The sequence below is a fragment of the Catharus ustulatus genome, chromosome 8, assembly GCF_009819885.2.
Source record: "Catharus ustulatus isolate bCatUst1 chromosome 8, bCatUst1.pri.v2, whole genome shotgun sequence".
Lineage (NCBI taxonomy): Eukaryota > Metazoa > Chordata > Aves > Passeriformes > Turdidae > Catharus > Catharus ustulatus.
In genome coordinates, this window is record NC_046228.1 from 9,237,800 (window position 1) to 9,309,372 (window position 71,573).

At 41.3% G+C, this 71,573-nt stretch overlaps 1 protein-coding gene across 2 annotated transcripts; it reads left to right on the forward strand.

The window, feature by feature from the left end:
* Positions 1–7,275: 7,275 nt before the first annotated feature.
* On the forward strand, positions 7,276–37,539 carry GPAM (glycerol-3-phosphate acyltransferase, mitochondrial). 2 transcript variants are annotated; one of them, XM_033066291.2, is made up of 21 exons: positions 7,276–7,443; positions 8,832–8,962; positions 10,880–11,002; positions 13,799–13,872; positions 16,718–16,831; positions 18,042–18,191; positions 18,891–18,987; positions 19,985–20,121; positions 21,176–21,275; positions 21,995–22,207; positions 22,576–22,689; positions 24,625–24,710; positions 25,678–25,793; positions 26,565–26,635; positions 27,733–27,997; positions 28,490–28,632; positions 30,996–31,073; positions 31,842–31,982; positions 32,711–32,900; positions 33,010–33,068; positions 34,250–37,539. In XM_033066291.2, the coding sequence occupies exons 2-21, from the start codon at positions 8,861–8,863 to the stop codon at positions 34,364–34,366; spliced, it is 2,490 nt and encodes an 829-aa protein (XP_032922182.1). In that variant the 5' UTR covers positions 7,276–7,443; positions 8,832–8,860; the 3' UTR covers positions 34,367–37,539. The 2 variants fall into 2 exon arrangements, with proteins under 2 accessions (XP_032922182.1, XP_032922183.1); XM_033066292.2 differs by having other exon boundaries at positions 31,845–31,982.
* The last annotated feature ends 34,034 nt before the right edge of the window (positions 37,540–71,573 follow it).

Sequence of the window (71,573 nt, forward strand, 5' to 3'; positions counted from 1 at the left end):
AAGCCAAAATCCCATAGAATCTTTGCTTCTACCTCAGGTTAAGCTGATGGCATTAAGTTGATGACAAAGGTGCCAATCACTTCTCTCCCTCAAAAGACCTGGCTCAAAACATACCTGTCCTACAGCCTGGGGTGCTTTGCTTCAGGAAATATCTAGTCTCTCTTTGTAGGTAAGGGTAAAATAAACAAGAATCCTCCAGAAACCACTCTTGCTTTATTCTTCCTGTGGAAATAATGAAAGGGGAAAGTGTATTAAGAATAAAGTAGGCACGTATGACCCTTCATTATCCTAAATCTGAAAGAGCTGTAGGGTGACTTAGCCCACAAGCAGCTTTATGCATCCAGCCTGTCATGCTGTGACCCATGTAATTTTCCTGAAGCAATGCCTGGTCATGTGTGAAATACCAAGTTAGTAATATGTTCTGTTGTTTTATAAAGGGGAAAGACAGGACCTGCAAAAACATCATCTTCTAGAAAGAGATTATACCCTTTTCAAGGCCTCTGCCACTTCAGGTGAATATCCTGCAATAACTAGGCAATTTAAGAGTTTAGGGTATACAAATAAAAAGATTTCTGTCCTCACAAAGTATTAGGTTATGCTTCAAACAGTGAAAAAAAAACCATTTGTAAGATATTATCATGATATGAGTTGAATATCTGTAATTTAGTAACTGAAAAAGTATGCTTTTGCTGGGTCAGTTGGTATCATTTTGGTCAAATGATCACCCACAGTTTTTGAAATCTAGCATTGCAATACAAGTTCAATGGTTGGCTGGATTTTAGGACTTCAGGACATTTTTCTGCAGTTCCCAGATACAAGAGACACATAAGTGGGAGTGAGAAAAATGCCTTTGTTTGGGAAACACACTGTGGGAAAATTGCTCAACATGATTTGAGTGTCAGAATTGGAATGTAACAACTGGTGTAGCCAGATTAGTGCAGAGAGAAGGCCAAAATCAAAAAACTGCTTTTTGCAGGGTTCTTATTAATTTTGTCATGCTGAGACAACATTTATAGTTTACTTTTTGTTGATTGTGTTCATAGATAAAATTTCAGTTTCATAAAATAAATTATATATATCTATGGTAAACTAAAGCCTGGAGATGTACAAAAAGGAAATATATCTAGACATCTATGGGGATTTTTAGTTCCTTTGTGCTTTTTGCAAAGCAAATCCATTCTGTTTGCTTGGATAAATTGGGGAGCAGGGAGTGTTGCCCTTTGGAGGTGTCTCTCTGCTCATCTATATAAGAGATAATCACATAAGGGAGTGGAAAATATTGGGAGTGTAAATCCTTCATTGGAATATATGGCAGACTGCATCAGGACCATTGCATCAGAGCAGAACTGATGCCCAAACACTTTCATAACTCTCCCAAGTTGTTTCAGAAGATGTCTCCAAAATTCTGTGAAAATTTCCCAACCATCAGGTCTTGTGTCTTTTATGTCAAAGGCATTAAGACTCTTCCAGTGTCCCACCCAGCAGTGCCTTGATTGTGATCCCAAATACCTGAAAATGAGAGGAGGGGTGGGATATAATGTGATTCAACACCTGGCTGGGTCACACAATCTGTTGCAAAGCCTCTTGTGCACTGTTGTTGAAAGAGCTGTCTGTGATCCCAACTTCCACCAACTACTTCACAAGATGTGACAAGTTCTTCTAAAGCCAGCAGCTGCACAATAGAGCAAACCTGAGCAGTGAAAAGTGCCTCCTTTTGAGATACTGATGAAACACCTAGAACCTTATAATATTTAGGGGTTTTGTTATTCTAGAACAATTCACAGTTCTGTGACTCAAAGATGAGTCACAGCAAATTTGGTAAGATCACTATTTTGTGATTTCTCTATGAGATGCCATCTTTTTCAAAATGGCCCATAATCCCCTTAGCTCTTAGATTTCTCTATTTTGTATTATATGCTTTGGTTTCTTTTTTGGAAGGGTAGAAAGCAATTCTGGATTCTTGGAGAGGGAACTAGATTAGAAGAAAGTCTTTGCTTTTTGCAGAGAGTTGACAACAAGTACAAGTTTATTTGGCTTGACCATAAAGTTAATAGTGAAACTGATATACCTGCAAATGCAGTGTATCCTTCAAACACCAGAGTCACCCACACATATCAATTTTTAATGATTTACAAATGGATAATAATTTGGAATATCCAACAATATTTAGGGCCTATATGCAGTAAATTAGTTGCTTCATCTGTTGTTTTTCACATAAAATCAGCTCTTGGAGAGAATTTCAACTTTGCAAATATCTTCAAGAAACAAAAGTGGAAAAGTGTAAGCACCCTGCTAACACATCCCCCTTGCTCACAGCAGGCAGGGGGAAGCCTGCATTGTTATAGCAGATAATTACTCAAGGCACGAGTATGGGAAAATCTTATTCCAAATTCTGCCATTCTGCATTGCTAAATTTAAAATGCTTGGCAAATCCCTTTGGATAGTTAGGGTTTTCTGATTTGTACGAAACACGAGTAAGCGTGTAATTTCTTGATAGAAAAATGGTGATAAGTTTGAAAGTGTAAAAGTTAGTTATACTAGTTTTAACCCAGTTAGTTATCCTGGATCTTTCTGTTATAACAAAAGCCTTTTTTGTACTAATGTGAGTAACAAGTTCAAGGGAAAAGCTAGGAGCAGCTTGGGCAAAAATGCCCTTATCTTTTCCAAATTACAGAAACATAATATATTAAATAGGACAGAGTCACTGTACTCTTAATGAATTTTTTATTTGTTCTCAAGATAAGGGGGATGAAATAGAAAAGAAAAAATCATCTGTCTTGAAAGGAGATATAAAGTATAACCAAACCATTTTTACATACAATCTTATCAGCTCATTTTGTGGCCACTTGCCACTCTTAGATACTCTTAATATATTGTATACCAAAGGCAATAGTGCTGACACTGCGTTCTGCCACTGCCAGACTGCATATTCATTATTGTTCATGGTCATGTGAGGTCAAGTTCGGTCACTTCAAACAAAGAACCTTTGTCTGGATCTTTACTCCCTCCTCACACAGTTTTTGGTTTCCTAACTTTTGTAATGCTCCCCAAGTTGAAAGTTTCTTTTTAAAGGGGATGCTGTGTACTCTTTTGTAAACATGTCTCCATTACTAAAAGTGACATCATGGGAATCGCTGAAATGAGCTCAGAGAACAGACCCAGGGCAGAGCCGGTGTAAAAAGAAGTCCCCTTGTCCCTGCTCCCTCCTCCTCTGCACAGAATTGTCCAGCAAACAGGTACTTTGTTGAACTCCACTGGAAGCTTCATGAGGAATTTAAACATAGGAAGGTCTAATCATTATTTTAGAAAAAAAGAGTCCTGCCAGCTCTTTCTCCTCTGCAGGCTGCTATGCACGAATGTGATCAGCAGCTTATTCACACAAAGCCAGGGCTCTGCTCATTTGCCATCATATGCAAATCACCTCCCCGGACTCATTGGCACGGCAAACACTTCGGTTTAAGGACTTTAAAAAGATGGATTGCAAAACTCAGGCATGCTCCCTCTCCTACTGAGATCAGTGGCAAGCCTCCCATTGGCTTCAATGGAAGCAGGACGGAATCTCCCTTTTCTGGAAGCAAAACCCAGCAGTATTGGGGCTTTTTGGAGCACATGCAGCTCTGAAAGTCTGTTCCTTCGGGGCATTCCAAAATTTTTCCCATTTGCTTGATTCCATGGCAACACAACATCACCATCAGGCTTTCAATACTGAAATGAGATTTTACTACTAAGCCTGAGGATTTATACAAGTGTAAAAAGATCTTGCTAAGCTGAAATTCCCGTTAGACTAATTCAGGGTCCTTTTCAAATGAGTAACAAAATTATCTCTGTATTTATTTTACAATAAGCCAAGAATTTTTTAAGGTTAGAGAAATGGGAAAGCTGCTCTACAATCATACAAGAAACATTCTTTCCTTATTACACAGGATCACTATGTGTAAGTAAAACATTGTATCTGTTTACTATCCTTTTCAAAACAGTCTAAAGAATAGCCTAAGCAGTTTTCTCATAAATTATACTAAAACCAGACTCTAGAGACTGCACAAAATTATGAAAAAGCCATTGAGGCTTTTCTTCTGATTTCTGTGTTATGTTACTTATATCACAGAAATAACTCTTTTGCAACCAGTGAAAATATACCAGTGTCAAAGTGTTCAATGAAAAGACATGCCAAAAGCTCCACGTTAGGTTTTAATTGTACTACAGTTCATCTTTTATAGAAGGAAGCAAAGCAGACAAGCTGGCTTTACACTCAGTGGCTGGGAGTTTGCTCTGAGTTACACCATAGCACACTGAAAACACTCCTTGATCTTCTGTTTTCATGAGTGGAAGGGGAAAAAATCAGTGTGATTCCACACCTAGAGAAGGTCAAGTTGTGTGTAAGCAGTATTGAGGGTCTTTTATAAAGTACCTACTAAGAAGTTCCCAGTGAAACAATTAAATTATTTGACATTTGTAAGGATTTTAATGGCCTTACGTTTCCTGCATTTTCTTAGACTCGATATATAAGCGTTCATTGCCATCCTGTTATATTCAGTTTGCATGTAATCCAGCTCTTGAATCATCTCCTCCACTGTGATTTCTAAGATGATTCAAGCTCTGATTCCCCTCATTGCACATAGACTCACACTGGAAGCAATGATCAGGCTGCAGAATTTTATTGGGACTTTGCTTCTGTGATCTGCTCCTTCTACAAAGACAGTTACAAAAAACCACAGGATTTCATTTTTCTGAGTGGAGTCCCGAGGTTCCCCTTTCAAGGCTTCCAACACCCCTGGGTCAAACAGCACACAACCCTGAGTGTGGGATTTGGCCCTGCTGCTGGTCACCAGATCAAAGACAGGCATTTCCTCCTCTGGCCTCCACTGAGGCAAAGAGATGTTCACTGAGCAAGCAAAGGGAGCACAGATGAGACAGCAGCACTGTGACTGTCAGTGACACACAGCCTCCTGCCTCTCCTGATTAGAGAAGTCCCTACAAATCTGCTCTTAGCTGCAGCAGAGCCAGCTGAAAGCAGAATCTGCCCCCTGTTTCCCAACTGACCTCCAAGACAAAGTTGATGTCAAGTCAAGAGCTTTGTTATAAAGCTGGACAGCTATGGGCTTGTATTTTAGAAGTGGCTAGAGATTCTGGGTATGTTCCTTTGCAAGACCAGAACTAGAAATTGGGTGTTTGGCACTATTTCACCGGCTCTCCTTCACCAGAACTGACAAATTTGAAATTCCTGGCCTAGATTATGAGAAAACTGGATGAAAACTTTAGTATGTGAATGTGCTCTAAGAAACACAATTACAGATTGTCCTTTCTTTATACAATAAGTGATGTTTTAGAAAACTATTTGATATAAATCAAATACTGGACTGCTTATTGCACAGAAATACAAACTTTATATGAGTTGTACATTTCACTAGCTCATATGATATTTTTAAATTTGAAAATTAGGTGTCTTTCATTCCAACATCCACATTGCAACAAAATATTTTTCCTTGCTAAAGGAAGAAAATTCAGACTCAGAATCCCTTCTAACCCACAAACTGCAGAATGCTCTTTGTAAACTATCAGCACTAATACTCCAGTGGTATTCCCTGGAGGCACTCAGCTGTGGGAACTAGGGCAGTTCCCCTATGCATGCAGCAGTTAGGTTTCTGTCTATCACATCTCACACATTTTCTTTTATGTGTAAAAGGCAATTGTAATTCTTACTTTATAATTCTCATTTATAATAATTTCAAAACAACATCTAGAAGGAAGACCTCAAGGGGAAAACTAACACCTCTGCTACTTAAATCTCAAAGCAGAGTATTTGCATTAGTATAAGCGGTATTTTCTATTTTGTCACTTCATTCCTGTATTGCACTGCTGTGATTTGGACATTCAAAGAAATGCAGGCATGAGTCTTCCTGCTGGGCTGTAACTCAAGCCACAGAGAAATTGTCTTTAAATAGCCCAAGAATGCTAAAGCCAAAAGCACTCTCGCCCTTGTTTGGTTACATGCAGCAATCTCAATCAACATTTACTTTTGCGCTCAGTAAAAGGCAAACTGGTACTGCTGCAAGGCCGGGCAGGCAGATCGATACCTGTCCCGAAATTTCCGCAATTATTCTCAGCGGCAACTCTGAGTCGCTGCAAACCCATTTTAACACCATTTCATATCACTTTTCCAGCGTTTCCCGTTGGGCAGCTCAGATTTGAGAGTTACGAGCCGTGAGTCGCTGCTCTGTCTGGGCTGGGGCGGGGATGAACCACGCGCCGGGCAGGGCTGGGCACAGGCCCGCGGCGGTGAGGGCTGTGAGGGCAGAGCTGGGCACGGCCCGCGATGGTGTGAGAGCTGTGAGGGCAGAGCTGGGCACGGGCTCGCGATGGTGTGAGAGCTGTGAGGGCAGAATTGGGCACGGGCCCCGCAGCGGTGTGAGCGCTGAGGGCAGAGCTGGCACTGGCCCGCGGCGGTGGGAGGGCTGAGGGCAGAGCTGGGCACGGCCCGCGATGGTGTGAGGGCAGAGCTGGGCACGGGCCCCGCGATGGTGTGAGGGCTGTGAGGGCAGAGCTGGGCACGGCCCGCGATGGTGTGAGGGCTGTGAGGGCAGAGCTGGGCACGGGCCCCGCGGCGGTGTGAGCGCTGAGGGCAGAGCTGGGCACGGGCCCCGCGGCGGTGTGAGCGCTGAGGGCAGAGCTGGGCACGGGCCCCGCGGCGGTGTGAGCGCTGAGGGCAGAGCTGGCACGGGCCCCGCGGCGGTGTGAGGGCTGAGGGCAGCGGCGGTGTGAGGGCCGCGCTGCGGGCTAGGCGCTCAGGAAGTCGCGTCAGGCACGGCGCCGCGGCGGGCCCGGCGGGCGGGCTGGGGCAGCAGCGGAGCCCGCGGTGAGTGCGGGCCGGGGCCCGGAGCGGAGCGGAACAGAGCGGGTTGGCGGCAGGCGGGGCGGAACAGAGCGGGTTGGCGGCAGGCGGGGCGGCGCGGGCGGTGCTGCCCCCGGCGGCGGGGCGGGCCAGCGCAGCGGCTGCCGCGTGGCGGGAGGGGCGGTGCGGCCGGGACAGCGCGGGGCAGCAGCGGCAGCGGTGCGGGGGACGCGGGTCGGCTGAGGGGCAGCGGGGACCGGGCGGCGGGCGCGGGGCCAGGTGGGCGAGAGGAGCCTCGGCCGCCCCCGCGGCGCTCCGGGGGCCGGTGCCTGCCCGCGGCGGCGCCCGCCCCTCGCGGCGGCCGGGGAGGCGCGGGGCGGCCCCTTGGCAGCGGCGGTGCCCGGGGCGCTGCGCACCCCCCACCGTGCTCAGCCGCGCGGTTTTATTTATAGCAGGTCTGGTGAGCGGCGGGGCTGGAGCCCGGAGCGCTGCCGAGGAGCCCCGGTGAGCCGTGTGAGCCCGGAGCGCTGCTGCAGCCCGCGGGGATGGCGGTGGCCGGCAGGTGAACAGCGCCAGCGCCGCAGCGGGAGATCGGGGGGCGGGTTGGCTCACAGGTAGGTATGCGGCTGCTGCTGCTCGAACGGGCTTTTAATTGCGTATTTTTTAAAGTTCATCTTTTGTCTGCACCGGTGCAGCCAAGGTCACCTTGAGCACGAGAGGGACGCATTTCGCTTCCAGCGTTTGAGGTGTCAAGGCATCTTTTTAAAATTTTTTTGTTTATTGGGAGGGTTAGATAGTAATTTGCCTGAGGACTAATTTAAATAAAAGGCGGATCGAATGTAAGAGCCAACAAAGATAAAGGGATGGCTTAGGTACTTAGGCTCTGCCAGGTTATGCATGGTCTGCATGGTTATACTGGCTCGGACTGCAGTTTGTAGTGGGAGCTCTCTGCGTGCAGGTATCACGGGATGACTTTGTGGCAACTTGGGGAAGGCACTAAGAAAGGCAAAAACGTTGGACTAAAGTTTTGGGTCTTGCTGTTGCAGATGTTAGCTTAGCGAGCTAGGTGGGAACAGTCTCATTCCTGATGACCCAAGCTGGGCCATGATAGAAGTTTCCTTACGGTGACACATGGAAGAGGAGGTATTGCCTCTTCAAAGTTTCACTTGGTGAAAATTCTGGGATTCCTATTTCGGTGGCTCTCAACAACAAAGCAGTTTAATTTGTAGTCTTTTGCAAATACACTGTACAACGCATTTAAGCATGTTCTCCCTTCCTTTTTTGCTTTGGCCGAGGGAGAATTATTTACTGTGTTCATTCTATGATTTACAAAACTTCCATTTCAAAGTAATAATTCAAGTTTAGATTTCTTTACTGCTCTTTAATCCCACAAGACTGAAGTTTCACTTGTCAGTACCGTGTTCACATTTAGAGGTTCGCTTTTTTTTTGCAGAGCACTTCTTCCCAAAGAATTCACAATCTGGTTTGACTACAGCTTGACCAGACACATAAAATATACTGTGAGATAGGATTAGGTGAGAACATTAATGACAGTTTTTGTAGGTCATAGGTGTCCTTGAGAAGCAAATAATGAAAGAGCAAGGTCACAGTGCAAGAGAATAGTAAACTTATGAGAGTGTCTGACATGCGTGTCCTATGGCTGCAGGGTTTAAACCATGCAGTAAAGAACAGTGGAAAATTACAAAAGCGCTGTAGTGACCTGTTCTGGGAAGAAGAGCAGGGAGAGAAAAGCATGCAGGAAGCTGTGTTTATGGAAGTCAAATGTGCTGGGGTTTTTAACATATTAAAATCATACTGATTTCTAGCTGCAAGGAAGCATCTTTGGAGCTGAATTTTTACTGAAGGGTGAGAAAATACCAGTTTGCTAATTTATTGCTAGATGCCCATCTCTGAAATTAGGTGTGTGTTTCTGTGCATGCATATAAATACATGAATATACAGATAAAAAGAATATATATGTGCACATGTTATTATTTTGCAGAGTGTGATCTTCAGTTCAGCTCCTGTGTCATGGATGAAACTGCTTTGTCCCTTGGAACAATAGATGTTTCCTATTTGTCCACCTCAGCAGACTGCAGCATCAGTAGATGTAAGCATTCCAGTGAAGAGTGGGTAAGTAAAAATTGGGAATGTTACTGGCTTTATATATCTTATTATTTCTTCAAGTTGAAGGTGGACTTCTTATTGTTATGAAGATAAGGAATATTGTCTCTCATGCATGATACAGTTTGCTTTTAATTTAATTTGATACATAAAGAGGAACCAACAGTTCAATTCTGTGCCAAAGAATAATGTTGCTAGAAAACAAAAATCCCCTCAAACTCTACTGATAGTCTTTCAGTCTTCTGGTGTGTTGTTGCTAATCATTTTACGTAGCAGTAAATGTACAGAATCCCATTCTGGAGTAGCCAAAGTCAGACAGAAAGTCAGATAGGAAGCTTGTTGCTCTTCTGGGTGATGTAGTTTATAGGTGGAAAGGAGCTCGGTGCTGAAGTTGCACAGTCATATAGGCGTTGAAGCTGGAGCTTTCCATGCAGTCCAGGAGGCAGAAAAAAATCGGTGGATATAAATAAGGAGCCTATTAAAAGTCTGTGTCCTCCATTGAGTGAGTCTTGGGATTTGAAGGGGACAAAGGAGGCAGTGAGCAGAGTGGTCTGGGTGGAGCCAAAAGAGCCACATGGGGACTGGGGTGATGGTAGCTTTAGCAGCATAGGTCAGGAGGAATTAAACATTGATCTGGAGAGGAGGAGTTTGAACTTGATACAGAAGAAGAATTGGAAACATGGTCAGAGTTGAGGGAAAGGGCAGATGTCTTGACAGCTGGGATTTCTATCTAGCTAGATCTAAGTTCCATGGAACAGCAAGCTCACAGATCAAGGGGTCTGTGAGAAAGTGGAATAAGAACAAGCAAGTCAGAAGAGATAGAAAGGAGGTTTTGTAAGAAAATGCTGGAGATGAATGTCAGGGGTTGGAGGCAAGCAGAAGGAAGATGGCATTGTTACAAAGTCGGTTTGTTTTGGAGTTAGCATTAGGTGATAGGGGATTATGACAGGCTTAGCATCTTGATACTTATTTCAGGTGGAAGAGTTAGCCTTGGAATATTTGCCAGTTCATGCTGCTTGCCAAATATGATACATGCACAATTTAGTTTTCAAGCATCTTCAGCATTGCTTTTGATTTTCTGGGAGTTTCTCACTGGGCTGAGTATGTAATAGTCTGTATTTGTGTCTTCCAGCTACTCTGCCACTTAAAAGTTCTATTTTAAACAACATTTTGGGTTTGGTTTGGTTTGTTTCTGTAACTTCTCTTTTAATACTGGAAGTAACTTTTGTCTCAATAAAATACGTGGTTTAAAAATGGCAACCCAGTTCTTATTCTCAGGCAAGCAGTAATTCAGTAGACTTTAATGGAAACAATCAAGGTCTTTGAAAATACACTTAACTACAATTTTTGCATTGTGTTCTAACATAGAGAATGAGTTCTGTGAATGCAGTTCCTCTGGATTTTTTTTGTTCTGTAATCTTCAGATAGACAGTGTAACTTTGGAGAAGGCACAGGGGTTCCTTTTTCATATCACTCTGCATGAAAATGCTGAAAGTGCCTACAGAGTCCATGGAGTTAATAATTTGGATACACTGAGTCTTCTTGCAGCTTTGCAGCGTGATATTTAGTTGACCCTTAAAATATATTGCTCATATTGCAAGCATCTTTACATTATTGAGAATGTAGTGTACTGTTAATTTCTTTCAGTTTTCTCAGCTGGCAGTTTCTTTGCTGTTTCTTAATTACAGTTATAATTCCTTTTAAAATTTTGTGTGTCAGCCATGCAGCAATGCATACATAAGTACAACACTGAGATTTTGCTTTTATTTTTTAAAATTTTAGAAAAGTGTTGGAAAAAAATTGTGCTTTATGTAATTGAGGGGTAATTTTTTGTGTGTGTCTGGCAACTCCTCTTCCTCAAAGCTTTCTCATACAGAGTAGAACACATATTTCTGCACATTTACACAGTGGTCTTTTGTTCTGCAGGGAGAGTGCAACTCTCGTCCCACTCTGTTCCGATCTGCCACTTTAAGATGGAAGGAGGCTCTGCTGAGCAGGAAAAGGCCGTTTGTGGGACGATGTTGCTATGTATGCACTCCCCAGAGCCGGGTAAGAAGATTACTGAATGGATTATGTTTGACAATAATGCATAGTTGCAGCATAGTGAAGTTGCAGTAGTTTCCTTGCTTTCAGAATTAAGGTCGCAATGTTTTTACTCCTTTAGGTGCTATAGTTCTTCACTGTTGTTTGTGCTTATGTTTAATTTGTCATGGAATTACACGATGGCACACACCTGTTTTGATACTTAGTCTTCCACCTCTCAGTGCAGACTTACTCCTTGCACAACTCTCCAGCTTCTCAGAATTATTACTAGGAGATGGGATAGCAAAATTTTCTTTTATGTTACATTAATGATGGGAATTTATAGCATATAAAAGTGTGAAGGTTTGCTTTTAGGACACTTGAATTCTCTATCCACAGAATAAATACAGTTTGGAAGCTAAGCTGCATGCTTCCTTTCCAACTTGCTCAGTCCTGTACTTGAGAGAACATGTTAATTTTCTGGCTGATTCCTTGCCTCTCTGCCCAGCCTGGAGACAAGGGCTGCCAGTTGTGGTGGTGGGGATGTTTGTCTGCTGGGAACAGAGTCAAGATGGTGGCTCTGGAGAGGTTGCGCAAGCTGATGTAAAATGTGAACTTTATTGACCAGCATTGGGCAGGCTTTCTGTAAGCTCAAGATGCAAAATACTGATAAATGGCACAGTACAGTTTGCAACCAGTTCTTCATGTAATTTGGCTATGTGTACACCCTGGGCTTTAGATTGCACTCAGTTACACCTCGTTGGCTGGGCTAGAGGGAAAATTTGCTTCTCTCTTTGACCAAAGAGAAGTTGTTATTTCATACTGTTCCTCTGCCAAAACAGAAAATTGCAGCAGTGACATACAAATGTGGTACAGAAATACAGATGTACTGTGAAGGCTCTGTATGATAGGGGCAGCAAGACAAGCAATTAGATAAACTGAGTCTACTTCAAACAGACAAGTCAAGTGTTTTGACTTACAAAAAGGTGTGTGTGAATCCTCAGCTTAGGGCTTTATACAATTAGTAATTAGCCTGCTAGTAATTAGGCTGTTACTCTCAAAATGGGAATTACACTTTAGAAATAAAAATCTTGGTCTGTATTTTGTCTGTTTAATAAGAGACTAATTAAGTATCCTGAGGTCCCACTTAGGTAAGGGGCATGACTTATTAAGCCCTTTGTTGACTTCTGTAAGGAAAAAAATACCATCCTTACACAGACAGTAACAAAGATAATCCTCTCATTAGATTCCAAATACTTTTTTTGGAGCTACCTTTTTCATTATTTTTCTTAGAGAAAAGGAATTAATGGGGGAAATTTCTTTAACTGTGCTGCCCAGACTAACAACTTGCCAATGCTGAGAGTGGGAAGTCTTGCTTCTCCCTCTCGTTTTCCTTCCTGCTCTTCTGAGGGCTGATCAATTTCACTAACCAAGCAGAAAACTACCTGCTTTATTCATTTAGTCTATCTTAGTTTTTTATCTTGTCTGCATGAAGTTGAGACATCAAAGGGTATGATGAATGCTAGAGATACTTTTAAGTTAAGAGGTGAGGTGTAGAGGTCAGCAGGAAAGGCCAGGATGTGGTGGTGGGAGCTGGACTTCTTTGTACCAGCAGAGAGATCCTGTATTGGCTCAGTTGGTCTCATGTTCTGTCTGGCACAGGATGGGGGTAGAGTTAAATAAGGAAAAGCTAAAGTGTGACAGTACCACTGGAGGATGAGTTTTGTAGTGAGGTTTAACCTGACACTTAAAACACTGGTATAGACTGGTATTCAGTGGTACTTGGCTGCTGATTGTTTGGGAGACCAAGAACAAGTAATTTTTCTTCTCTTTGCCAGAACATGCCATCAACTTATAAGATCCACAAAAATTCACCAGTATATAGTCAAAGAAATTAGCATAACATTGAAGTTTCCTCTTAAGACCTTAGAGCAACAATTGGTTGATTGTGCAGCACACAGTTGTGCTTTAACAGGAAGCAGAAGACTCTGCTCTCACTGTAGGACATAATTTCTACCTGATTTGCAAATAACATAGGACAGTCATATATGTTAATTTTGTGGTAAATGGTGTGTCCTAAACAAAATACAAACAAATGACTCCTACCTGACCCCCACTGCAGAATTGATGGTGAGGCTGTTCTGCCTCTTGGTCAAGGTGTTCACTTGGACTATGGAAGAGCAGAATTTAGGTCTTCCTGCTAAGGAATATTTGTTGTGGACATGCTTCTAAACTCATCCCAATTAATAGCTTGGCATGTGGAATCTGTAACAAGGCTCTACAAGGCTGGACCGAGGTTGTTGTTCAGGCAGAGCAGGAATGTGGAGATTTGCCACCTAACCATGGATGGATATCCTGACCCTTGGGCTGTTGTTGCATGATGCTTGATCTGCTGGCAAACTGGATGCTACAGACTGTGTCAAATACTGAGCATCAAATTAGTGGTTACACTAATGCCCAGTGTGGTTTAATAAAGTTCTGTCTCAAAGATGAGTTCTGTATTATATACAGACAAGTCCTGGTTTATATTGCATCAGGATCTGATGAAATGTTGTGGCTTGGAGAGTGTAACCAGTACAACCACATAGTAAAGCCTGGAGAATGCTTTGAAAGTACTGGACTTGGGAATAGTGATTTGAATTCCATTTTCACTTCAGAAGTTTGTGTACTGTATAGGCAGGCTCAACATTTCTCTGGTTTTGGCTTTGCTTGTAATACAAATGGAAAACATTGCATTGTCTTAAATGTTATGGTGAATGAAACAGACAAAGCTATTTTTATGTAATTTAGTCCATCAATCTTTTTTTTTCCTTGGTTTTATAGGATAACTTCTTCAATTCTAGTATTCCTTCTTTGGGTCTACGTAATGTCATATACATCAATGAAACACACACGAGGTAATGTAGCAAAGGTTTCTTTTGCTTTTAAAATTCAGCGTGCTCTGATTTTATGACAAAGCAATCTCTAGTATGGTCTGGATTGAACTGATAAATATTGTGGTCCTAAAATGCAGAAATTTGGTGCTGACTTCAGCTTGTTAAATCTGGCTCTGTGTGTATTTGGGATCTGGGTGAAGTCCTATGGGGTTATAGACAAGGAGTGTAGGGGTCAAACCTGTTGCACAAAAACCCCAGTGTTTTTTCCACCAAAAAAGCCCTTTCTCCTTTTTTTGCAAATGGCAGCATCTGTAGCATAGTATTGAGGGGACCAGATTTATTCCTTTATGCAGAATGACTTCAGGCTGCACTTTATTTTACTGAGCAGATCTGGCTCACAATTTAGGTGTTGACTATTACCCCTTATGGCAATTAAACCTGATTATGTCTTATGAATCTTTGCCTTAGTGGCAGAGTGCAGCTTCTGAAAAGTGCAGTAAATGAAAAAAATCTAAAATATGAAGATGTGTCTTTGTGCTATTGGAATCATATCTTGTGTTTTGGGATGAAGATACTGGAATAACACAAAAATAATCTGTTCTTTGGAAAGTTACTAAAGCTTGCTAAGTTTTTTTTACAGTGATCATTAGCATAAGCAGCTCCTGCAGTGTTTGTTGTAGAGTCAGAGCAAACAAAGAGAGGCCACCAGCCTGAAAGAAATGAGCCAAAGTGTCTGAGTGGAAGAAAGGCAGCATTGTGTGTGCTTGAGAGGGAGAAAGCTAATGTTAGAGGCTGTTCTTTATTAAATTTGAATTAATTACGGGTTTTTTAAGTGTTGAGCTTGTAGTTTGGAATAGAGAAAAATAACAGAAATACTGTTTAACTTCTTAAAATTAGTTTCAAAAGTCTAATGCTTGAATGATTTTGAATGGTCAAAGTTACTTGAATTGGAAATATAAGGAGAAAAAAATATGGGTTAATGAATTATTCTGAAATAAACACATCTGGCTCAGAATAGTGAGAAATACAATGTCATTTTAGTGTGAAAATGGACAATTTTAATGAAGTTCTGAGTTCTCATGGGCTGTGTACAGTCACAGTTTCCTGGCCTTAGAAGGCAAGAGGGGTTCTCTAACTGGCAGCATTGCTGTAGCTGTACTGACAGCCTTTATCTGAGGTACAACTGCCAGTTTTAAATGTCTCTTGACTGGTCCATTCTGTGTTGTTTTTGTCTTCTCTCATTGCTACATGATCAGAAAACAGATGTTTCCAATTAAATTACTTTATGTCTAAGCTGTAAAATGAGTGTTAGAAGCCTTCCTACCTTGACAGATCCCTGTGATAGCCGTGTGCTGTTCTGATACATTCATAGTTACCAAAAGATATTGCTGTCAGAAAGAAGCATGTCCTTATCTTTGCTTTGTAGAAAAATCAGTAAGGCTCTCAAACTCCAAAGAGAAGGGGGATAAAGGTAAAAAGCAATTAAAACAGAGTTACCTGTCTGCTTCTCTGACAGCACAAATAGCTGGTCTGAATATTTGTATAATTATTCCGTGACACTCTGTGCCCATGCCTCGTGCATGTGCACCCATCTTAATTACAGTGCACTCAAGGACTTTGGCCTTTTGCACTGTAAAAGTTCTGTCTCATCTTTCCTCACTGTTTTTAACACAGGTATAAATTTACTGAAATGTGGTGGGGAGGTTTAACTGCCAGGATCAGTAGCTCGGGTGATGACAACGGGTGAGATGTTGGCAGCATTCCAGCATGGAAACCACCATGAGCTTTGTCACCCCACATGTCAGTTTGGGACACTCACTGGAGCAGCAGCCAGGCATTGCACCAGCAGACCTCTGGACAGAGGTTTTGCATAGTACTTACTGCTCTGGGCTTTGGGAATTGCCAAAATTTAATTATTCATCTAGCTGTTAATTCTGCCCCATCACATCAGCTCTGCTGTTTGGGGGTCCCAGGTGTTTGGTTTGTAAGTGATGGCTTGTCCACTACTGGCCTGGGAAATGAGGGAGGTGAGGAGAGGAATAGTGCTGAATATCCACTGTGGGATTGGGTGTAAGCTATTTCTGTGTCACGTGCATTTTCTGTGATGTTTGCTATTCCAAATAGCACTTTCTCAGGTGATTTCTGCTTGTATGATTGAGAGAGTAGAGGACAGGGTTAATTTAAAAAGAAGAGACTGTCTCCGTAAGTTACCTTAAACACTTGAATTTGTAGTGAGATTTACTTTGTGGTCATACTCTTGCTAAAACTTTGCTAGGAGAAGGTATGGAGAAGACACAAAGAACTGGGTGTTTGAAAACACTAAAGAAAGAAAAGCTAACTAAGAAAGTGGGTTTAGTTTTGATGGCTAATGCAAACATATTTTCAAAAGTGTTTGTGAGAGTTTGCCTGCGCTTACGTGAGCAGCTTTCCCAAGAGGACTTTGTGTTCTTGAAGAAGTTGACAGACCTCTTAGCTGGACATTCACTTTCCTCAGTGCAAAGGGGCACCAAATTGGAAATCAACACTTCTGGCCTCTCTGAGCTGATTCCAGGGGATAGGCGAAATGTATATGCTGGTTTGTTCGCTACGTGCCTGGGATTCTGGGGGTGTTTTGAGACCAGTGTCACCCTGAACTGAAGGGATGCAGACCCCAGTTGGCTCAGGTGTTTTGTGCTGTGCATCAGTTTTTTCATCCATAACGTGAAGATATTGGCAATTTGCTAGAAGATGCAGAAGCTTTTAGGCAGCCATTTATAAAATTTTACTTACTTTTGCTTCTTAATTGTATTTTTAGTTGTTTTAATGCTATTTTTTTGGCAGCAAAATATTTTGAGGATCACGTTGAAATACCCTTGATATTTTGTAGGTACAGAGGGTGGCTTGCGAGGCGCTTTTGTTATGTCCTTTTTGTGCAAGAGAGGGATGTTCATAAGGGTATGTTTGCCAAGAATCTGACAGAAAATGTGCTGAATAGCAGCAGGTAAGATGACACAAAATTAACTGTTTTTTAAATTACTAGCACATTAAAAGATGCCTTAATTTAGAAACTGCAAGTTTGGAAAATCAGACTATTTAAAATACTAGAAGATGCAGTACCTTTAGCACAGCTTTTCAGGAATGTAGTTGCAATTTCTGTTGGAATAGTAAAAGAGGGGAGTTTAAGGATTACAAGTCTCTAAATAAATAGTGTGTAATAGGGGAACAGCAGACAGTACACAGAAAAATTAATTGTTGCATGAGAGCTCTTCAAACTTCTGTTCATCTAATTCATGTAAATCATTATTACTGAAGTCATGCTGCAGTCATCAGAAATTGTCAGTGTTTCAGAGATAATAGGAAAGCAGCATTTTGGAGTACCCCAAGTATACAGCTGGAGAGTGCAGCAAAAAATGGAAAAAGGCTGGGTACTCCATTCTACAACTTTAACTTTGTGCAACTTGTTTTCTGTTTCATATGCCTCATTTTAAATGGCATCTTGAGCCCCTGATCAGCTGTTCAGGTATCAGTTTTCCTTGGACACAAAGAAATTCAGCCTCATGCTTGCTCCTTGAGGCTACTTTTGTCAGAGGGCACACACTGCCTACATTAACATTCCTAATTCTCCTGAATTTTTAAAGCTCCCATCTGGAGATGATAGTGTTGCTTTTGAAAAGTAAAGCAGACTGTGTTGTGCTACAGTCATGGTTTTTTAAAGCCACTTACTGTCTCTTGGGTGTGTTTTAAAGAGGGAAAATAGCCCTTGTAAAATTTTGTTGGACTTGTAACAATAATCTAGAAGTTCAAAATAGCAACTGCATAAATCTGTCTAATGAGGCAAGTGAAATTGCTGTGGCAGGAAAAAGAAAACATTAACAAAAAAGAGATTGCATCCATTCCTCTGAATTGTTAAGTTTATTAAACATTTCAGAAAATTTACAGTCACTAAATATTAGTACCTGTGAACTGTGTACATAGTGTTTCATGTAGTCACCTTTGAGCCCATTCAATCATCACCTGCCTCTTAAATTAGAACTTATAAAACTGAGTTAAATTTAATGCATTCAGAGTGCACAATAGTTCAGTGTGGATACTTCTTATGTTTGCAATTTATTCCTGTAGTAATACATAGCTCATTGCAAGCTGTTGTTGTCTGTGTCTTGGACTCTTCTGTTGTGGGGCTGTCTCATAAACTTTATTTTTTTTAATGTTAGAGTCCAGAAGGCCATTGTAGATGAAGCTTCTGAACCAAGTACTCCAGGTAGTTTTGTTCAGACGGATCCTAAAGCTATCAACAAAGTGAAGAAAAAAGCTAGGAAAATTCTCCAGGAAATGGTAGCAAATGTGTCGCCTGCTTTAATCAGGTAAGAAAAATGTTTCATCAGTATTGTCAGCGAGTGGAAGGATGAACAAGCTCTTTATGCATAATACCAACAGAGCTTGTGACACATGATGCAGAAATAATAATTATTCTAAAGATACATTATTCGTTAAAATCCCCTTTTTAATGTTAGCTAATAAAATAGTAGTTAGTCTTCATTTTCAGATGCAGCAGAAATCCTCTGCCTTTCCAAGATTAAGATTAAATGCAAACTTTTCCTTTTCTCCCAAAACTAGTTTTGGTGCTAATACTTAGACCACTATTGGCATCATTTGTTGTTTTAACTCACATGGGCAACAGCGGCTATCTGCAGCATCATAGACTGAAGGACAATTTTTCCATTAGGCTATTCAATATTATAATTTGTAAATATAAATATCTCAGGTAGAGTCTTATTTTAGATAAAATCTTCTCCTGTTGTGTCTACATTTACTACTAAGGATGATTTTGTCTCTGTCATGTTCCTAGTTCACAGCCTTCACTGAGGTTGATACAAGATTAGTGTCATAACTGCAGGAGGCTGAAATGTGGCTACTAACTTGTTTAGCAATTGCATTTTATAGTAATTTTGTTTGAATATAAGTTATCAGATGAACTGTCTTTGCCTTTAGTCGTACAGAAGCAGTATAAAACAGAGGCACAAATAAAGGAAGCTTTTTGAGTTGTACTTGTTTTCCCTTAGGTTGACTGGCTGGGTGTTACTGAAGTTGTTTAACAGCTTCTTCTGGAATATCCAGATCCACAGAGGTCAAATAGAAATGGTCAAAGCAGCAACAGAGGTAAGGGAGGGTGGGAAAATTCAGTAAGGTAGATTTCTGAAGTAGTTTCTAATAATGTTTGCAGCACTTCTCTTTTTGTGAGAGTCCTGCTAAGTCTGTATGAAATGCAATTGTAGGTAGAACTGTTTAATATCTGAAATACAATAAGAACACTGTGAAACAGTGTTCTTAATTAAATGTATACTCCTAGAGTTGTGCAACCTAAAATACTATGTGAAGTCTGGGTGTACCTTTAATTCAGGATCAAATTTTAACTATCAGGCTGAATGATTATCTCAGATAACCTTGCATCCAACATAATTTCTGGTTTTCTGAGCTGAGGCAGCCAGCAAATAAGTTTGTAAATCTAGCCAGGACTTTTCACTTTTGCTGTGATATGGAGTAAAAACTTTTAAAAAAAACTCTTCCTATTTCTTACTAGCAATCTGTTTCCAGTTTTTCAATATTTATTGAAATTGATCAAACAAACTCCAAAATTGCTACCATTTCCTTTACTCTCAATTAATTAATTCTTCTTACGTATTTACCTTGGAAATATTGATTAGATAAATGAAACAAATAGAAAAGTTCCTGTTGTGTTTTTTTTTTTAATACTGTGTTTGGGAAACCCACTATTCATAAGTCCTTGCTAATTTCTAATAGAAATATCAGCACCTTGGTGACAGTGAGGATTTTTCCACATCCCTTTAATTTTTTGAGTGGTGTCTCAACACTGTGAGTGAAGAAACTGGGAGATTAATCACTGTTAATGTAATGGATGCAATTGAAAACTACAGTCCATGTAAACTAAGACGAAGGACAAGTTGATTAAAATGTTCTCATTGTCCTAGCTGAAGGAAAACCAGGAGTAAACAAGCCCAGTTATGGCAACAGGAAAATACCATCAACTCAAATAAGATGATGCTAGCCATCTCAACAGTGGATTTAAGAAAAGGAGTAATATTCCAAGTTTCTTATCAACTGACTTGTTTATTTTTTCCTTCTCTCCCCACCATAGATGAATTTGCCTCTTATCTTTTTGCCTGTTCACAAATCCCACATTGACTACCTGCTTCTTACATTCATTCTTTTCTGCCATAACATCAAAGCACCCTACATAGCTGCAGGGAACAATCTCAACATCCCCATCTTCAGGTAATGACCTCTCCTTATTTGAAAAAAGACTGAGGTGGTGGGATCTGACCTAGTGCACAAGATGTCCAAGTGTAAAAGTATCTGACTGTTATTGGGCCATCATGTAGAACTTCTTTAGTTCCTATGACATGTTCAGAGGGGGAGCATTACAGCATCCTTCTGAGAAGCTCTGTTAAACCTTAGTAGGGTAAGGAGAAAGGATATTCCTTTTTTGGAGTCTCACAGTGGTTAGGTGATTAAGGAAAAGATATGGGAGAAAGACTTGTGGATGGACAGCTCTTCATGCAGTTCAGTGAGCTGGCTAATGAGCAGCAACAGTACTAGGTGAATACTTTGTGGAAAAGTATTCCACTTGAGTCTGTGTTTAAATGATACTTCTGGTGGCTGAAGAACCTGAGGTATTTTAGGTAATATTTTGCCTTTGACACAGAATTTGGGCATATTTGACGTCTAAAAAAACACTGGATATTATAAGAAATTATGGGGAAAGAAGGGGAATACTTTGACTTCAAGGATGTTTTATACCTTGTTTGGTCTTTTGAGGTAGTAAAAAATTTTCTTGCAAGAAAACACCCTATTCATCATTGCTTCTGTCAAGCAGAAGTGATGTCCTCATGAGAACTTCCTGCTACACTGAGATAAATGCAGGTGGTGTAGTTGGAGGTGCAAAGTGGGAGCTGCCTGCAGATTGCTCTGTTAAAATCAGCTGGCTGAGCTGATTGTGCAGCTGAGGGGAGTGTGCAGCACACCACGGGCATGCAAGCCATGCAGTCTGTGCAGCACAACACAGACTGGGGCCAGCTCAGGTTAACTCATATGAGTCACTAGCATCTCCGTGTGCAAGAATCTCCTGGTTAGTGGCCTGTCAAAGCAGTGAGCAAGACAGAAATATTAGAAATGTGTAGTCTCATCATGTGCAAGTAGTGTAATACAGTTTAGTCTTTAAAAGTTTCAGTTATTTGAATCCCTGTTGTATGCAAGGAATTGTTTGTTGGAGGTGTAGTAGTTTCCTACAAACCGAAATCAATGAGTGTAATCCTTGTTTGGTGTGTAGCACGTTGATCCGCAAGCTGGGAGGATTTTTCATCCGTCGGAAGTTGGATCAGAACCCTGACGGTCGTAAGGATTTCCTGTACAGAGCTTTGCTCTACGTGGTGTGTATTTCTTGTCTGTCTTTCTGTAAGTAGCTTTTCACTTGGGTGGCAAATGGGAAAGTGAGTTCCATCACTCTGAAGATGTATTGATTGCTTGGAATTTGTCTTAAGTTTCACGCTGCAAAAAGTGGATTTATTTTGTATGAAGGTTTGAATTTATAGAGTAAAGAAAATTGCCTGCTCAGCCCCTTTGAGGATGAGCAGATACCCACCTTGCATGATCTTATGAAAGCATGTGGAATTAATGCTCTCTGAGTTAACTTACTCTTGTTTCACTGATGTCTTTTGTTGCGAGGCATCTCTACACTGATTTACTTAAGACAATGGAAGTCTCTGTTCATGACGGTTGATGTAATCCTTTGTGCCATTCAGTGTAGTAGCTGTATTTGCATCTTAGAAGATGGGATGTGCTGGGGAACCAGAAGGAAAGATGAATGTGAATCAACTGCATCAATGATTGCTAGAGATACTTTTTGAACAGATGTCATTATACTTCTTGTATATTCATGCAAATTCAGTTGCACATAGGTCTGGGCTTGTGTCAGGCATTAATTAATTACTGGGTTTTTTTTCCGCAAGTACTCATGATCTTCCAATGCTTTTAAAAGAAAATGGTTGTCAACAGTATATTTGAAATATACTTGTATGTTACTATATGTATGTATGCCAATATGATTAGATACTTACTTTTTCTCTTCTTCCAATCTTTTTGTATTCAGCACATAGAAGAATTGTTGAGACAGCAGCAGTTTCTAGAAATATTCTTGGAAGGCACACGGTCTCGGAGTGGAAAGACATCTGGAGCTCGAGCGGGTCTTCTGTCTGTGGTGGTGGATGCTCTCTTCTCAAATGCTACTCCTGATGTCCTCATCATACCTGTGGGAATCTCCTATGATCGCATCATTGAAGGTCACTACAACAGTGAACAGCTGGTAAGAGCAATCAAACAACTTGTTTTACCTAGGGGAGTTTCTGCTTATGTGCAGGAAAATGTGCTACACAGTCAAAGGTTGTGCTGGTACTCTGTTCCATGGTCTCAGGGTTTGTGTTGAGCTGTGAATCACAAAATGGGGAGTGCTGAGGTACAGGTGACACACTTCTAAATGCAAATTCATGACGTGAGAAGTAATATGTTCAAGGGAATATCTACAGAGAAAAATAGTTCTCTAGATATACTTGAAGCTACAAGGTGTGTCAAAAGCTTTGGCCTTGCTTTGTCTGTCGCACGCATTTTAATTTTAAACATAACCTTTTAATTGCAAAGTGGAAGAAAAACAAAACAACCACCTATGTTTTCCAGGGCAAGCCTAAGAAGAATGAAAGCCTTTGGAGTATAGCTAGAGGAGTCTTCAGAATGCTGCGGAAGAATTATGGGTGTGTCAGAGTAGATTTTGCACAACCATTTTCCTTAAAAGTAAGTTTGGTATCTTGAAGGTCCTTTTGAAGGTTTGGCATTTTTGGTTTTTCAATATTTATTTTGATTTTCTCTTTGTGGGTTATCATCACTACCATTATCTGTGTCAGTCCATTCTGGCAGGACAAAAGTATCCCTGTTTTTGGTGAATGTGTGAGTCTTTAGACACATTTGTTTTAAGCTGAAATAGTCTCAGAGTTGATATATTAGTTTTGAAACAGTCAAAGTATTCTTACTGGTGGGATCGTTTGTTTAAAAACAGTCTCTAAAATTATCTTTATACTATTTAGTAATTCTTTACATTGTAGAGACATTTGGAGTTGAAGGAAGCTGAATACCGTTTACCATTTTAATTTAATGACATCTGCAATGGTTGAGGAAGGGCATTTATCTCACTGGATTTTTAAAATTGCTAAGCAAATTAGTAGCTATAAAAGTGTCATGGGTAATATATCATAAAAATCTGTATATTCTTTGAAAGTCATCTTTCATTATTAGTTCCCAACTGTTACCTACAGTATTCACCATGTACTGTTCTGTAGAGAATGTGGTTGTGTGGCAGTATCTGCTTTTACTCTGAATTTTATCTGATCTCTTTGCAGAATCTGCTGGTACTAATCTACATTTCACTAATCTGTATTCTGTCACAGTATACCTTATTTTTAGTGTGACTTTAATAAGATTAAGCACTGTAACAGCAGCTTACTAGAACATTATTCAAATTAATTAGGTGTTCTTCTTTCTGCCCTACTTCTCTCAGAAAAAGCAGTAGGGTTGGAGAGCTTTGAAGGGTTCAGTTACCACAGCATGAAATTATTGTGACCAGCTGCACTGCATTATAATTAGTGTAGTAGGGAAAGATACTAATTCACTTCCAAAGGAGAGGGCTTGGGCTATTCTTGGTAGGGAGTTAACAACTCTTCTTGGATCAGTATAAGGAAAAGAGGGTTATCTACCTTCTTAATCTAGTGAAATGCTAATCACTCTGTACCTTCCCAGCAGCTTCTGTCAAGTCTTATTTATACCTGTGTTCCTTATTGTGCTCTAGAATGGTGATTTATGACATAAATCATTAATGTGTGCCCTAGCTCAGATTTGCAGAAGTGTAACTGTAGCTGTGTCACTGCAGGTTTACTAAAGCAGATGAGCTTTGGGGGTTAATTTTGGGCATCTGCAGTTCTATGAGCACAGGCTTGGAAGCAGAAGGGAGTGTGAAAGAGGCTGTGGAAGTCTTTTAAGCGGCTTTCCTGGGAGGGAACTGTTTTCCTGACCAGCAGGTTAAGTGGCTCTTTAGTTTCCCATTCTGTACTGAAACTGAGGGAACACAGTGTCCTGAAAACAAAATAGTGTAAATTTTAACCTATAAGGAGAGGAGTTTGACTTTTGAGAAATTTGGTTTCAGGAATTCCAAGCATGCAGTACCCTGCCTGCTTCCTGGGGGCTTTAGTTTGTGTCTTGCAACTGGATTTTTGTACCCTGGTGTTTTCCCTTGGAGAAGTTCTCTCTCTTGGCATTTGAGGAAGGCAGGAGTAAGCAATAATTACAGTCTCCATGCTGGTTCTGAATGGGTGCTAGGCTTTGCTCTCACTCATGTTAATGAAACAGTTCTCATTAATTTGATCGTGGAACTCGTCTCAAAGGAGTTGTTCACTGCAGGGTGCTGACTGAGTTATGTGTTGTTTTCATTGCAGGTTTTTTTATGAAGTACAGATTCCTTGCTGTGGGAATTCTGCTTTTTGCATAAAATAAAGTCAAAAGTGAACAGACTGTTGAAAACTTCTAATATCTCTGAACTTATTACTGCTTTTTTAGTGTGAGCTATCTTTAATCAGTTGCATTTTTGAATAATTGCCTTTTTCCTGTAATAGCATTATCAATTGAGTGCAAGAATAAGGGGGAAAAAGTACAAAAAATAACAAGTCTTTTTTTTAACAGGAATATGTAAACAGCCAAAGCCAAAAACCTGTGCCTGCTCCTCTTTCTTTGGAACAAGCTTTGCTACCAGCTATACTTCCATCAAGGTAGAGATTTTTTTGGGGTGTTGCTGAAAGGGAGGACAGGTTGGGATTTTTTTGTTTATCTTTTTAGTGTTCTGCATTACATTCCAAGCAGTGCTTGAACTCCATGGATAATCTAATTGTTTGTAGAAAAGTGCAAGACTTAGGCAATTATTACTGTGCAATTTATTATAGAAGCTACATTCTTCCTGATGAGGTCTCTTCAAATAAATTCAAGTAGACTTTTTTCCTTTTTTTTTTTTTTTTTTGTTTTGGTTTGTTTGTTTATTTGTTTTTGTTTTAGTAACCTCTGTTGGTTTGTTTATAAGTTTTATGGAATAATTTAGGGGGGAAAATTACATGCTTATTGAAAACTAAAGGATTTCGTTTTAAACCTCACAAGCATTTCACAAGGTTTATGGAATAATTCCAAAGCAAATAGGACCTGTGAGTGAGTAGTCCTTGTTTTCAAGGAGATGGCTGTCAGAATTGCAAAACTGCTCAAGGGTTAGTTCTGCATTTGTTACATAGATACCCATTTTAGTTGTTTTTTTTCAGGAGTTACTCAAACCTGTGGGGTCCTGATGGGGACAAAGTCAGTTCTGTACATTTAGAAAGTACATGATGAAAAGATCATTTCTAGTTTGTAGAGAGACTAAGCTCTGTTTTTTAGGCAAATTTGCTTATTCTGTTGTTCATATTCCTTGAAGGAAAAGGAGCAATTGGTGTTACAGCAAAGTCATGAGTAGCCATAGAAAAAGCTTGCAATTTTTCTTTTGATAGTCTTATTGTGGATTGTTGTACAGTGCAAAGAAATAATCAGGAGAAGTTGGTAGAGTTTTTTGCCGGTAACATTTTCTGCCAGTACCAGACTGTAATGGTATTTTGTGCTATGGTTCAGTTAGAGCATATTAAAAAAAACCAATTTATATTATTTTACATTTTGATCAGAATGTAAATATCATCATGTTAATTTTTATTCTGTGTTCAGACCCAATGATACTGTGGATGAAGGTGCAGAGGCCTCGCTGCCCAACTCCAGGGATATCACCAGTGAGCCCTTCAGAAGAGAGCTGATATCCAACTTGGCTGAGCACATTTTGTTCAGTAAGTGCTGAAGATATCCCTGCCACACAATGATAGAGTGGTGTGGGTAGGAAGGGACCTTAGAGATCATCTCATTTCAACCTCCCTGCCATGGGCAGGGACACCTCCCACTGGAGCAGGTTGCCGTCAGCTCTCTGTTTGGCTTTGCTGACAGCATGAATTTTATCTGTGGTAATGTCACACTTCCTAGTTGTCTTCATTCAGGTGATCCTTTCATGATTTACATAATCTTGACAATTCTCTATCCTTTGTCTCCCTCCTTCCTCTTCAAAGTTTAATAAACTCTTTTTCTGATCAAGTAGAGGATTTTTGTTCTGTTTGTTGGACTAGTACACTAAACTTTCAGTACTCCGAAGTGCTTGATTGTCACATTGATACACTCACTGCTTCTCTCTTAATGTAATGAGCTGTTGGAGTATCTTAATGGCATTATCATACATGAGCTCATCTGGCTGCATGGATTGCCAGGTTTTATAGGTTATGTGGTGTATGCTTCAGTCAGTAGAACTGTGGTTTGTGGTACCAGAGATGCACAGAAAACAGTGCTTGCCTTAGTAAATATTTGAGTTTTATTTGGCCTTCTTAGTCCAAGTTATTTTGATTACTTTAATGTTCTTTCCAAACAGACTTAATACACTTTGTATTGCATTTGGTGGGTATAGTTCTGTGCCTTCATCACTGTTATTATTTTTTAAGTAGTGGGTACTCTTTCATTTGTAATGGTGTTCTGAATGTCTCAGGTGCTTAACAAGTTTATCTTGTTCACTCTAGCTGCTGACAAGTCCTGTGCTGTGATGTCTACCCACATTGTTGCCTGTTTGTTGCTGTACAGGCACAGGCAGGTAAGGCTTCTGTGCTGCTTAAATAGCCAAGCATTGCTTTGGCCTTATTAACTTACCTAAAAAGAAAAAAAAAGTATGGATTTTACTATTGCGTCATACTGATAAGAAAAAGATGTATTTAAATTAAAATGGATTTGAGGTGGTCTGATTGCTGATGTTTTAGTTAGCAGTGGTGCTTGAACACAAGCCAGTATTGATGGGATGATAATAAATGCTCATGTGGAAATAGATCTTTGTAAATCAAAATGTTACTCTTTTTTTAAAGATTACATGGGTTTCATTTGTTGTATTAGGGGGTTTTTTTTAGATCTCAAATCACTATTGAATACTCTAGAAACTGTTCCATTAATTTCCAAATAGATTTTCCTGTTCCTCAGTACTAAAATACTGTATCACAATGGTAGAATGATACTAATGTTTACCTGAAGTTTTGTACATGAGAGTTGGAAGTTTTTTATCCTCTTACAAGTTTGTTTTGCATTTTTTTAAAATTCCTTTAAATCTGAAGCTTTTGTTGCATGTAAATTGAGAACGAATGGAAAAACATTAGTCAGTTGTATAGTCCTGCTTGTGGAGGAAGTGTCACCATTCTCATCAGTCCAGTCTTTCCAATTTCTCTAAAACAGTGGAATCAGAGAAGCGTTTTATGATGTAATCTGACTCCATCTTGACAGAAAACAAGAAAAGGAGATGCCTGAGGAAAGGCTTTTCCTCGTGTTCCAAACCAATTATTCAGTTCTGTTAAGTGCAATATTCCCAGCTAGTTGATCATTCACTTTATAGCACAGGTAATGGAAATATGATACCTCTGACATGGTCTTGAGGTAATTCAGGTCTCTGCAGGCTGGGAAATAAACCAGAAGCAAAGAAGAACCTTGCATTCCCAAATAGTTCTATGGCTGTAAAATAGAATTGCATGTGATTCAAAGGAACTACATCAAAACCTCAGTGAAAATCAATTTTTTGGATATGACTGTTGTGCTTTGAATTATTGGCAGTTAGTGTATTGAGTTTGTTATATACCTGGTTATGTGGTTTACTTATAGACTCCTGTGCAGAAAAATTATTTAACTGTGTGATTCTGTGTTTATTTCTAGGGAACTGATCTTTCCAGACTGGTAGAAGATTTCTTCTCCATGAAGGAGGAGGTCCTAGCCCGTGACTTTGACTTGGGATTTTCAGGGAACTCAGATGATGTTGTCATGCATGCCATCCACTTGTTGGGGAACTGTGTAAATATCACAAACACGAGCAGAAACAATGAGTTCTTCGTCACTCCCAGTATTACAATACCTGCTGTCTTTGAACTCAACTTCTACAGCAATGGACTACTTCATGTATTCATTAAAGAGGCTGTTATTGGTATGTTTTGGGGTTTGTCAAGGAAAGACTTTCTTGTAACCCTTGAAATCAAAGTATCTGCACAAAAATCCCCATCAGTTTCTCATGTTATTTACTTTCATGTATTTCTTTGCTTCCTGTTTCAACCCATGTTTACCTTAACAAAGAGTTTTAAAGCAAACTTGTATCTTGTTTGAGGAATGTTTCCATTCTTATTTCCCCTCATCCTTTATCTTGGATTTGTGTATTGGTCAGTGCCATAGGCAAGGCACTATCAGAGTTCTGAGCCAAGATGGCAAAACCTGTGCTTTGCTGAGCAGTAATTTAATGAGATTTTGTTCTGATCTGACATTACTGGATGCAAAATGGTTAAATCTGTCTTTATTCTTGAATTACATGTATAATTTTTGACTGCTTTTAGCCCCAGAGGTGGGCAAAACAGAAATTTGATGTTTCCTTTGCCATGAAGCTCTTTATAAGATTAAACTTTGGCTGTGTTTGTTTCTGCTCCAGCCTGCAGTCTTCATGCCATTCAGAGCAGGAGGGGCAGAAATGGTACCAGTGGTGCTTCTCCCAGTTTAATCAGTCAAGAACACCTGGTCAGAAAAGCTGCCAGCTTGTGCTACTTGCTTTCTAATGAATTCACTGTATCTTTGGTAAGTAATTGCATTCATTGTCCAGTTTTTTGTTCTGCTTGTTACTTTAAAATTAAAGGATGCTTTATACAAGTGTCACAGCTCTGATCTGTCACTGTCAGTGCAGTGTGATGATGGTGGCTGTCAATGGCTGTCACACACTGAGTGCCACTTGCTGCTCCTGCCCTGCCAGTGCTGAAAGGGGTGATGCTGGGCTGGGCCTGGGGCATTTCTGCTGTGCTTTAGGCTTTTCCTGAGAAAGGCAGCATTAAGAAGCCTACCTAGAGTTGTGGGAAGCTGAGAGAGCAGCTTCTCTAACATATTTTGTGTCATTCCTGTCATTGGATCATCAAGGCTGTATTTGCATTCTGCCCAAACGATTTATTTATTTATTTTTATTTAAGAAGCAAAAGTCTTTGAGTACCCAGCTCTTATGAGTTTGCACAGGTGATAGAAACTATGTTGGGAAGTAAGGCTCCATATTCTAAAGATATCCCTTATTTGCATAGGAGTGTAGTACTCATGTTGTGCCACACCTGGTACTTAGTGGCAATTTCAAACATGGCCTGACTTCAGGTTTAGTGGTTGCACAATACTGATGAGAGCTGATATTATCTCATTTTTCAGACACTGCATACTTTCAATTTTAAGAGCTAGATATTCTTTTTTCTTATGTGTAGGAGTTACAGTAATTTCACGAATACAAGCCGCACCAATTTGACTAAGATTTTGCTCCTAAACCGGAAATGCGGCTAATAATCAGGAGCGGCTAATACAACCTCAGAAGTGCCTGCCAGAGTGCTGAGCCGAGCAGCTGCAAAGTCGGCATTTTGCGATTGTTACAAATCGCTACTTTGTTGCACCGCGGGTGGAGCCTGGCTCCGTGTAGGCAGAACGGGGGGGCGGGGAGAGAGGCAGGAGAGCTCTCTTTCCTCCTCTGCCACAGCCCAGGGGAGAGACGGGGGGGGGGGGGCCCGGCGCCGCCATTGCCGCGGCCCGGGGAGGAGAGGGGGGACCCGGGCCGCCCCTACCGCGGCCCGGGGAGGGGGGGGGAAGCCCGCGCCGCCATTGCTGCGGCCCGGGGAGGGGGGGGGGAAGCCGGCGCCGCCATTGCTGCGGCCCGGGGAGGGGGGGGGGAAGCCGGCGCCGCCATTGCTGCGGCCCAGGGAGGGGGGGGGAAGCGCGCGCCGCCATTGCTGTGGCCCGGGGAGCCGACGGGAGCCCCGCGCAGCCATTGCCGCGGCTCGGGGAGCCGACGGGGTGCTTTGTCCCCGCCCGCCGCCGCCGCGGCAGGAGCGGGGAAACTCCGTCCCCGCCCGCCGCCGGCGCCACGGGCGCGGGAAAGCTCCCTCCCCGCCCGCCGCCGCTGCCGTAGGAGCAGGGGAAGCTCCGTCCCTGCCTGCCACCGCAGGGCAGCGCCGACCCGGGGTGACCGAGCCCAGTGGCAGCGGCGGCCGGCCCCGAACTGCAGCACCGTGCTGGACCACCTGGCCCCGTCAGCGGCCCCTAGTGGGCCGAGCCTGCACAGCCTTAGCTCAGCCAGTAAACCCCGCCCTCCCGCGGTTGTGTTACTAATTGCGCGCGGGTCCTCGCTGCGAACGACAGAGCGGCTTATATTCGTGTGCGGCTTATCTATGGACAAAAACCAAAATATTTGCCAACACCCAGAGATGCGGCTTATAGTCAGTGCGGCTTGTATTCGTGAATTTACTGTACTTAAAATTCTAGAGATTCTTGAATTAAGTTCTTACATTTGTACTTTGATTTGATTTGTGCTTATGCGTGGAAGCATAAGCCTAATTTAGTATATTGACTAGTGGTATTTAGTCTGGGTGGTAATGTTAGCTCATATACTGGAGTTCTTTAGTAGTATTATCCTTCTGCTTTTTGATTATTATTTTTTTAACTAAGAAAATATTTCCTAGATGATTATGAATAATGTAAAAGAAGTTGGGTTTTTTTATTCAGTTTCAAAACATGTAAGAGAATTTCTTGAAAGTGTAGTTTTCTTTAAATTCCAAATAGATCACTGTTATGAGTTTCAATAATTTTAATTTTATGATGATTTTATTCCAGAACTGTTAACAAACTAAAATTTGGTTTGAGGCTATTAAAAAGGGAGAATATTCAATGTGGCTTTCTACCAGTGATAATGTATTTCAGAAAAATCTTGGACGTGTTTAAAATATCCTATTTCACTATAATTTTTTAAAGTGTCTGCCAAGATAAAGACAAGAATGGTGCTTTGGGATTGTGCTGATAAAAGTTTAACAGCTTGCCTAAAACAAATAATGCTGCTGTATCTAAAACACTCCTACTGAGTAGGGAATGATGTTGCTGTAATGGGTGTGACTTTCTCATTACATTCCTTTTATGTTGTGCAGCCTTGCCAGGTGATCTATCAAGTTTGCCATGAGTCTGTGGAAAGGCTGATCCAGTATGGCATTCTCCTGGTGGCTGAGGTAAAGTGGCAGAGATACTGTAGGAGTAGTGTACACTGCACTATAGGTGGTTTATGCTTGGTTGTGATACTTGTTCTAAGTATATGTTGTTACTGAAAGCTTGTAACAACATGCCCAGGACTGAGACTGCTTCATTCTTGTTCATGAGCGTCAGACAGTTGGGTACAGTCAGCCTGTGATGCTTCATGACTCTCTGTGTAATTTCATTTTTCCAGTAAGGCTACTAAGGAAGGCATGTATTTTTTGTACTGTCTTGAAACTTGTGATTTATTTTATTATTGGAACCCTTTCAAATGCAGCATAGCTACATGGATTTTTACTTTCTATTCTACAGTAGTCAGGAGTCCAGCCCTTTTGTCATTCTTTAGTTCCTATGCATTGATCACAGAATTACTGTAAAACTCCTCAGCTTGCATTTCAGGGCTATTGGGGAATCTCCATGTGGTGCAGTTTGCCAGAGGTGCACAGTGCAAAGAAAACCTTAGGAGTAGAGGCAGCTGATTCAGCATGTCTTTGCTTCATAAACTTCTTTTTGTGCACAGTAAACAAACCTTGGCACCCAGGAGGAAGCAAGAAAAAGCCCCAGTCTTTTTCACCAAGTGTCTCTTCTCCTTTTCTCAGTGCTACCTATAATTGAGTCTCACCTGCTTTCATTAAATACTGGTTAATAAATGCATTGATTAAGTCAGATGAGATTATAAAATAAACCTATTGCTTGCCTGGATTTGAAGTTTTACTTATTTACCACCTTGTTTTCTGAAATTTAAGCAGGATGATCAGGAGGATGTTAGCCCCAGTCTTACAGAACAACAGTGGAATAAAAAACTCCCTGAGCCAATATCTTGGAGAAGTGATGAGGAAGATGAAGACAGTGATTTTGGAGAGGAGCAGAGAGATTGCTACCTGAAGGTATTATTTTCCTTAGGCTACTAATGTTGAATCTTCCTGTGAGAGATATAAATTGCTTTGCTTATTCAGGACAAATACTGATAATTTTTTTTTTGGGGGGGGATCGAGGGTTGTTGGTTTGCAATCTTAGTACTTTTGTGCTAGTCCATTTGTCTCCTTCCCATGAGGAAAACAGCTGGAGAAATATAAACATTCCTTACAGAGAGGTGGAAGAGCAATGGTTAGAGTCCTGAAAACTGATAAAGACTCAAGTATCTTGTTTTAATTTTTGCATGCAGTCTAAAAGGGGCATGTCCAGCTGGTATTTATATTTCACTTCATTGATTCCTTATGTTGATACATTAGATTTATTATTAGTTTTCTCAGAGCTGACACAAGCACTCTTTAGGATATCTTTTTAATACTTGAAAACTTCTGTGTCTCTGTGAATGTAGGGCAGCCCTTCTGTTGGCTGCAGAACAGTGTGAGGTCTTTAATTTTATCTTGGGAAAATGGCATTACCCTGGAGGAGGACAAAATAGCACTGGTCTGTGATGTTCAGTGCCTGTTTTGTCCTTTGTAATAAGCCTCTTTTTTTGCTGTGCTCCCATATTGTGCTGTACCCCCACACTTGTTTGTGTACAAGTTTTTGTGCTTTTGTTTTCATTTTGTTTGCCATGTTATGCCTTGCAGGTCGTTTCTGGTTTCCACTGGTCTCTGTCACTGAACCTTGTGTTGATTTTTCTTAGGTGAGCCAGTCTCAAGAGCACCAGCAGTACATCACTTTCCTGCAGAGGTTGCTGGGACCCTTACTGGAGGCATACAGCTCTGCTGTGATCTTTGTGCACAATTTTAGTGGTCCTGTTTTAGAGTCTGAATATATTCAGAAGCTGCACAAGCACTTAATAAGCAGGACGGAGAAGAATGTTGCTGTGTATGGTATGTTAAACTGCTTTTGGAACTGGGTTTGATTCATTCCGTTCTTTCTACCACAAGGTAGCCCAAATTGAACTTCAGTTTGTTTATCTCTGGGTTTTCTCTCTTGCAGCTGAGAGTGCTACCTACAGTCACGTGAAAAATGCAGTGAAAGTCTTCAAGGAAATTGGAGTAAGTGTTTGGTGCTCAGAGCTGGCAGCTGTTAAGTGTCATTTCAATAATGAGCACAACTTGGACATTTCAAGGAGTCTGTTCAGTGTCAGTTTAAAATCAGTGAATGTATCTGTGGAAATGTTCTGTGGGTTTGGAGCATTTTGGTTTCCTTCAGGCTGAGGGCTGTAACAGAGAGCACAAGCTGCAGAACAGGGCACTTCTTGCCCCTGGGAAGGCCTGTCTGGATGGCTGGGTGACTAGACATTTTTATTCACAGCAAATGAAGTTCCTCTGTTCTACTCTGTGTCCCTATTGAACAATATTGAAAGGCTGAGAGCATGTTCTGTGCTCAGTAACAGCTAAATTTAATTTTGAAGTCTACTTAAATCTTTGAAAAAGCATTAGGTATTGAATTTTGGTTTACCAGTGATTGATGCTCCAGAAGAACCATCCTTGTACACCTTTGGTGTTCACCATAAGGGTACAGGTGTTCTTTAAGAAAAACATTCAATTTTGTACTTTACCACTAGTATTTTAAATTATAAATCACTCATCTAGATTATGCAAGTGAAGTGTTTTTCTTTCATCAGACTGTCATAGCTTTCTGAATACCAGATAAGATACAGGGGTATAATTTTGAAAGTATTGACATTTAGGCAAAATGTTTCTGGGTATGGGTTTTGAAGTGTTTACCTTTAAATTCTGATATATTGAATAATCCAGCAAATAGTTGGCCTAGTAAAGGTATCTTCCAGTAGACTCTGAATAGCTGTGAGGACATCACATATTGAATCCATCATTTCCCAACAACAGGATAAACTAGAATGAAAAGTAGGACTAGGTAATGTTTGCTGGGTGTCTATTACAGCATGGCATCTGAATTCTTGTTTTTAAAGTGCTTACACTTTCAGTTAGATGCCTTTGATTGCTTTTTTTTGTTCTTCACTATTAAGATGTGGCTGTTTGTCATGCACTGTACTTATTTCTCAGTTTCTTTTCTTCCATAACCTCTGAAGGGCTTCAACATTGAGTGAGTTCTAATGATACCTTAAGGCATTGCCATCTAAGCCTTGAAGAAGTAAAAAGAAAAAAGTCTTGTGAACGAGGGAGGACTTAGTATAGACCATAGTATTTTAATCTCAGAAGAGGGAGATTCCTTTAACAAGATGGTGCTTATATGTGTTCATGCTGTGCTTCAGGTTTTCAAGCAGACTCAGCAAAAGAAAGATGTCATTTTGGAACTTGGCACTACGTTCCTACCTCAGCGCAACAGGCAGAAACTACTGGAATTCGTCATGAGCTTCATGGTGTTATAGACCACACACAGCACCTTTGTCCAGGGACACGAGGACAGGTTTTGAGACTGTGGCAAAGCCTGGGGACATTTGCTAATCCTTCAAAGTATAAGGTGCCACTGTCTGGGTAAGGCCTTCTCTGATATGAACTGCTGGAAGACAAGTGCCTTCTTACGTGTGCATTTATGGGTTTCTTACAGTCCCAGTCCTGTTGTAATACAGTGAAACTCAGATGACACTTTGGATACAAGAAATTAAACATGTTGCAAAAAATAAGATAAATTATTAGAATCAGATTTAAAAAAAGTTTTATCAGTGTTACATTTTAAATGAACTTTTAAAGACTGTACCAGATGCACAAATACACATATTGGTGTTCTGTAGCTAACCCTGAGATCTTGAGTTTAGTGGCAACACAGCTTATGGCTTAACCAAGTAACTTTCATTCCAATTCAGTTTTATTGTTTTAAATAAATGGTTTAAGAATTTTGCTTAGGTAGGCTGTATACTTCATGGATAAAGCCATAGTTTTTCATAAGTGTTAACATAAATGCCAAAATTCTAATGAAAATTACAGGTACAGACATCTGAGAATAATGATCATGTAGCAGGTGATTGTGAGAAATGCAGCAGGTACAACTTGCACTATTAAAATTGTGTAGTGCAGTGGTAAATTGCACTAATCATTGCTGTCAGGAAGAATGTGAGAATAGTGTTGTTTTTGTTATGGCATCTGTCATTCAGCCAGATGAGTCAGGAGACAGTTGCCTGAATGTGAATATCTTGTAAAACCTTAGCTTATTATTTAATTGAAAAAAAACCCTAATAAGTTCGGGGGGTGTTTTTGGTTGGTTTTTTTTTTTTTAATTAATAGGATATCAGATTTTTTTTAAGTGGAGTAAAGACTTGATTTGGTGAAATAAGTTTTAATTTTGACCCTAAAAAATTCAGCAATAATATAATCAGTTCTTTGGAAACAAACGTTCATATTGTATTCTGTTGTTGAGCAGACTTAAATTGGCATGAAGTAGTACCTGTAAAAACACAGAAATAAAGACAATGTACTTTTGACTGTGATTTGACTTACAAAAAAATTAATTCATAGGCAAAAAATACTGAATGATAAATAAATTCTGTCCTATGAAACAGGACTCTGGTTGCAATTTGATCCTTTTCCATGGAGGATTTGCACTGTAGATTTCATCTTCTCTTCGTGTGAGAGCAGATTAGATTGCAACCTGTGGTCCTGTATTTTAGTACAGCTGATTTAGCTGAAGCAATAACTTGTTGGTATGTGAAGCTGGTTTGCTTGTGAAATGTGTTTTCCCTCCTTTCTGCCTTCTAGACGAGGGAAATTAAACATTTCCTTTGCTGCATTACTTTGCTTGATTCTCACATCCTCGCCTTGTGAGCAGAAAATCCCCCAAACTTCATGTAATCTCTGTTGCTTAACACAAACATGGAGAAGCATACTTGAATCCCAGCACTTGCACTGTTATGCCAGCACAAAACTGATGCACACAAATTCGAGTTTGTGGCCAAGGAGCTTGCATTTGTACTGCACATTTGTCAACAAGAGTATTTCTGTAACTTTTTTATTAAATGCTATTAATACTGGAAAGCTGCAGTTTATAGTTTATTAGCACTATACTGTTAGCACTGTGAGATGCATGTGTTTTGTCACTAAACCAGGTGCTCTACAACACTTAAAAAATTTCTGAACCAAAGCTACATTAATATGGATAACACTGACCCTTGAGTCGCTTGTGTTCTTATGTCCTTCTGCTGTCTCAGCAGGACTGACTACATCACACATAATTTGTTTTGTGAAGGCTGCCAGCTGTTTAGAAAACAGTTTCATCTCATACTCACTGATGTGCACTGTTCATCCACCTGATGAATTCTCCATACAATGTTTGTTGCTGATGGCTTCCATTTAATACAAAAAAAAAAAATCTAGGTGCTTCTGAATAATGAGCTTTCATAGTTTACCGCACTTCAGCAAATCTGAAGTGTACTAACAGCAAAGATTGTACATAAAAAATTTTAAAAATGAAGCAATATGAAGCAAACAAAACTTGAGTCAGTTTATTAAGAATGTTTTGCCATTGGAGGTATTAGTTACCATAAAACCCAGGAGTACTGCGGTCACTGGAGTGTTCTGGCTAGGTGTTGCAACTAAAATAATTTATGGCTTACGTTAAAAAGAAATCAAAAAAATCTGGTTAACATAAATCAATGAGTGGGTAATAATGCATGTGAATACACATTAATGGATACTTATATATGAAGGGGGAGGGGCACCTCTAAAACTGTTTTGGTTTTGTATGAAAAAACAACCTGCATGTGATAGATTGGTAATGAATCATATGCCACTGGAAGCCCTTGCATTCTGCAGCAAGTGTGTATGTATACATGTATATATGCTAGTGTGTATGTTCTGACACAACATCTCTGCTTTTTCCTGAAATTAAAGCACAGAATGTAAAATGATCAGGCTGTAACAGTCAAAAAGACTAAAACCAACACTTGCACTGTATTTACACCTTCAGTGTCTTCTGATTTTATCAACTTCTCATGTTTGCATTGCTGTTAGAATTCCAGGTCGAGTTGATTTCAGTAAAGTTAATCAGTAAAAGAGAAAGGACTGGCCCTGAATCACCACAACTGTATTTTAGGACTTTATAAAGACTTCCACAAGTCTCGCAATTCTTATAAGCATCATACTCAGGTGTGCAAATCCTTTTGGGCCAGTGCCTTTCCCGCTGGGAGAAACTGAACCTCTCCACAGCCATGCTGTAGATGTCCCGTTTTTAGGGTGACAAAGGGGGACTCGCACGCCCCGTGCGGCCGCAGCTCCGCGCGTTCACTGCCCGCGCTCCGGGCAGTGCTGGGCTCTGGGCAGCACAGGGCAGGGCTGCATCACACCTCTGGTCAGGGAGCACTGACACACGCTTCATTCTGCTGCCTGCCTGCTCCTCAGAGAAGTGCCCCGAGCACCACGTGGAAGGAGGTTGAGCTGGGAGGTGATGTAAGATACTGTTGCTTTCGTGTTTCTGTGCTGGTGAGCCAGGAACTGCTGACTGGAGAATGTTACTGTGTTTTACCTGTTATGTGTAATGCGTGTCTGTTGTAGAAGCACAGAGGTGTACTGGAGTCATTTTAATAAAACTATTTGCTAATATGACATTTAACAAGCTCTTCTAGTGGTTTTTTTGGGTTTTTTTTTTTTTTTTTTTTAATAAATTGATAAGATAATTCATTCAATAACTTTGTCCTACTGCAGGTAATTTCTGAAATGAAACCATTAAAATCTCTCTTTGTAGATGTATCTCTACCAGTGTATGAGCTGGAGCAGAGACAGACACTTAAATAGTAGGTTGAGGTGACATCCCAACTCCTGAGCCACTGTTTGGTTGCAAAGTGGAGGTGCCATTTTTCCTCTCTGTTCCCCCATCACCACAAGGTTCTTGCACATGGAGTTCTTTTGCAGTTCCTCTCTCCTCTTGGGGGTGTTTATGTGTCATTCAGGAGCATGGGATGGTTCTGATGCTGCAGACTTCTTATGGTGATTTCTAGCTGACCTGGAGTGTAATAAACACCTGCCAGCAATTGTGACAGCATCTGGCAAATGTGAATTAATTAGAATGGGGCTTTAATATAATAAAACCTGCACAGATGATCATTACCTAAATTAAGAAGGAGGGATGCTGCTTCACTCTTCAGGAAGAAAAAGTTATAATCAGCTGATTCTGCAAGAGGCCTCTAGCAATGTTCACATGCAAGCAAGGCTCAATTAATTGACAACTCTAGGCTGAAGCAGGAAACTTAGAATTCAATTATTGTCAGTAGCTTGAATTAAACCCAATTCTTGTTGGTGATGACCTTATATGTTATTTCTGTAAATGTCTTCCTATTTCTCAGTCTTTTGAAATCCCACATGTCAGATAAACACTTATCTCTAGTTTTTTCTTAATTCAGTTTTTCTATAATAAAAGCTTGTCAGGCTTATTTAGAAGGATCATTGCTTTGAGCTGTCTGCTTTGTTCTCTTAATGGTACATCATGTTTTTAGTAGCCCTGTGTTTTCAAGGTGAAATCCACATTGATCTTGAGTTGCTGCTTGAAACATTTTCTTTTCAATCTTTATTTATAGATGTTCCTTGTGTTTTGCAGTGCTGGGTGAGAATTATTGGCCTTATTTATTCTCCTGTAAGTTGACCAACCTTTTAATGTAATTATCCAAAAGATACTATCATAATTGGTGCTATCTTTAGAATAAAGGACTTTCTGTCTGAAGAAACATGCAGGAAATGTTCATCATTGTGTGTTGTGCCAGAGTTCGGGCCTGAGGGACCATAAACCCCAAGAAGATTTTCGACTTTCATCTGTCATAAAGCATTGGCAGTTAGAGAAACAAAATCTATTTAATTAATTGCTGAGTAACTACTAGTTATACAAATCTATGTGCATTTAATTATGCAGTGCAAAATTTCAGTAACAGATACATAGCATAATTGCTGTGAGTAATTTGGGTGAAAAGGTTTGTCTCCAGCACAGTAATAATGTTGGTTGTTAAATTGATAATATTTACAATGTCTTGGTCTCAAGTGTTTTGCAGAGCAAGTCCCTGAGAGGTGAGGAAATCCATATATGGAGATCAGATGATGTAAATTAGGCTCAAAGATTCACTGAACCCATGCATGGCCTTAGACATTCTGATGCTGTTCTCTGTTTTCATTAGGAAGTGAGGAACTGCATGTGTACAGGTATGAAGTCTCCTTGAAACACAAGTCACAGCCAGAATGAAAGAATCTTGTTGTTGAGTTGAAGGATTACTAGTAGGAGTGGACGTAATTTTAGATCTGTTCTGGGTCTTGTCTATTCAGTATCTTCATTAGTGACCTTGAGAATGGAAGAGAATTTGCTCTTTACATTTGCAGGTGACAAGATCAGGAAGAGCCAGGTAGTCCAGTGGAGGACATCATGATCCCAGGGGTAATGACAGATTTTGGAAAACTCTGAAGGCAAAAATGAGAAAGCCATTCCAAGCAGGAAGTACAGTGCATTACATCTGAGAGAAGACCAACTGATGTACAGGCACAGGACAGGAAATAACCCTGCTGTGTAGCAGCTTTGGAGAAAACTCCAGTTTACTGGCAGACCACAAGCAGAACATTAGAAGGGTCCTGGTGCCATCGAAAGGGCAGGTGTAATGATACCCTTACTCCTGCACAGGACAAAACTTTGCAGTCCATAAGGTCCCAGCTGGGATACTATGTTCTATTTGAGGAGTTTGGTTTGAAGGATGCTTCAGACAAGATGGAAGGGGAAAAAAGTGTCTTCCCCTCAGTCCCCTGTATGGAGAAGAAAAGAATCTGGATTATCTCCTGGTTATGGGAGTACCCAGATTGATTAAAAGTAGTGAGTTTAGTCCTCAGTTGCACTGAAAAGAAGCAGGATAGATAATGTAAATTTTTTTTTTACTGTGAGCAGTATACAAAATTTTTTGTGTAAAGAAAAGTGCCAAGATAGAAGGCCTGAGAGGGCTGATGTTTCCTTTTCCTGGGAAACACTGGGTCCCTGTCCCTGTTGGCTGGACCTTGCTGAGCAGAACAGACAGGTTCTGCCTGCCTTCCTGTTCTGGGCATCTTTCCTGGGCAAAGTAGAAATGGGTTTGTACAGAAACAGCTTGATCTGGCTACTTTAGCTGGTGATTAGGCTGATTCTTTGTGTTTGAGATCAGGAGCAATTCTAATATCAATTTTACTTCTTGTCCCTGTGATCATTGAAGAGTGAAATATATGAGGGTTTCATTATGGTTGTTCTGTGAAAATGTTTTCTTAGATTTTCTGTTGGTCGAAAAACAGACAGAGTGCCAGCAGGGAGCAGGAAAGGACTGGGGAAGAAATCAGACATCGCATTGTCTTAGTGTGTTGTGTGAGCCTTTTCACAGAGAGGTGTAGGAGTCTCCTACCTCTGCCAGCAGTAAAATCCCTGGTGATTGGAAAAGGGGTGAGAAATCCTGCCCCTGGCATTTTCATCTTCCAGAGTGTTCCTGGCAGGTAACAATAAATTACAAATTAACCCTGTAATCTGGTAACTGTTTACAGTTTAACTCTGGCACTGCTTTGGAAATACTGGAAGCCAAGTGATATTTCCTGAGCTTTGGGTTTACTGCTGGCTTGACTCTTGCATTATCTCAGGAGTTCAGGCTCCAGTGATTGTATCTACACAAAAAAACCAACATTTATAAATGACACAGAATTGACAGTGGCACTCAATACATTTTCATTGGAAGAGTTTTCAGGACCCCCAAAAGTACTTTAGCAGCCTCTTTCAGAGAGCTCTGGTGTGCAATTGGTACCTGGGATGGTTTGTTAACTGCTCACTGTGGTGTGTCTGTAAAACCAGTGTCACACCTTTGATTTGGTGTCTCTCCTCAGATGAGGCTGAGGAAGGGCTAAGGTTTTGTTCCCACCTAAACATTTTGCATATCTGTGGAAAGTTTCAGGGGCTTACCTTATGGCCCTGTTGATGTACCTTTTTTTAAAATTTAGCTGAAGCCTAATTTTAACCACAGTGTTCAGCTCTTTTTAAATCAGACTTCCTCTTGTCTCTGCAGGATGGAGAAGGCAAATTAAACTACTACCTGTCAGAAGGCAGTAAAAGCCTTTTTCTGTGTTTATATTTCCCCTTCATTAAACTTAATTATCATAGTTCAGCACCTTTGCCTGCAAATCTCTTCCTTTGTCTCACTGGCTGGCTGGCCATTTATAGCCTCCAGCTTCCTTAGTTTACCCTTGAAAAAATGTTTATTAATTCCCCAAAAGAAGTCATTGCATGTAATAAAATGAATGTTCCCTTTTCTAGGAGATGAGGACGTTTAAACATGTTTTGTGATTACATTTTTGTAGTGGTTAGATATAATGTGATTTAATTCTGGTACTGGTCTTTGAAACCTCCTGCATTCTTTGCTCAAACCTTCAGATTCTGTCTCTTTTACCCCAAAATGTTTATACCTGTCCAAGAATCTAGGAAAATTCGTTTAGATATTAGGAGAATTCCATCCCTTTACCAGCTGTAATCATTAACCCAAGCTGTAGTTTACAGAAGTCTGAAGCAAAGAAGCACAGAAATATCAGAAGCTGGTATTTCTGGATATACTCCTAAAAGCTGGGAGAACAAACCAGGGCAGGAGGTTGGGTGTATGTGTTTTTGTCTTTTGATTGGTTTATATGAAGTTATCCCTTTGTCAATGCAGAAGGCAGTAAAAATGAAAAATGTTGGAATCAGTGACACATGTAGTTAATTTTCTGAACTAAGTAAATTAAGTACAAATTGGCTATTAATAATTCAAAGGAAAATGCTAGGTAAGAAATTGGAGCAGCTTTTCCATCATGTTCAACCACTGAAACATTAGTCTGAGCACAGCAGTCCAAAGCTCCCTTATCTCTTATTAAAGACTCAATTCTTCACCTATTAAAGAATCAGATTTAGATGATGCAGCAGGCCTGAGACATTGCTACTGTAGTAGCCTAGTGTGGAGTGCCAGGCTGGAGACTCAGCTAAGCTGGAAGGTGGGTTTGTGCAGGAAATTTGGGGTGTGCAGGACCTCCTGGTGGTAACTGGCACACAGTGAAACTCCTGGTTCAACTAGCTCAGGGTGATTTCCTTCAATGCAATCTCTGTTTCCTCAGTTCTCCCTGTTGCTGCTGTGTGACTACAGCAACGTCCTCTGTCCTCCCTGGGACACTGATTTATTTCTCTCCCCTCTGTCACACAAGGGGTTAACCCAGAGTCTGGCTGACCACTGCTGTGTAAACAGCACAAGGAGATTCTCTTTAAATTGCCGAAGGAGACACTCTTTCCCCACTCTTTTCTCTTTGCCTGCTTTAACATTCAGGCTGTACTTTTACAAATAGTGTCTCAGATCTATCACAGCTACCATAACATTAAATAAAGCCAGACTTTCCACAGGAGATGTGTAGTTGCCACTTATATCCGTGGGTAGGAAAAATTCCTGATGGCTGTAAAACGGGATTAAGGACTTTGCATTTTAAACTTTTTTTCTTTGGAGAAGTATTGTAATTTTGCTCATAGCAAAACCCAGAAGAGCGCAGCTCCATCCCCAGCGTGTCCAGCAGATGGTGGTGGAGTTCCATCTACAGCTGCAATTCCATCTACAGCTGCAGCTCCCTCTCAGGGACCAGGCACCACCATTCCCAAACCTCAGTCCCCGGCGGTCCCTTAGAAACAAAACCTCATTTCCTTGGCCCCCAGCTGCAGTATTTGCTAGACATAGGAAGCACTTCATTTGGAGTTGGTTTGATCTGTTGCTGTGACTGATTTTTATAGTTTCAGGAGTCAGGCTGTGTTTGGCACCTGATACAAACACCACCTTGAAAGGCCACATGGAGTTTACTCCTCTTCAAGTGAAAATGTGCATTAGGAGAGAAGCTCTTCACCCATCTTCCTGCACTCTCTGGTGCAGGCAGGCATTTAAAAAAAATGAAACCTTCACCCATCTTCCTGCACTCTCTGGTGCAGGCAGGCATTTTAAAGAAATGAAACCATCACTCCAAGGCCAGACCTGAGCATGGCTTCAGTTTGGAAGGATCCCAAATGGGTTGAAGATCTCTATAAGACCCCTGCCTCTATCACTGTATATACCAACAGCTGTGGGAGGCAGAGAACTGCAAGGTAGGTGGAAAGGAGAGGGACTGGAGGTGCTGCCAGCTCAGCTTATCCCCCTTTAGATACAAACCTTCCTCTGGTGCTGCAGAGCAACTCCAAAACTTTGTCTGAGTATGGGTATAAGATATTATCACAGTATCACATCATCTTCATAAATATTCTGCAAAGCATTACAAGCTCTAATTTAATTTTAAAGCATTCTGCAGGCTTTTCCTTGTGAAGATAACCTTCTTGATCTCAAGTATCCCAGAAAGAAGTCATTAAAACACCAGTGAGCATGCTAATTCATCAGCACACAGAGGTTTTTTTACTTAAAAACCTCCTGATGGTCTCTCTAGTGCAAAGCAGATTTGAACCTTCCCTCAATAAAAACTGATGAGTTTGCTGAGTTTAAGAAATCTTTCAGGTAGGGGGGACAGTGCTGTTCCCTGCTGCACAGCTCATGGGTGTGGGGCTGGACAGGGGGATGGCTGGGGCCCTGCTGAGCATCTTTGTCCTGGTGGCTTTGTGCATCTCAGGAGATGTCACTCGTGACATGTTGACAAGACTGTTGATCCAAACAAATCCTGCTCTTTCCACTACCCTCTCCCTCCTTAGCTCCTCCCCAGTGCTGTGTCCCTTGTTCCTGGGCAGCTGGCTTGAGGCTTCAGCACAGCTGAATGAAATTCTGCTCCTTTACTCATTCTATCCCTTTTTCTTATGGATTATTTTTCAGGCACATCAAAGTCCCAGCTCAGCTCCCTGCAAGCACCACTGGTCACTGTCAGCATGTTTCTGGACTAGGGCTAGCACCGGGGGAGGAAAGTGAAGGCAAGAGGACCCACATGTGTCCCACACTTCAGGGACAAGATCATGCAAATGTCTGCAGGAAGCAGCTGTAGGCATTGTGTGTCAAGAAGCAAACCAACTTCCACCTTTCTATCTTAGAAGCAGCTCATGCCACCCCTGCTCTCCTCACGAGGTGTGGGAGCAGCACTTGGATCCACTTGGATCAAACAAGTCTGTGGGTACAGGAAGCCACATCCCAAGGAGCCCTGAGGAGCCCTGGGAAGCCTTTCCTGAGGGGCTGGATGTCAGCACACGCTGCCTATGGGGGCAGATAGCCTCAGGTTACTTGCTGAATTATGCCACATGCCATTCAATCATCCCCAATTAGACAAATCCATGGGCTTGATGATTTCCCTTTTCCAGCACAGCTGAGTGGAGATGCAAACACACACACAACACGCTCTCTTTCTCTATAATTTTTCTCTGCATGGTAGATGTGACCTGGAAAATAAACACTTTTCTCTGTGGGCTGTGATGTTTCTCTGACTGGTGCTTGCGTTTGGCAGCTGTAACACATCCTTTCCAGTCCAGTGCCTTTGCTGTTGTCACTGTGATCCCCTCTGCATCTCTTTGGTAGTGCCCTGCAGCAGGGTGGGACCGTTTCCACTCTGCTCCAGCCTGAGTTGAACAGTGCTTTATTTCTCTGCTGGCACCAAGAGCTATTTGCAAGTGAGGCAGAGGTAGAAGCTTGACATCATTGAGAGGCCTCAAGAGCCTCAGTCTGGTCTGATCTGGTGGTGGCTGTGCTTGGCACTGTTAAGAAATGAGGTTCTTCAGACAGCTGGAATGTCTGTCTGCTTTTCCAGACAATTTCCATCCAGCTTGCACAAGGCGGGGTGACTGCAGATGTTCTAAGGAGCTCTCCTGCCATCACCACACAGTTCAGCTCTGGGTGCAGCAGTCAGGGGCTGAGTTACCCACACTGACCATCCTCCAGTGCCCTTGGATCAGCTCCTGCCTCAACCCCCTGTGCCTGTGGCAGATGACAGAGGGTGTGGGAAGGTGTCTGGTGAGGTGGTGGTTGGAGGAGAGAGAACACAGAATCACAGGAAACAACACTTCATTGGTTTTGCTGTTGGTGCCCTGCCATCCTGTGCAAGTATAAATAGGTTATCCACTCCTTTTAAATTTCCTGTGTTGCTGGCTTCTGGGCATTGGCTGTTTCCACACAACCCATAGGGGACACAATTGCTGCTGGAAAATGAAGGGGAAAAACGAGTCTTTAATTTGACCTGCAACATCAGAGAATTTGAAAAATTGTGAGTGTTTTTACAGAGCTTTTATATCATCACCCTTTTCAACTGAGCATCCTGAATGCTTTATAAATATTAATTAAGTCTCATGTGGCTCCTCTGAATTACGTAAAGACAGAATTGCCTCATCCATCAGAAAAGGGGATTCAGAAACTGCTTAACAATTTGAGATGCCATTAAATGACACCAGTTCAGTGAATAAGAACCTAATATTCACTTGAAACTTCTGGGTAGGAGAAAAAAAACGAGGCAACTGGACTGTATCTTCCCATTCTTGCAAAACAGTAGTGTTAGAGCATGAAGGGCTACACAAAGACCTCTCTTCCTCCTCTTCTTCTGTCTCTCCTCTTGCTTTGTGGGAAGACCTTGTCTCCCTGGGTAAATTTAAGAGTAGGGCTTCAGAAAGGAAGGAACCCAAAGGGAAAATGCTCATAAAATCCTCATCCCTTCTCTCTCTCCTAGGATGCTATTGATGGCTGACAGCAGGAGCTGCTGGAAGAGAGGGCTGGTCCAGGAGGGTGGAGATGCTGGGGTAGTGCAGGAGCTGAGGGAGCTCCTTGGAGCAGTGCAGAGCTGGGAGTAGGACAGTGAGGGCAGGCATGATGTGTGAACCTCCTTGGAATGCAGAACAGAGGGGTTTAAGGGTCTGCCAGTGTTGTGATATCAGTATGCAGGGGATGCTGCTTCTCTGGGGAGGAGTTTCAAGATTATTCCTCAGAAACACAGAGGCTCACCCAAAGAGATGAGCTAAGGCCAAACTGCAGGCCAATTACACACCATGTGTTAGATAAATCACTTACCACAGCCAGCTGAAGAACTTGGGCTTCAACTCTGGGTAATTCAAATGCTTAACTCATAGTACAGACTGGCATTGAATGCATTCAGAGAGCCATCAGATATTTACTCAAATTTCTCATATCCTGCTGCAATTCTCACTTTCATTCTCAAATACTTGAGAAAGGTACTGGATTGCTTCCTCAGCTGGACTTCTCCAGCTGTGTCTTCTAAAGCCACTCTGGATAAATGGTTTCTAAGAATATAACAGATCAGGATAAAAATAAAGTACAGAGTAAAATATTGTATTGGAAAATCCATGGGTTTTTGTTTGTTTCGTTGGTTTTTATGTTTTTTGGTTTCGGTTTTTTTTGTTGGGTTTTTTTTTGTAGTATACCAGATACACCAAGGCAATCTTGAAATGTTCTAAAATTTCAGTGAGTACAGAGATAACAGACACAAGCTACAACAAGGGAAATTCCTGTCATACACCAAGGAAAACATCCCCAGTGAGGGCAGTGAAATCCTGCAGCAAGGTCACAGAGGCTGGTGGATCTCTGCTTGTGCAGGGGTCAAACACCAGACTGGACAAGGTCTGAGCAGCCTGTCCTAAGCTGGACCACCTGACTTCCAGTGATTCCCCTCAACCTGAATGATTCCATTATTTTGCTCCTGTTGGGAGCAGGAACAGACCTATGGAATTTCTGTTTTAGGCCATCCTTAGACAAATTAAGAGACACAGGCAGCTTTTGAGACAATTAATTTTGTGTTGCTGTGAGAATTATGAGCACTGTAAGGTCATGATTACTCTGTGTTTTAAAAATGTAAAAGTGGAACCAGTTTTCTTATTGTGTTTCCTTTCTTCATTACACATGAATTCACCCCTGCTGAGTTTTAATCTATTGTGAATTTTCTGGCTTTGTTTCCTGCAGAACTTCTTTTGAAGAGCCCTTGTAAAGAATTGCATGGACTTTGAATGGAAATGAGAAGTAATTCAAGGCATAGATCTGTTAATCCTGAGAGCCCCAGTGCTGCTTCTTCATACACACTGGGAAAATATGCAAAGTTACAGCAATCAGTTACAGCATGGCTGCAATAAATCTCTTATTAGCTCATGCAAGGTACAATACATGAAGACTGATGCCAGAGAGAGGAGGTGAAAGTGAATTTTTTTATTTAAATGGTTCCAGTTCAATCAATTCTCTGTCTTCTCTGCATGATAACCCAGTCATGATTGTCTCTGTGAAACAAAAGGATTGACACCACTTTTATGTATTTAATTTTACAGCAGTTGCTTTCCTACACATAATATTTGGAAAGGAAAACTAACAAAACTTGACTAACTAAATGAAAATAAAGTTAATTGTTAAGTAGATTTCCATGTCTTCTTCCTCTGTAGAATCTATATGCCTTTTTTGCTTTTTGCATTTTAAAAAATTTTTAAAGAACTGCTCCATAAATAATATCAAATAAACACCAATCTCTTGCCTTTCCAGTCAGGAAAAAAGGGAATGTGTCAGTGCATTGCAAAGAAACAAATGGTAACAACTGAGTGCTGGGAGCAGCTCAGTCAGGTTATAATTTTTCCTCATCCAAAAGAGATTGTGAAGAGCACTATAAATTTGCAGTGATATGAAAGAGGATTTCAGCAGTGACTTACCATTTGTCTTTGTTTCAATTAATGGGTTGGCTCCCAGGTAAAATAACCCTAAGCACAGATGTACTCAGAGTACTCCAGAAATTTTTTTCATTTCTTTCCCCTCTTTGTTTTTTCATATTTTGAGCATCATGCACAGTTAGCCATGTGTCAACACTGCCATTAAAAACCTCTGGTTCTGTTTTTATATATGTGAACTGTAAAAAAATTTGCTTCAGGCTCCAAATTTGCAGGTTCTTGCTCATGAGATCCTGTAAAACACTTTATGAATTCATAAAAATGTGCTAGATTTTGCTCCAGCTCTTGGATTCAGTCTCTTGAATCTCTACCACAGTGTTTTCAATACACTTTTATCAGTGAATTTCTTACAGAACCTATTATAAAATTTTGATCAGAGTTTCCTTTTAGCTTTGTTTCTTCTTACCACAAATTAAAAAGCAAGCTTGATGTTTCTGCTGTGGTAGAAATTGATTCTTCACTCAGGTAATCACCTCTTTTTCTCCCAGGAAGGTAATCACATACTTGCACACTTGCACAACTCTCACATTTCCCTCACTTCAACCTCTCCACTCCACTTGTTTTAAATAGTTCCAGAAGGATTTTGGATGGCCTGGGCAGCCTGGCAGTGATCTTTAAACAGTGTTACTGTACTTACACAATCTCCCTGGGGAGGAATTTATTTCAGCTGAGTACCTCTCCAAAGTGGTTGAGGGAATTAGGTTTCCAGAAGGGAAGAACCAAGGATTTTCATTTGCCCAGCAGAGCTGAAATAAAGTGAATTATCTGTGATATTGTAGAGATCATAAACACAACCCTTAATGTGACTCTTTAGTTTCTGTGGAGTGTCAAAATGCAGGATTTGTCCTGCTCTGAGAAAACCAGGTCTGTGTCATCCTGCCCCTGACAGCAGCTTGGGGCATGGGATAAGACATAAATCAAAAACTCTCACAGTTAAATAACTTACCTTAAAAATTAATTTCCAGATGACCAAGTTCATGCCTCAGAACACAGGCTGAAATGCAGAATAGCTTGTATTGTGTGATCTCCTGTATCCCTCAGTGGTGCAGCATCAATGAATTTCAAAGGCTCATTAGTGCTTGCATTAATTGCTCCTGCACAGGGAGAGTCATTTCCTCTGACCAGTTTGCAAAGGGTTTCCAATTCACATTAACTAGATTCTCTCTTCCCTTTCATAAGGAGATGTGCAGGAGAGCTCTATTTCTTTGTCCCACTTGGTATTTTACAGGTGTATCTCCCTCTCTTTTAACTGTTATTCCTGCTCTGCAGCTGATAATTTGGATTAGATGGGGTGTCCATCAGTGATTGTGAAAGAGATATATAGTATGGAATAGGCATTTTGGTGGCCTATATAGGAGTGAAATTTATTACTTATTGTTTCTGATACCAAATTATGTTGTAAAGTTTGTTTTTCCTGATGGTCAGTTCTTCTCATAGGCTGCCTTTTAGTTGGTGTTTACTGCATCACACTCTGTGTCAGGTTAAGTTTTCCTGCTGTGGGATAATTTTTAAGTAAATGTCTATATGATCCCTCACTTCGACAGCAGAGAAGAATATAAGCAGTGGTAGGCAGTGAGACTCAGCCAATCAAAGAAAACACAACAGCAATCAGCTCCTGCTCCATGGTGAGATTTGGGAAGTGTGGATGTCCTGCATGTGGGATCTGTGTGTGTGCAGGAACAGAGAGTCCCTCCTAATCCTTCCTTGGCAGGGTACACTCTGACCCCTGGGCTATATTATACTTTTGCTTTCATAAAGCTGCTGTCAGATCTGGGGAAGAAATTAGGACTTTCAAAATTAGGATTTTACTTCAAACATTAAAGTTAAAACTGAGAAACAGGTTGTTGTTTCATCCTTTTATTTCCCTATGTCCTAACAGGCTGCAGAAGTGCCTGTCCTCTTTCCCAAGAGCAGATTGTCAGTGTGGGTTGCAGGGTCTTGAGTGCCTCCCTCCTGCTGATCTGAATACTGTCCTAAAAGCCTAGCAGAGATTTTTCTTCCTACTCATTCAGGAATTAGGCTCTTGGGTTACTTCAGGGCTTGACCACTGAACAGACATGTTCGATGACTGTAATTTTTCATGTAGGCAACTCTGAAAACCACCCAGGACACTGAAGGTACCTTGAACCCTTTTTCCTGAGAAAGAGCTTTTGTGGCAGAAAGATGGAGTTTCCTTGCTCTGTAGTAAATCCCTGTTCAGATGTTTTAAGAAAGGAGTTTTACATTTTTTTTCTTTCAATATTGCTCATGTATGAAACTATCTGAAAGCAGCAAGGGAAATGACCCTGAGAGGAAAGACATGGGAGCAGATTTGTCACCTGGATAAGGAAGGTGACAGGAGGAGGTTACTGCCTTTTCAACACCTGTCTGCTAAGGTTAACAAATCCTTCAAACCACATCCCAAGTTTGGTGTCTTGTAGAATATTAAAAACCACTTAACTGAATCCAGTGGAAGCTGTGTTCTTTACCAAGCTCCTGTGATTGCTGGCACCAAAAATGTGCTCTCTCCCTGCAGGCAGAGGGAAGATTGCCCTGGAGAGAGACCACAAGGTTGGAGGGGAGGCACAGCACTGCTGAACAGAGCTTTGTACTTCAGGCTTGTTTGTGCAGAACTGTAGTGCAGGAGCACTCCACTGAGTCTCTGTAGTGTGCCAGACTACACAACAATTCAGAAAGATCTACTTTGTGTAGGAATCTCTCTGCATCTGCAGTGGGACTGACAAAAGTATCACGGTCTGACTAAAGTGCAGTGAAATCCATGACTGACCTGGCAAATGGTGCTTACCTGGCTAATCCCCATCTTTAGAACAAGGTGAAATAAAATCTGAGGCTTGAATGTTTGTGTTGTTTGAATCATCAGGATAAACACCTGAAGGTTGGGGTAGTGCCTTGGGTCCATCACTAATAAAATATGTGTGTGAGCTTGTGCTGTCATTTGTTTCATTTCTAGTAGCACTTTACCTGGTAGAAGCAAGCAGAGAGACAGAATGGCCAGGAGTGATAAACTGCTGTGTCAGAGAGTCAGTAAACCTTAGCCACAGAGTCCTTCTGCTTGTCATAAGCAAGTGATTTAAAACTTGTATGGTTGGCTACTGCCAGCACATTTTGCACAGATCGTGTTTCTTCACCCCACCTTGCAGCTGTCTGTCCAACAAAGAGCTTAGAAGGGATAAAAAAATCACCTCTACAAACAGGACTAAGAAACCATAAAGAAAACTCATTAACTCCTTGCTTGTTGTAATCAGTTCAGCAAGAGCTGCAAACCAGTGCTTTTCCCATGGCATGTCTTACCAAAAGCTTTCCTTTAAAGGAAATCTTAGACATGAAAATGAGAGTAAAATGCTTGATGGTCCCTAAGGTTTTGGAGCATTCAGTTCCTTCTACAATTAGTGGAATTTGGGCCTGTAAATGCCTTATGTTGCTTTGAACATCCTGCTTGACTAATATTGAAACTGCCAGAGCTCATTGCAAGCTCCCAAGGGGGGTGAGCACTGGCAGGGCCTCCCGGGAGCAGAGAATTCCAGCAGCCAGGAGGAGGAGGATGTGCTCCTTCATGTGGGTATGACAGGCTCTGCTTTCATATCTGAGAAGCCACAGCAGTAACAGATCTTCAATGGCACCTTCAAGTCTTCAATTTCATGTCTTCATATGTTCCAGAAGTCTTCAATTAATTAACTAGGCAATTATCTTTTAATAGCTCTTTTCTGCTGCTCTGGGCTACACACGTCCCATTGGTTGGCTGCTACACGATTTTATCCAAGGAGCAAACATTCTATTTCTAACCTTAGTAGTGCTCAGAGACCTCCTTCAGCCCAAGACCACCTTGCACAGCTGGCTGTGTCTACACAGAGCAAAAAGTGGTGCTGGTGTTAGTAACTGTGATCTGCAAGGTCTGGCCCCAGCTGGGGGAATCAGAGGGCACCACTGCCATGGCAAGCAGGGGGGCAATTATTGGGGTCACATTTCATGTAAGCTCTGGAATGAGAACTCATATTGGGGGTATTTAGGTATTTATTGGCAACTCTCTCGTAGTTTTTAAATGCCCACAACAATGGTTAATATAAATGCTTCAGCTCGTTCCATGTGAAGTGGGAATATTGAGTGTTTGTTGTGGCTCCTGCTTTGAAGATGTGACTGAACAGATTGTGTCTTGTCTGGTTCCCACTGCTGGAGGCTGCTGCAATGAGAAATATGATGCTCAGAATCACTCGTTGCACAATGCAAACTGCAGAATAAATCCTGGGAAAACTTGGCAAAAATCACAGACTTTAATCTCCAAGCTGAAATGTGTCTGTTTTAATAGCTGGTCCAGGAGGTGCACTTTGAACTCCTTCTTTAAAAAAGCTTGTTTTAAAATTGAGAAAGATTGTACTTCTGCAGATTTCATATTGATCTTCTGTCATTTGAGGGTTTAAAAATAGAATTGTTTCTTTTTGCTAGTTCTAAAAAATAAAGATTTTCTACTTCCAGAAAATCCAGGAGCAGAAAAAATTCGACAGCCCTAGGATGGATTATGCCACTAATGTCTCAAAATAGGACATTTTAAAAAGTGAGTTGTTTGGATGCATGAAAATTATTTGCTTATACCAGGGAGAATTCTTTGGTGCAGCTCTCTTTCAGGAAATCTTACAGTATTAATCCCACAGTGATAGACAGGAATTTCCTCCATCCAAACACTGACGAACAATTTGAAAGAAGCAAACAGGCTGTAATGAACTGTACAAAATTGTCCCTGTAGATGACAACTTTGTGTTCTGCAGAAGAATAAGACAACTAGAACTGAATAATAATATTTTCCCTTTCATTTGTGTATCTCTAGTTAGGTTTGAAAAATGTTCTATAGAATTGTTATGTCTTTGCAAAATGTTAAATATCTTTTTCCCATGTGATGGGAAATAAATGTGAATGGCAAATGATACCCCATGTGACTGGTAAATGAAGTCAGTGATTGAGAGATGGTAGAGAGGCCTGAGGAAGCCTGGAAAGTCAGAGGCAAAGAATGAAATCCAGCTTCTAACCACTGGCTCATACAGGTCTGCCAGCTCTCAGGGAATCTTTGTAAATCTTAAAGAAGTTTTTGGCTAAGAACTCTGATGTAGGAGAGGGAAAAAGAAAATCAGCATAGCTTGGACTGACCTTCCAGTTTTGAGATAAAACTTTAAAGGTGTCAGGGATCTAATTGTGCCTTAATTACCTGTATAATGGGACACAGTTATTTGGAATTTGCATCTCAGTCCAGATAGGTGTTGTAAGAAGCCAAGTAAATGATGCAAACATTAGAAAATAGGGTAAAATAAAGCATTTCTGTGGGTCCAATTATCTGATATTTTACAGTTTAAGATCAAGAAATTAATATACAATGATTTAAACAGCTCAAAATACCCCACAAGAAGTAATTAATACAAAAGTACTTACAAGAAATAGTTCAGTCAGCTGGTGAACTGAGTGCTAATGATGAGCAAGGAAGACTTCCACGTTTGAGAACTTTAGCTAGATAACCCAATCTGGTACTGAAGATAACTGCCTAGCAATATTTTTGAAAAAAACAAACTCAAAAAAGTCTGATCCCAGCAAGTGTTCACGTAGTTGAAGGAGAGCCCAGAAAGCTACTGAGATCATAAAACTGAAGGTTATTTTTTGTTGCCTTTTATACTGGAGTTAACATTTGCAAATGTAATCCTTCAGATGCAGGATGGGTCAGAGTGGCAGCCCTGGAGGGCATTGATGGCTCTTTGTGTCCCTGCCCACGGTGCAGGAGTCCACCCCAGCCCAGGCAGGGCTGTGACTGTGACCCTCTGCCCTGTAAGGAGCATATCTCCCAGGTTAACCTCTTGGAAATATCTCATAGCTTTGTCTCCAGTCCAGTCTTTCTGAAATGCATTTTGCTGCCATATCCCAGATGTAGAAGTCATCCACTAAACAGTTTCTCCAGTGTTTCCTTGGATGGTTGATTGCTTCTACCCGTTTTTTTTTGGCTAAAATGCTGTGGAGAAAATGCTCCTGAGTTCTGTGGAAGGAAAGGCAACAACCAACACTCAGACTTCATTGTTAATTTGTTATGGATCTCTTGGAATGGGAAACAGTGGATCAGCTGAGAATCAGGATTAAAGAAAGAGATATAAGAGATATAAGCTGATTTGAGCCAGTAGAGCACTCTTTAACTGCAGTGACTGGAAAGTCAGGCATATGTTTCTTTACTGGAGATACCTCTAGTACCTGAGAAGAATAGAAAGTTTTTAAAGTATCTTAGGGAAAGAAAAGGAAATAATCAAATAAGCATTTAACTGATGAACCAGAAGACTAGTAAGCTAATTGCAAAGTGACAGTTACACATACACACACACTCCCCCCCAAAAAAAACCAAAAAAACAAACCAAACAAAAAAAACAAACAAGAAACAATCTGGACAAAAGACTGAGAGGAAGGGAAATGTATTTGGGATTTTTGTCTATTTGCTTGTTTTCACACTAAAAATCAATGTAATGTTTAGTGAAAGATTGCACAGCTTTTTCTTCTATGCCAAAGCACCTCTAACAATGCTTCTCCCTGCCCAATTGCTTCCATAGGTTTCCTGGGAAGTTGGAGAGCTTCACTTTGGTCCAAACTCAAACAATAACATCTGTATTAGCAGGGTGGAGAAATACAAGTTTTTTGTTGTTTGCCTGCAGCTGTTGGAAGTGTCTGTGAGCTTCCTCTTATTTCCTAAGAAGGAGAAAACTGCAGGTACAGGGGGATTCAGACTGTGCAGCTTTGTGACCACAGGCTATTTATAATCATTGCAAAGCAAAGAAAGATACTGTTTACTCTTCATTTAATTACAGTATAGTCCCACATATGACAATACTTTCATGGGAGCTCACACTAAATCTCTGTGGTAACTTTCTTTGCCTCTTATGAAGATCTAGGTGATTTGTTCCAAAATCCATTCTCTTGTGGACTTGTAGGGCTTTTGTGATGTCAATTGCTGTGCTAATTTTTACTTGCAGCACAATGTGCTAATTAGTTTTGAAAACAATTTCACACTTCACTGGGAAAATAAAAAGGCAATCATTTTAGTTACCTTTAGAAAATAGTGTGGACAGGAATGGTGATTGGACATTTGTCCATGATATTAAAGTAACATATGGACAGCCTTATGCATTTCTGTAATGTCATCAAAACAGTGCACCCTGTTTTAATTCAGCAGCAACAACAACAAAAAAACCCAAATTCCTTGAGTAATGCATAGTGTGTCAAGACTTACCTAACTGATAGCTCTGGTGTTAGCATTGCTATAATACTAAGAAGTTTATATTTATTATCAGTTCTGTTTTGTGTTTCTGCACATTTGTCAGATAATATCCAGAACATGTAATGCTGTTCAGTAGAAAACAGCAATAAAATTATTGTACAGCTTCCTCTTTCCTTTTAATTAATCAAAGAAAAGACTCTGGGTGGAACAGAGCTAATTCTGGCTGAGGAACAAAGATGAAACATTTAACTGCCCCATTAGATAACCTCAACCAAAAGGCACATGAAGCTGAGTGGAAGAAGTAGAGAAAAGCTGCTCTGTAAGCACAGGGAAAACTTAAAGTGGAGGTGAGCCAAGAAAGAGAGTTGTGTGGGCCGAGTCTAGAGGACCAAAATTGGTAACTGTAGTTTGGGGGGAGTGGGGTCTTTAGGGTTCCATTGCTATGGTGAGATCTGTGCTCAATACTTGGAGATCAGTCCCAACCAAAACCAAGTTCAGTCTGATATGAAAATGCTTGAGCTGCTCTTGACTCTATAAATAAACTTGTAAAGAAGAAAGAAAACATCTTGATAGGAGATGAGAGAAAAAGATCAACTGTGAGTTTCACAGGTGGAGAACCTGAGCCTTACTCTGAGATCCCACAGGCAGCAGATGGGGCATAAATTCAGGGAGGTTGCAGGGTCTCAGAAAAACTGAATCACTTTCAAAGGGTTTCAAGGACAGTTAGTTCAAAAATCCTCCTGGTTAATTCCGGACAAAGAGCCAGGAAAGTCTCTGAAAATACTTGAGTTTTCTGTAGTGGATTCAGAAAAACACCCAAAATATCTCTTCTTACAAAACCTGTTCATGGCACATGAAAAGAAAACATGCAGCTAACTGTGAATAGTCAGCTGTTGGAAATAAACCTGGATAATAAGGACTTACAGGAGTGAATCACAGCCTACCCACTGCTCGCCTCCTGTCTTTTATGCCTTGGCCTTAATGTCAAAAATATCATCAGACCACTTAACCTGAGCTCTGTCATCCAGCTATTCTTACTGAGCTTGTAAATTCCATCTGATCAATCAGTTTTGTCACACTGGTCTGATTCAGATGCTAACTTCATCAAAAGAACATCTTTCCTATGGAGAAAAAACATAAAAAGATTTCTTGTGCCAGTTTTTGAGTGATCAGCTGCTTTGGGAACTTTATTCCCTTTAGTAAAACTCAGTTAATCCCACACCTCTTAGGAAGGGCACATCCATACCTAACTCATGCATTTTCAGTGCTACAGATATTAACAATGGCTGACCCAGTCCTTTTCTACTAAGATTGCCTTCCAATGCATTTTTTTCTTAGTTCTATGAAAAGACTCATGTTTTACCAATGTTACATGATTTGTGTGATTCACTGCTCACACCTGACATGAGACCTTCTCCATTTGCTCCAGTGAAGTTGAGTTGCTGGCTTAATTAGCCAGTTCACTGAAGAAGGCAAAACCTGAAGGAAGAAGCTAAGTTGAGAGTGGTTATGTTTTTTATATGTTTTTTTAATGGGAAGAAGGTGCTCTTTTGAGAAGGTATTGCTAAAGGCAAGTGATTTTCAGAATCCTGCTAGGGCAAGAGAAGAGAAATTCAGAAGTTGGCTGAAATGGTGTTGTGTGCCTGAAGATTAGGTATGTAAATATACTGTAGCTCTGGCTACTCTTATTATCTATTGATTTCTGAAAATTTTGAAGCTGTTTGGTTGAATGTTGTACATATAAGTACTGTGCATTGGTCAGATGATAGTGGTGAACTACAGCTAATTCAGCAAAATAGTGTCAAAATAGTAATCAGAGAATCTCCAGAGATGGATGTAGGCTTCCTACCCTGCTGAATAGAGGAGATCTACTTCACTTTTTTACTTAAAACAGTAACTTCTGCAGCAGGTGTGGTACTTGGCTTTAAATCACATTTACTGGAAGCTAATCCTCTTGCAGGAGATGATGCCTGTAACAGGGCTCTAGGCAAATGTGGCAGAGATTTAGAGCATTGCCTTTTGTTTGTTTCTTAATGTGGAAGAGACTCTGTAACTAAAATATATTTGTCTCCAGGTGCTCTTCATGGTCTATTTAATGTCAGCATTTTCTTGTTACATTACTGCCTGCCTCTTTGCACAGTTCCAAAATAGTGATTAAAACCTGCAGTGACTCAAGGCTTTTCTCTGGAAAAAAACCCGACTAATTCTAATAAGACTGTTTATACCAAAATTTACTGAAGTAGTTCTGAGTCTTGGTAAAGGGTAACTGTGGAGGAGATCATGAGCTTTACCCAAAACTATGTGGGTTGGCATCCAGGACTAGATATTTTGACTCCTCCTCTTAGGAGGGTGCATCAGTGTTTCTGGAAGGAAATGTTGGATTTTTAATAAAAGTAACAAATACAATTGTTTGTCTGCAAAGCACATGGCAGGAATGTCATAGAAACTTCTTGCTCTCCCACATCCTTTTATTCTCACTGCCTGGGATTTGTGACAGAAACTGCAGAAGTTGTTCTATCCAGATATGTAAGCTTTACTTTCACTACACCTTGGTGTAACTGCTGGATTTGTACTTCAGTTTTGATTGAAACATTTGCTTGGAAGACAAAAGATGTTGGAAGATATAGGATGAATTCTGACCTGGAGATTAACGTAATTCCTTGTATCATATGCTGTCCCTTGAACCTGGCAGGCTGAAACTTTTTCTAGTTTCAGAGTAAGGGCTGTGAAACAGATGAAGTTAAGTTTTACAGGACACGACAAATAATACATCAAACTTCTTTTCAAAAAGCGAAGGTAGAATTCTTTAGTGCAGACTGCTTAATTAGTGATAGAAAGTCTGTAGTGTAATAGAGGTACAAATATTGTATTTTGTGCAGTTAATTGTTTTTCTCTCTTGTGTATTAAATGACACTTTGCTTTCTTGTCAATGTATTTGTGAATCAAGAATTCATAACCAACTGAAACCCTTTTTGTTGGCATGCTGATTATAGTAGCAGCCAGAGGTTTTTGTTTAACTGAAATACGAGGAGCCAAGATTTGTACCCAAGTTTTAGTTTAGGAAAATGTAATAGGCATCTTTCATATTAGTCCAATTTGAATTTTCAGACAATTTGCAGATGAAAGGTGATATGTTAAATAGTGGGTACAATGCATGCATTTGCACTCCTCTGTAACCTTCTGAGCAGACAGTGGGTTGCTGCAGCACAGCCAAATCCTGATGCAGGGCTCTCTGCAGGTGGTGATAAATGGAGTGCATTGCTCAGCAGGGAGTGGGTCTTCCTCAAAGAGTTGAAGGATAATGCAGTGAGAGTGGAGGGGGAAAAAAGTGGTTGTTTTTTTTTTTTTGTGTGTATATATGTGGTATGGTTTCTTTTAGCCTAGCACATACCAAACGGTCTCAAAAAATAAATAAAAAGTCTCAGCCTTATGCCAAATTTCAGGGAAATGCTGTGCTAGACTAAGTAGGAAAAATGAGGTGTTGGGAGGGTGAGGTTGACTGAATGGAATAACTGCATGAATAATATATTGTTCTGGTTTCTAACAAACACTGCTGTGTGAATAATGGTCCTTCGCTGGATGAAGACCTTATTCAGCAAACCAGCTTTGAAGAGTTGAGCAAACAGGCAAATGCTCAGCAATGCCTATAAACAAGAGTGCTGCAAGAAGAAGTGAATGTGTGTGGGTGTTGAACCTGCACAGGAAGCTTGGCAGATACTGACATGTGATCAAGAGGGGGCTTGCAGAGCTGCTGGGGGATGTGTCCCCCCAGATCTCTGTAAAGATCATGCTGTGAGCTCTCCCCTCTTGTCCCATGCTGTGGGTCTGTATCTCTTCTGGTTTACCTACATGATATCTTTGTAGCTGCATCCTTCTGATCATCTTCATACTCTTTCACAAGGAGGGAGGAATGAAAGTATTTTCTTTCTGGTGGAATACTCTATGTTTTACTCTTAAAATATAGGTTAAAGCATTCTGAAGTATTTTAATGATCCTCAGAGGAGTGTAAGGCACCAACTGGCATATGAAAAACTTACTGGTGATGACCCCTGAGACCTGGCTGAACAGGGAGAAGACATAATCTGCAGGAGTATCTCCAAATGCAGTGTTGGCCTTGGCTCAACGGTGAGTCTCTGTTCCAATGCATTCAGACAACTCAATCCTCAGCATAATGATGACTTGCTGGTATCTACCCTGCATGTGCTTCTTGTGACTGCTAGTCTCAACTGAGTGTCCCTGAAGTGGCTGTGGAATTCTGGGCACAAATTCTGCTCAGGCATGTCCAAATTCCACTGTTAAACTCCAGTGCTTCAAAGCTGTCCTTGGTGCTCACAAGAAGCATCTCCTTAGGGTGATGTGCATTCCTGGAGGTATTCAGGTCATTCCAAGGACAGGTAAAGACTTGCAAGTCTGACTGGGACAGTACAAGCACCCATACTGGCTTCATTGCTTTGGTGATGAGAAATGTCAGTTCCCTCTGTTCTTTGTGAACTCCAAGGTGCAGCATTGCTGTACAGGACTATTTTTATCTTGAACAGTCATTTTCATTGTGGGAGATGGTCCTGCCCATACTGAAAGCAAATGTGACAGTTGCCTGCAAGCCGTTGGAGCCCTTTGCAGGTGCACTATTATGGATTTCTTTTCCCTTGTAAAAGGTACTTTGTTAAGGATGCATCATGTACCCTGTCAGACAAAGACCATGGAGTGACTCATGAGAGCTCTGCTCTGACCTGCTGAGCTGATGTGATGGTTGGGCTAAAGAAACATGAAAATAAGTCATTGTGCTCTGTAATGTTTTTATTTTATTTTAAATCAGCCTGGTCTATACATTTTCTTTTCTTGTTTTTTGAATCTGTGCTATTCTTTTTCTCTTATGTACACTTTTTTCTTCTTTGAGAATAAGAGAATAACTCTTCTATAACATCAAGCTTCAGATTTAAGGTTCAGATTTGTGTATCTTTGGGATCCTTAAGCTTTCTTACAACTGATTGTGTTTTGAGATGCAAAATCTGCTTGAATACAAGTATGCTTTAGGGGGTTTGGTTAGAGCTTAGGCAGTGTGTGGTGCTGGCAGTGATGTTCATGGTCTGCCTGCACTGATGCCGTGTTTGATATATAATTCTGTTGTAGTCCTCTGCTGGGGACTCTGTATTCCCTTTCTTGTATTCATGCCCTAAAAATGAGTTTGCATTGACTTTGAGGGCAGCTTTTGCTTGTTCATCTCTTAGTCTCTTTCATCTGATCTATTGTTACTGAGATAGTCTGGTGGCAGGACCCTGGGGCATGTGGTTTTTAATGTATGACAAAACCTTATTGTGTGTTTAAGGGAGTTATGTACTTTAAAGAAATTAAAGAATTTCAAGCTAGAGTTGTGCCTCTGTGGGAAGGAATAAGATGAAGGGTCACTGAAGTACTTGTTGGAAGGTGATCAGGAATTCTCTCCTAATACTTGGCAGCACTGGGTGCATGGGGTTTTGCTGTGAAGGTCAGAGATGATGTTTAAAGTACTTTGGCTCTTCCTGACAATGCAGCTCTGTGTCTGAGGAGAGATGATCACTATGGAACAGTCTGGTTGTGTCTGGGTGCAGCACTGAGCCCAATTTGTCTCAGTAGGTGTGCAGGCAGGGGGGATAGATTCCTTTCCAGGCACTTCCAGCACTTTTTGTGCTGGCTTGCTTCAAAGCTGAAGGGGTTCAGTACAGGGCATGTTCAGGGGTTGTGTGGGTGTGCTCCTCACGTTTAATTGACATTAAGACTCATGGTCTGGATGTTCAGTTACAAGGTTGCAATAGGAACTTCTGAGCCTGGGCTGAGGGAATTCTGGTAGAATTTCCTCACACTGACTGCCTTGGTTTTGATGAAGTTGCTTGTTGGCTCTAATTGCAATAGGATGAAATTATGTCAGCTATGCTTTGATCCTGGTTGTATGAGTTTATTACAGATGTTCAACAATACAGTACCAGTATCTTGCTTACAGTCTTGCTTCTTCTGTTCTCCAATTGGTCTCAATCATATCACTGGATAGAGGATTTTTTTCCCTGTTTTTCTCCTGAAGTACTGGAAACACCTCAAGTCTACTTAGCACTACAGGTAGAACTTGGGGAAAAAAACAAACCTGCAGAACAGCAAACACTTTTTTTTTTTTCCTAGCCTTCAATATGAGAAATTGTCCAATGGACTGTGTTCTGAAAAGCCTATTTGTCTTTCCTTATTTTAACCTACCTCATGGGGAATTTAGGTACTTGTCTCTTGTTTTCTAAGTTGCTTAATGTTGAGTCACATTGCTCAGCTCACATCGTGTTTCAGCCTAGTCCACAGTGAGTAGACAATTGATGGGGCTTCTTAATTTTTAAGAAAGTAATTGCCTTGAGAGGTAGCCCTTGCTACTTGGCCAGGGGATTGGTCTCTACTTGTTTTCATCAAAACACTCAGACTTTCTGAATAATGTCCTGAAGGGAAATGGTTCTTGGCAAAAGAGTTCTTAATTACATTCTATTTCAAATTTATTTTACATTCTGATCTTTATAGCAAGCAAGTGTAATGGGTTACTTCTGAGAAACTGGCATTGTGGCCTGCCCCTTAGGGACTTCTGGGGCGGCACAGAGAATTACAGCTGCTATTAAACTTCTTGCAGTAATCACAAATTGAAAACACAAGAAGCCAGGAAAAGTGTCTTGCAATTATCTTTGAGTCACAAACTTGCAGCAATGCCTAATTCACCTCTAAATTAGAAAGGAGATGTTCTAGTGCTGAGAAACATGCCTGCATATTTTAGTGACATGATGAATTGCTTAGATGCTTTCAATCTGCTGTCATTTAGTGTTGACATTATCTGCATACAGTATTTTAATTAGTACAAACAATAATTAGGTGACAATGGTGAAGTCTTCAGCAAGTATGAATCAGTATCTGTTTATATACCTTACTAGACATGGGAAATAGTGTAGGGAATACTTAATAACCCCTTAAAGATAATTAAAAAATCCTTCAGTTTGTATATATGTACTAATAAGACTGATGGTGGTGCAAAACGTAAATAATGGATGTAGTACCTTGTCTTGAACAACTCCTTTCTTGCTCTGCTGGTGGGAATACTTTTTTCTGGCAGCTGGATAATGAGCATTACTGTTGTACCTTCCCCCTTTGAATGCTGCAGCTATGCCGTGGAACACAGCTTGTATTCCAAATGCAGCTATGGTTCTGGAAATCAGCATTGTTTTCCTTGAAGGTGGTCAGCTGGGGCCAGAGTGGGAACTTGAATTTCCTGGCAGGGGTCACTTGGGCTGTTCCCAGAAAAGTCTCTTTGCTTGGCAGGGGGTGGTGCGTCTCAGGCTCCTCTCTGGGAAATGCCTGGTGGTAACAGTGGCTTTGGTGAGGGGCTGGGCTTTGGCTTTGGCTTCAGCTCTTTCTGGGCACCAACTCTTGCTGTGCCAGCAGCACAGCTCCTGTTGGGTGCTGGGCTCAGCCTGGTGGTGGGGAAGCTGCAGAGCTTGGGGTGAGCTCTGTCTGTGAGCTATAAGCTGCTGTTGGGTGAGAAGGACAGCTCTGCTCCTGATAAATTCCCCTGACGCTTAGCATATTCTCCCAGCATGCTAGACATGATGACATTTGGAATCACTCCAAAACCTGAGTGCCAGCACCTCTGCTTTCACCTTAAGTGATGGGAAGCCATCATGGGAGAGTTTCCTGCCTTTGTTTCTCTGCAAAGACCACTTCCTGCTGGCCCTGGATTGTCACCATTTAATTTCTGCTGCATGTATGGTGCTAATGAAAGCTTCGCAAACAGAAAATGCCTTCTGACATTAAGAAGCATACAATTCCCTTCTTGCCACTCTGTGACATGTCTGAAGCTATGCTGCCAGTCTGTGTGCTCTCTCCCTGCATGAAACTAAGTTTTTGAGTAAACTTCCTCTGAATTTGGTCAACTCTGTGAATTGCTGGTACCAAAAGAAAATTCCTGTTGTTTGTAATAAGCACAATGTTTATACTTATGTGGTGGTCAGGGACATTTTCATAAAGACTTGCCTTGGAAATCACTGCTGAATTAGACAAATTTGTGCATTTGCTGACAATTGTTGTGCAGAATCATTAATGCCTTTTGTGAATTACTTCTTAAGAGTATGAGATTTACTTCTCAAGGAAAAAAAATAGGAATAATAGTCATTACCAATTCCCTGGGCAACATCTAATTTCAAGACTGAATTTCCATGTATAAAACAATACCTGAATAATAAATCTTTAGATGTACTCTGGGAGGACTCTGTCTATTAGAGCAATTTAAAATATAAGAAATAATAATTAATGCTTTCATCCTTTTAGTAAAACTCTGCATGCCCATTAACTAATTATTTTCTTGCCTGCTGATATTAAATGTAATGCTGAAACATTGCATTCATATCCACAGCTACCATTTTAGTCTAGGAATAATTGTAATTATGCACACATCAAACTGTAAGGCATCTGCATTTTGTCACGCATTACTGAGATTTAATTATTACTTGTGCACATGTAAAGAAGGCATTTGGGGTAAATAACTCTGAAAACCTTGACTAAAGTGTATAGTAGTTCTACAAAACAAGTATTTTCATACCCCCAGTGTTGTAGGTCAGGCTGTGACACTTGATGCTTTTATTTACTCTCTCTAATTTGACCACTTTCCAGCCAAAATTTTAGACTGTATTTTTCTGCTAGAATTTTCCTCTGCTGGTCCCAGAGCATCCTGATGTTCTTGTCTATGGCTCTCTGATATCAAATAAAATATGAATTTCCCTCCTGAAGCTTTTTCACAGCTCACCTGCTTGTATCCTCTGGAGTCCTTCACCTGACTGCTCCATAACAAGTTTTTTACAGCCCCAAGGTGCACTCTTAAGTCTCCTGCCCTTTTTGAGGCAATAACTTCAGTTTGTAGGACTTTCTAGGGACAGTTGCTTGGCTTGTCCTTGTGGATTTCAAATGAGGACACTGGGCTGCTGATTTTCCTTTGTCTTGAGAAAAACTGTGGGCTTCTTGGTGTGCTCTGGCTCTCACTGACTTTATCAGGCTGTTTCTGACCTCAGCCAGCCTGTGTTCACTGTGGGTCTGTAACTACACAGCCTGGCAGCCTTGGACCCAAAGGGGCTGATGTATGGAAGGGAGGGAGGGCTGGTGGTGTCTGCATGTAAAATTCCACTCCATGGACATCCCTTCCTTTCAATAAGGCTCTGCAGGTGACCAGTGAAAAGAAAGGACAGTGGCATTTTTTTTGCTCCATTGCTCCTTTTTTACTTCCTTTAAATCTTCTAATGGGCCCCCTTATATGTAACACAAAATGCCATGGGAAAGAATTTTTCTTTCTGGAAGCTCATCACTTGAGTCAACTGGTAAGGTGGCATTTTTTTTGTCCATGTTCTCAGGTGGACAAATTTAAGTAAAGTCTCTAGGCTGTATTGGATCTGCCATGCCAGGCCCTGATCAATAATGGCAGTTTTAAGGGCCACTCTAACACTGCATCCTGACTCTAGCAAAGGTCTAAGTGAATGCTAAGGAAAGAGCAATGAATTGCCTTGAGTGTTCCCCTGTCCTCTCTGTTTTTCAGCCCAGAGAATTCCTTGAGCCGAGAATGATTTCCATCTATATTAATCAGTAAAATCCTTTTGACACAATTTCTTGGGTAACTTCAACATACTTTTCCCAAGAAGGAATACCTTGCATCCTAAACCTGAACACTTAGCTTGTTAGGTCAAATTAATTTGTTTTTTATTAAATACAAACTTTTCTATTTTATCCTTACCCTGTCACAAGAAACACTCAGAGCTGGAAAATACAGAGCTGGAAGCTAGACAGAATATCTAATTCCTGAGGCCATTATTTCTGCAAAGGTAGTAACCTGCTAATATGGCTATTGAGTAAAACTGTGGTAGAGGAGTATTTCTTTCCATGAAGGAATATCCTGGGAGTCTGTAGAGCAGAGGTCATTACAGCCTGCGTTTCTTCCCAGGTGTTCTTCATTTCTCTGACATAAAGCTGCTATTTACTTGGAGCTGTCAGATGCAGAAAGATAAGTAAGGTTGTGGCCAGGCCTTGGGCCAGGTTTGGGGGAGCACATCCCCATTGCTCAGGCAGGAGACAGAGAACTGACAGAAGTTTGCACAGAGTACTGCAAAAAATAAAACTGATACAGAAACAAGGTGTTTTTTGATTAAGACGTCAGTTTTGAAGGTAAAGAAAGATGTCTGGGGGAAAATGTGGGAAACAACTGGAAAGCAGAACTGCTAGTACTGCTCAGCTTGTCCCAAACGATGTGGATGTGTTACCCGTAGCAGGCCGCAAGCCTTGGCGGGAGTGAGTAGGCCGCAAGCCTTGGCGGGAGTGAGTAGGCCGCAAGCCTTGGCGGGAGTGAGTAGGCCACAAGCCTTGGCGGGAGTGAGTAGGCCCAAGCCTTGGCAGGAGTGAGTAGGCCCAAGCCTTGGCGGAAGCAAGCGGGATTTTGGAGAAGGAATGTAAGAGATAAGAAGGTGCTTGGTACAGAGTGCTTAGCATGCAGTTTCTATGCGGATTTGTGGAAAATATTGTATCTACCTGGCTAGCTTAAAGGAGGCCTAGATTTAGCAGTGTTATCTAGTTACAATTAAGCAACATACCTTACTTACACAAATATTATTGGTGCGCTATTTTTAGTAACAATAGAAAAAGTACAGTAATTTCACGAATACAAGCCGGACCAATTTGACCAAAATTTTGGTGGAAACCCGGAAATGCGGCCAATATTCCGGGGCGGCTAATACATTAACAAAATTCTAAAAGCTGCCAACACGGAAGTGAGAGCCCGCGGCAGCCCCAAGCCAAGCTGGAGCCCGGCCGGCCCCGGCAGAGGTGGGAAAGCCTGGCAGAGGCGAGGCCAGCAGTGTGGGGGGCGGGCGGCAGAGCCTGAGCCAGCAGGGCGGGGCAGGGGGGCGGCAGAGCCCGGGCCAGCAGGGCGGGGGAGCCCGGGAGAACTGGGGCTAGCAATGCAGGGGAGCATGGCAGAAGCAGGAAGGCCGGCGGGTGGGGCTGCCTGGCAGCGGGGGAAGCCCAGCAGAATCGGGGCCAGCAGCGTGGGGGAGCCCGGCGGTGCGGGGACCTGCAGTGCCAGCCAGGGCGAGGAAATGCGGCGGCGGTGTAGACGGGAGGGGGCGGCCGGCGAGCCCGGCGGCGGCGGCAGCCCTGCCGGCCGGGCGAGCGAACGCGGCGCGGGGCGGGCGGCGAGCCCGGCGGCGGCGGCAGTCCTCCGGCAGGGCTAGCGAACGCGGCAGCGGGGCGGTGCTGACGGGAGAGGGGGGCCAGCGAGCCCGGCGGCAGCGGCAGCACCACCCGGCCAGCCCCGCCGAGCCGTGGCGCTGAGCTGGGCCACCCGGCCCCGTCGGCAACCATGAGCGGGCCGAGCCTGCCTGGCCCCGCCCCGAGCCAGTAAAACCCGCTATGCCGCGATCCTGTTACTAATTGGCCAATTTGTGAAAGCTGCGCACGGATTCTCGCGACGAACGAAAGTGCGGCTAATATTCGGGGTGCGGCTTATCTATTGACAAAGACAGCAACATTGTCGAGGCACCGGAAGTGCGGCTTATAATCCGTGCGGCTTGTGTTCGTGAAACTACTGTATATAAACTTTGCTTAGTGGATCAGTAAACGGCTTTATGGCTCCTTGCAAGCAAATCATGAAGACCCCCTTTCCTTCTTTTCCACTGCTGTCAAGAAAATTGAGCATGATCTGGTACAGCAGAATCTCTTAAAATAAGAACAAGTCTATCTTGCTGTGTGAGTTGACAAGAAGTTATAGTGCCAAGTCAGTGCTGTGCAGCGCAGTTCTCTCCTGGAGACATCTGTACCTTGCTCCTTGCTGTTTCTGTGGTGCCTGGCACTGCTCTCTCAGCACGTTGAAGGACCTGCACTTGGCTCTGCTGCTGCATTCTTGTTCCTGTGTCCTGCAGCCCAGTGATTTCTATTTGCACATTTTGTGTGCAAGTCCTCCATCTGCTCCCTTGTTTTGATCCTCTTGTTCACCTTGTTGCCTGCCCCAGGAGGAGCTGCTGGGCTCCTGCCCCAGCCCAGAAAGAGCCACAGGATCATCCTGCACCACTGAGCTGTCCATCCTCTCTTTTCCTCTTCTGTGAAAGCAGCAGCACACTGCAGAAATCTGCCGAGTTCTTTAGTCTCACCTCACAAGCACACTTGCCTCCTCCAGGAGGAATAAACAGAGAACACGCTTGAGTTAGTGTCCCAGAGCTCCTTACGTCTGCTTTGGTCTCACTCAGCAGTGTAGCTCACTGCAAGAACAAAGTGTTCTTTCCTTGAACTACTGGCTGGATTCTGAGGAAAGCTAAAAAGTTGAAGAAATTTAAAAGCATGTTTTTAAGAAGTTATTTCAGTTGCTTGTTTTGCTATTTAATGGGAGAAAATATTTCTTCTGCTCTCCATCCTTAGTAAAATTGCTATTGGGGTAAAGGATTGGGGACCAAATCTGAATATTTGCTTTCTTCCTGAACTAGAGCACTTTTTGACACTTCTAGAATGTCTGGTTATTTTGGTGCTTTGGCTTTTCTTCTGAGTGGCAGAGCAGAACTGTCATCAGAAACACTCGGTTGAGGATGTGTGTAACCTGATGGAAATGACAAATAACAGGCCACTTCAGGTGGAGCCTGATTGTCTAAGATCTTTAAAATCAAAGTAGAGAAAATAAGTGGAGAGCTTTTTCCTTTCATCTTCTATCTTGAAGACAAATACTCAGGGTTGGTTGGGTGGTTTCTTGTTTGTTTATTTGTTTTGATTTTTTTGGTTTTTTTTGTTGGGTTTTTATTTTTTTTGTGAGGTTTTTTTAATTTGGTTTTTTTTGGGGTGTTTTTTTTGGGCTTGTTGTTTGTGGGTTTTTTTCCTCCCTATTAAATACAACTTGTTTCTAGGCCCAGCACAAGGCTTGAGTTTCTCATCTCGTTTACTTCTGACTACTCTGAAGTGTGCTGATTCCAAGGAAGGCCTAAGTGATTCTTACGCTTATTTTCTGGCACTGTTATAAAATGTTTTCTTGTGGGCTTTTGGACTGAGTTCCTATGGGTTTCAAATATGAAACTTGTTGGCAAAAACAGCAGATGTGGCTGCATGCATTATGTTTTTAACAGAGCCTTAATGTGCATTGCTCTAACAATGCTAAAATAAATACAAAATTCTTAAGCATATTTTCTATTTATAAATAAATATTGAAACCTACTGGTTTCCATGTTGCTGTGGAATCACCCTTTAGCTGTAATTTAATGTAACTTTGGGCTGCTTCTGTACTAGGGTAATATTTCCTGCTGTGTCTTGGAGTTTCCTCCAGACTCCCCAAGATCCAAGCCAAGCTAAGAAAACCTGCATACATTTTGACGAAGCTTCCAAGATGAGGATTTGGAAAGGCTCTTATGTCAAGTAGATGCACCCAGGGTTAGAACTAAGCTTTTTTGATCCCTTAGGTAATACTTCATCGTCAGGAAAATTCCCTGTTTCTTAGTGACAGAGTCAGTTACATTTTTCCTGTCAAACCCACTTTTTTCACTCAGCTGACCTACCTCTGTGTTTTATGTAGTAACTTGGTTTAGTCAGAGACCTCTTTCTTCCAACTGGGAATGGAATAATCACTTGTCAGCTGCTGCCATTTTCACTCAACTTGGAAAGAAGCAGCTGCCTCTGGAGTTGGTGGGATTTCATCTCTGTGTAAATCTTGAGTACAGCATTTAAATGCAGGCCTTAGGCTTTGACTGGCAAGAAATAAATTGGAAAGGGAGATTGTGGTTTCTCCTGGAGTCGTGAGGATGGCTGTGGGGACTGCTGAACTCTGCCACCTGACACCACAGCAGAGGCTCTGCTGCAGGTGCTGCCTTATGGCTGAGCCTGTTGCTTTCGCTCATTAGTCACAGTTTAAGTGAGACACTTGGGATGCAGCACAGTGGGAATGGAGAGGAGATGAAGCACTGCTCAAATTGATTTTGGAGGCAACTTCTGCAAGCGTCTCTTCTTCCTGTCTCCTCTTTTTTCCCCCTATTTCTTGCTCCCCTGAAAATAGAATTGTTTGTGGAGAGATGTTTGAGTTTGCAATGAGTGAGGAGGAAATGCCTTAGCAGGGGAAACAAGGAAAAGTAAAGTGACTCAGTTAAAGTTGATGTTGAATCCATTTTAGGTGGTGTTATATCAGTTGCTGAAATAAAGGAAAAGACAGAAAAGTTAAGGAATTGGATAAACCAGCAATGTATCAGTTTCTCTCTGAGCTAGGTGGAGAATTGCTATTGTCTTGTGGGATAATGCACAACCCTGCCCAAGAGAGATTTGTGAGGCTCAGCAGCTGTCACTCTTTCCCAAAAAATTGTGGGAAGGAAAAGTCATTATCTGCCATTCAAACCCTGGACTGTGTTCTAGTCACAATCATGCTCACACAGGGAAAACTTGAATTTATTTTGACTTTTTTTCTTTTTATTATTTTTTGTGTGTGTACCTCTCCTAAATTGCTATATCCATCATGAGCTGGGATAAGGCAGTATTATTAAAAATATATATTTATTTTTTAAGATGAAATAATTAAATCACCAGATTTGACAATTTGTCATTTCTCTTTGTGGGCAAATTCATCATGAAGCTTGAAAAAAATATTTTAAAACAATTTTGTTAGTCAAACATTATCAAAACAAGTAATTTTAATGCTGCTTCATTTGAATATATTGTTTTCCAAGGTTTTCTTTCATCAAAAAACCCAAAACAGTTAATGAGAAACTGTGGTCTGCCTGTATGAAGTTTGATGGGTTAGTGAAGGAGGCAGTCAGCCCCTGGGGATTTGATTCTATACAGAAAATGGATATCTTGTGTTCTCTGCTATTATTTATGATTTAATTAGTAGGCAGAAAAGGCTTTTTCTCCCTCCACATCTGCTCACCCTGCCCCAGTTTTTCACTGATTATGCAAGTCAGAACCTGAGAAAACAAGTTGTCTAGGTGATATGCAGTATAATAGATTTACAAACTTATTCAGGTCCATCAATAATGACTTTTCCTAAGGCTTTAGAGTTCCTTCATAATAGGGTTGGAAAACATAATACTGTGCTTTCCCTGACTGAAGTAATAATTGTCCTGGCTGCTCTGCCTGCTAAAGTTAATTTCTTCCCTGGTGTTGGTGGCAGCAGGGAAGACAACAGGCAGAGACTAATGCCTTTACAATGTGCTTCAGGCTGGGAGTGTCAGGAGCAGTGTGGGCTCAAGGATTGGCTTTTACAGGGAAAAATAGATTGATCCTGGTGAATTTGATGTTTGGGGAGAAACCTGAGTGCGTGCAGATGTTTGATCAGCATTGTGTGTTCCATGGAGGGCTTATCTAGCCCCGATTTCACCAAAAGCAGTTCTAATGCTCAGTACAGATGCAGTCCATCACTGTCATTGTATTTGCCTTAAAACAGCAAGAATTGTGTGCTTTGGTACATGCTGAGTGAAGGCCCAGGGAAGTGGGCTGCCAAAGAGCTGCCCAAGTCAGCCTGTACTGTACAAGAGTGGCTGAGGCAGCCTGAGCTGCACCAGTGCTCCTCTTGCTTGGCTTGCTGAAGGATGCAGTTCTTAAACAGAAAAGATATAATTGTAACCTTGGCTCTGTGTACAATGCTGTGATTCTCCTAAATAACCTTTGTAAGGTTTTGCCATGCTGCCCCATAGTGCTGGCTTCTCTAGTCATTCCAAGGTGAAAAATGGCACTGCAGACTGGCAGATGTACCAATTCTATCTGAAATTTTCCTCTTGGCTTAGCTGGGACTGCATCTCCGGGCCTGCATTAGGATTCCTTTGCTGCCTGATTCTTTAAATAAAAGGGGAAGGGGGAAAATAACAAAGCAGTCTCTAGCTTGCAGAGAAACCTGTAGTAGCTTCTAGCCTGCTATTTCTGTATGGATATATGTCAGCAGAAATTGTCATAGAGGATAAAAATATCTAGAATAGAAATTAGGAAAAACTGTACAAAACATAATTATCATCCTTATGCTGCAAACTCTCCTGATCTTGTGAAATGGCCACTGAGTTAGCACAGCTCACTTCTGTGGCTGTTCTAGAGGCTGTTGTTCTTTAAATTTCAACCAAAATGAAAATTACCTCTGGAGCCCCTACCTCTGATCATGTGAGCAGTTTGCAAGGCTGAAGGCAAGCAGTACTTCTGGATGTCCAGTGAGCACCTCATGAAATATTGCAGTGATGACAGAGCCAAAGGAAAAAAATGAAAATAATATTCTAAAATAAGTGATTGATGTGCAAGACTGCACTGAAACAATATCAGGAAGAAACAGATGCTGGGATAACAAAACCCACAAGTAGTGGGTGGGAGAGGAAAAAAGAGGACTGGAAGGAAACAAGAGAACAGAAATTTCTTAGTAGAATACAAGGAAAAAGATAATTGATGGTGATACACAAGGTGAAGGGGGAAAGGACAAGATGATTCTTAAATGCAACAAAAGCAACTTTAAGAATCTGCTACTCTCTGGGAACTAAACACATCTTTTAGACATTAAGGGTGCAAAAAAATCAGAAGAAAGAAGAGTGGGAAAAGAGTGAATAAAGTGCTATAATATATTGCTATAAAACAGTTTAATCCTTAGTTATATATATTCAAGAGTCCATGGGGTTGTAAAGATCAGCAAGAAGTATTTCTCTATGAAATTTAGACGTGACTTACTTGAGCAGGTCAAAAGCTATTCACTTCTGTGATATAAACAAATTGAAGCTGAAGTTTGATCTTCATCAGGTTGAAATTGATGTGTCTC

What these genes read in the sequence shown, in the direction of transcription:
- GPAM (XM_033066291.2), top strand. Translation starts at nt 8,861, where the DNA reads ATGGATGAAACTGCTTTGTCCCTTGGAACAATAGATGTTTCCTATTTG. An exon ending in GTGTCGCCTGCTTTAATCAG is followed by an intron (nt 18,192 to 18,890) that starts GTAAGAAAAATG and finishes GTTTTCCCTTAG; the next exon opens with GTTGACTGGCTGGGTGTTAC. An exon ending in TGGTCAAAGCAGCAACAGAG is followed by an intron (nt 18,988 to 19,984) that starts GTAAGGGAGGGT and finishes TCCCCACCATAG; the next exon opens with ATGAATTTGCCTCTTATCTT.